Source organism: Onychostoma macrolepis, chromosome 14 (assembly GCF_012432095.1).
Source record: "Onychostoma macrolepis isolate SWU-2019 chromosome 14, ASM1243209v1, whole genome shotgun sequence".
NCBI classification, from domain to species: domain Eukaryota; kingdom Metazoa; phylum Chordata; class Actinopteri; order Cypriniformes; family Cyprinidae; genus Onychostoma; species Onychostoma macrolepis.
The window spans coordinates 22568237-22640325 of record NC_081168.1 but is presented as its reverse complement, the minus strand read 5'-3'; the positions used below and the strand labels follow the sequence as shown (position 1 = coordinate 22640325).

At 35.7% G+C, this 72089-nt stretch overlaps 6 protein-coding genes across 6 annotated transcripts in view; 5 read left to right on the top strand and 1 right to left on the bottom strand.

Moving 5' to 3' along the window:
* The first annotated feature begins 7161 nt into the window (after positions 1-7161).
* On the top strand, positions 7162-11288 carry arsia (arylsulfatase family, member Ia). Its single transcript, XM_058798352.1, has 2 exons — positions 7162-7829; positions 9097-11288. The coding sequence occupies exons 1-2, from the start codon at positions 7546-7548 to the stop codon at positions 10487-10489; spliced, it is 1677 nt and encodes a 558-aa protein (XP_058654335.1). The 5' UTR covers positions 7162-7545; the 3' UTR covers positions 10490-11288.
* Positions 11289-21613: 10325 nt separating this feature from the next.
* acsl1b (acyl-CoA synthetase long chain family member 1b) lies at positions 21614-35009 on the top strand. Its single transcript, XM_058797550.1, has 16 exons — positions 21614-21773; positions 23761-23973; positions 24067-24181; positions 24423-24487; positions 25610-25711; positions 28031-28130; positions 28328-28503; positions 29284-29418; positions 29523-29618; positions 29706-29778; positions 29871-29959; positions 30510-30626; positions 31583-31726; positions 31807-31908; positions 32057-32128; positions 32589-35009. The coding sequence occupies exons 2-16, from the start codon at positions 23779-23781 to the stop codon at positions 32727-32729; spliced, it is 1722 nt and encodes a 573-aa protein (XP_058653533.1). The 5' UTR covers positions 21614-21773; positions 23761-23778; the 3' UTR covers positions 32730-35009.
* A 562-nt stretch (positions 35010-35571) lies between these two features.
* LOC131553907 (pre-mRNA-splicing factor RBM22-like) lies at positions 35572-45574 on the top strand. The gene is given in 11 exon segments (XM_058798889.1): positions 35572-35654; positions 37691-37744; positions 37842-37871; positions 37966-38098; positions 40321-40421; positions 40523-40695; positions 42320-42520; positions 43383-43598; positions 43600-43631; positions 43826-43957; positions 44501-45574. Coding segments are annotated over 11 exon segments (1266 nt in total). The 5' UTR covers positions 35572-35600; the 3' UTR covers positions 44641-45574.
* LOC131553909 (pre-mRNA-splicing factor RBM22-like) lies at positions 36217-37396 on the top strand. Its single transcript, XM_058798892.1, has 2 exons — positions 36217-36312; positions 36414-37396. Exons 1-2 carry the CDS (start codon positions 36241-36243, stop codon positions 36603-36605), a joined length of 264 nt encoding a protein of 87 aa, XP_058654875.1. The 5' UTR covers positions 36217-36240; the 3' UTR covers positions 36606-37396.
* Positions 45575-45649: 75 nt separating the features above from the next.
* On the bottom strand, positions 45650-58884 carry myoz3a (myozenin 3a). The gene is made up of 6 exons (XM_058798891.1): positions 58827-58884; positions 57006-57090; positions 54910-55067; positions 51403-51565; positions 49526-49709; positions 45650-46548 (listed from the first exon to the last, which is right to left on the bottom strand). The coding sequence occupies exons 2-6, from the start codon at positions 57079-57081 to the stop codon at positions 46365-46367; spliced, it is 765 nt and encodes a 254-aa protein (XP_058654874.1). The 5' UTR covers positions 57082-57090; positions 58827-58884; the 3' UTR covers positions 45650-46364.
* A 7868-nt stretch (positions 58885-66752) lies between these two features.
* LOC131553126 (soluble guanylate cyclase 88E-like) overlaps positions 66753-72089 on the top strand; it is an 18424-nt gene continuing 13087 nt past the window's right edge. Inside the window, exon 1 of the mRNA XM_058797549.1 lies at positions 66753-66785. The gene's annotated coding sequence lies outside the window, so the exon portion shown is untranslated. The remainder of the gene's footprint in view (positions 66786-72089) is intronic.

Here is a 72089-nt window from a genome sequence, read left to right as displayed (position 1 = left end):
ACAGAACAGATTCCCTTTCCTCTCTGATTTTGCAAAGCACTCGAGGCAGAAGTTTCACTGGAGGAAAGGCATACTTGCATACTTTTGGCCAGCTGTGAGCTAGTGCATCCACTCCCAGGGGAGAGTGTGTCAGTGAATAAAACAGCGGGCAGTGAGTGTTCTCCGCTGACGCAAAGAGATCCACCTCTGCCCAGCCGAATACACTCCAAATCACGTTGACCGTCAAAGGGTGTAATCTCCACTCCCCGTGGATCACCCTGCCCCTCGACAGTAAGTCTGCGCCGTAATTCAGGCGTCCGGAGACATCTACTGCTCGGATGGAGAGGAGGTGTTGATCTGCCTACAAAAGCAGGTATTTTGCTAGCCGCAGCAGTGGCAGCGAGCTCACACCCCCTTGGTGATTTGCTACCACTGTCATGCTCTCCGTCCTGATGAGAACGTGATGGTGGAGAATGTCTGGGAGAAAGCACTCGAGCGCTAGGTGTACAGCATGGAGCTCCAGACAGTTTATGTGCCACAACTTCTCCGTTTCTGACCATGTCCCAAAGGCTGGTCTGCCGTCGCATATGGCTCCCCATCCCGTGCTCGATGCATCTGTTGTAACACTGTCGTAACACGTAACATCTGCCCGTGCGCCATGCACTCTGTGGCACACGACTCTTCAGCCAGAGCTAAAGCGGTCACATATGCAGGAGCCCTAATTTGCACACTGTCAAGGCGGCAGCCATCTGGCCGAGCGCCCTCTGAAAGCATTTCAGCGGAGGAGAGTGCCCTAACTTGAAGACTGCGAGAGAGCTGATCAGTTTCTGTGAGAGCTACTCTGACAGGCGCGCTCTCATATTGATGTAATTCAGCTCCACTCCTAGAAAGGAGATTTTCTGGGTCGGTACCAGCATGCTCTTTTGCATATTCACAGTCAGCCCTAAGCTCTGGAGATGAGCGAGAAGTCTGAGTTTGTCACTGAGCAACGTGCTCTCTGGTTGGGCTAAGACTAGCCAATCGTCGAGATAGTTCATGATGTGTATTCCGCTCTGCTTCAGAGGGGAGAGAGCCGCATCAATGCATTTCTTGAATGTACATAGAGCCAGACTTAAGGCAAAGGGTAGGACCGTGAATTGATACGCTATCCCCTCGAATGCAAACCTCAGGAAACGCCTGTGGCGAGGGGCTACCTGAATGTGAAAATAAGCATTCTTTAAATCCACAGAGATAAACCAATCTCTTGTTCTGATGTGTGAGAGGATTTGTCTCAGCGTAATCATTTTGAAAGTGTGCTTCGAAAGTATGCGATTCAGCGGTCTCAGGTCCAAGATTGGGCGGAACCCGTCGTCTTTCTTTGATACCAGAAAATAACGGCTATAGAAGCCGCTCTCACGTGCAAGTGCAAGGGGAGTGAGAGGAGGAAAACTGACCTGATATTGAGGTGAGTTTTGTATTTTTTTCCACTTTATTGCACTGCATAGTGGAACAGTCAAAACACAAACATGGCAATTGTACTTGCCGCCCACAACAGGCAGGGGGGTGTGAGCACACACAGAGAAGCGAACATACTTTTTCAGTGGCTCGTCTTTGGCGCTGGGTGTGGCTTTCCTCCTCTGAGGGACAGCGTCAGGAACACGGCTTTGTTTGCGGCCTGCCGTCTCTGCTCTTTGAGCCCTGACGGCGCTTCGGCCACGGCTGTCTTGGCCTTACAGCTGGTTCATTCTCGTGCCGAACAGCAGTAGAAGGGGCGTGCGGTCTTTCCGTGCGCTGTGCTTAGGAGGAGCGGGAATGCGTAGGAGGGTTCGTGCCGGCGCGCTTTGGCAGGAAATGGCCTTCGACTGCTTCTGCGCTTCAACGAAGCGCTCCATGAACGTCTCCACCGCCACTCCGAAGAGACTTGAGGGATTCACGGGTGCGTCCAGAAGAGCCGTCTTCAAGGAGTCCTTTAACTCAGTCAGGGTAAGCCAAAGGTGACGATCTTGCACCACAAGATTCCCAATTTTGCGGCCGATTGCTTGAGCCATCACCTTCGTCGCTGTGAGAGGCAGATCCGTGGCGCGTCGGAGCTCTTTGAAAACTTCAGGGTCCGGCCTGCCCTCATCCAGAGACTTGAATAGCTTAGACTGATACACCTGGAGTATCGCCATCATGTGCAGTGCTGAAGCTGCTTGGCCTGCCGAGGAGAAAGCCTTGCCGGCAAAGTTTGCAGTGGCGCAGCAAGGTTTAGAGGGGAGAGATGCGTTGTTTCACACTCTCCAGTTTGCCGCGGCTGAAGATGGGCAGCAAAGGCTTCTTCCACAGGGGGGAGTTTAACATACCCCACTTGGTCAGCGCCGTCCACAGAAGACAGGAGGGAGGATCCCGGGTTGTGCACTTGACAAGTAAGCAGCGCGTTCCACGACTTCACTATCTTGTCGTGCACCTCGGGGAAAAAGGGGCTGGGCCTCCGCGGGTTGTCCTTTCGGCCACCGTCTGACTGGAGGTACCACTCGTCCAGAAGGCTTCTGGCCGGCTCAGCACTCCAAGCCGAGTTCATCAACTGCCTTTGACAGGACGCATAGGAGCTCGACATCACTATGATGGAGGTCCCCCGCGTCGCTGCTGTGGGGCGCAGTGTAATCTAGCGGGCTGTTGGACTACTCCTCTCTCGCAGATGCTGCCACCGAAATTGCATCCTCCTCCTCTTCTGCGCCCTCCATGGCACCGAAGGACATCACATCTTGAGCATCAGGGGAGGGCTGGAGATCAGCAGTCATGAAGCGCGCTGGAAGGGGACCTGTAGCAGGGGGGTGATGAGTGTGTGGGCACTTTCCTCCTTGGCTCGAAAGAGGCTGCACTGCAGAGGAAGAGCACGGCAGGGCTAGTTGGGCGAGTTCATCGCCTTGGAGGATGGCCACACGGAGCCTGAGAGTCCGGAGACTCATATCTTCGCAGTGGGGGCAGTCCGACCCCCCAAGCTCCGCCTCTGCGTGGGCGCGACCCAGGCAGAAGACGCACGATTTGTGGCCATCCGAAGATTGGATTGGCTCTGCGCAGGAGAGGCAATTGCAAGTCATCTTTGTCCGAGTCCGAAGCTCACTGGAACACAGCAGGGGAAGAGAAGGCGTGACCGCTGCAGCGTGTCGATCACGGTGAGTAGCCTTTATGATAGGCTTCTTGCTTCTTGTAGAAGGTTGGCTGAAGGAAAAGATTCTGAATGTATGACGTACAAGTTCTGCCTTATATAGAGTGGGAGTCCCCCTCATATTTCGCGCGTTTGAACACCATTGGCCAGTTTCACTGGCCTGATTCAATAAGGCTTCAGTAGTATTTGGAGGAAGGGATAATTCCCATAGCAATGTAGAAGTGACCGAATCGAAAGGGAACTCCCAGTTCACATGTTGTAATTACGAGTTCTACGAGGACGTGAATGCTTTTTACAAGTTGGAATCTCATAATTACAGGAATTCCGATATGGCGTGAAGGCACCTTTAGATACATGAGCTAGTTTGAAATAAATTATTTGTGAATGCTTCGAAGCTTCACAAAGCAGTGTTTCGAAAGCATCTATCGCTATTGGGAATAAAAATAATAGAGCCTTATGGAAGCTCCTAATGAAGGTGCTGCAGGCTGATTACAAAATCAATCAAACGCGATCAAAAGGGTCCATAACATTTTTGTTTATCATTATACCAATTATAATAACAGTTAAAAACTTAATGTTTGGTTACTTTAAACTACAGTTTATGGATAATTTATTTTAAAAAAAGAAGAAGGAAAAAAAAACACTCAACAAGCCACAATGTCGCCTGTAAAGAATAACAAAAATACAAAAAATCGATTGGAAAAGTGTTTTTTGGGGGGATAATTTACTTTGATTTGTTATGTCTAAATTCATCACAGAACAATCACTGAGTCAACGAAACCAGGTGACTGTGACCAAAGGAATTTGTACAAGCTGCCCATAAAGGCCAGATTTTTAAAAATATCTCACTTTTTTTTAAATATCAGACATAATATTTAGTGGATTTATGAGCAGTTGTTCTATTAATAGAGAGATCTAAAAGTGCTTGTGTACATTTGTTCTGCAAAGTCAACATTAAAGATAGTAACAGCTTGGCAGCAACTCAGAATGTTGAGGTTTGAGCTAAAACGGACATCAGAGAAATTTAAGGTGGATTTGCTGTTGTTGTTTTTGGGCAAAGTAATGTGTACTCACTCATGTAAGATATTTACATGGCCAAATATTTTAAGTAAGAGAGAAAACTTGAATCACTTTTATAAAGTATATTTATTTGGCACTGCACTGTAATTAATAAATTAATAAACTCAAATATAAAACTCTGCAGTGAATGGGTGCCGTCAGAATGAGAGTCCAAACAGCTGATAAAAACATCACAATGATCCACAAGTAATCCACACGACTTCAGTCCATCAGTTAACATTTTGTGAAGTGAAAAGCTGCATGTTTGTAAGAAACAAATCCATAATTAAGAGGTTTTTTCACTTTTAACCGCCACTTCTGGTCAAAATATGAGTCCATAATCCATAACAACTCTTCCTCCATTCATTAGTAAGCTAGTGATGTAGGCCTAATGCTAAATTTCTCCAAATCTGTTCTCATGAAGAAACAAACACATCTACATCTTGGATGGCCTGGGGGTGAATACATTTTCAGCAAATTGTCATTTTTGGATGACCTATTCCTTTAATTATGACTCATTCATGACCACTCCTGTTGACTCAAGTGCAGATTCTTATTAGTTTCATCTTTCATCTCTAGTTTCATCTTCAATACCCACAATCAAAACATCTTTAAACAACTTTAAACCTAAACATTTTCTCAATATCCAATTGTTTGACTTTTTTATTAAGAACAAAATGCTAAAAAATGTATGATTTGACACATGAGGCATTTTGATTTCCTCTCAATATGACGTGATAGTTGGGCTGGAGCATTCTGGCATTCATACAACATCTTTTTAGCATTTATTTTACAAAGAATGTTGAGTTCATTGCACATTATGTTGACACCAGTGCTAAATGGACACAGATGTGAGCAGAAACGCATGTTTCTCTTTCAGATCTTATCAGCGGAGTGTGTGTGGCTTCAGGTGATGTGCACACAGTGAATCCAGTGAGCGCCAGCTCGTATATAATAACAACGCTCAAAGTCCCAATAAAAGAGCTCTTGTGCTCACAAACGCTGTCTCTGTTCAAGCACGGTTTGTACCCTTGGTCCCCCTAAATACTCCTACAGCATGTTTTAATAGCAGGAATCCTTAGGGGCCTCAGCTTGTGTATGGAGATTAATAAAAAACATTGACCAAATGAATAACAGCAAATCTAAAGACTGTCTTCCATTTACTGAGCCAATAAACAGGTTGTAAAAATGATCGTACGTCCTATACATCCGTAGCCAGGTCATAATATGTCCATGATGATAAGTAAAATGCTTCGCGTCGTGACCGCATCACCACCTCGGGTGTGCATTATTTTTCTAATAATTCAACGGACCAAAGTCAATTATTCCGCTTATACTACGGTTGCCACACCTCAAGACATCGATCAGATGATATATTTCAAGGCATTCGTCCGGTATTTCTACTTAAATCGCTATTTTGAGTAGGATTATTTCTTCCGCATCTCATCCAGCACTTCAGTTGCTAATTCCAAAACGCCATTTTAAACCTAGTAACGGAGGCTTGAGCCGTTCATAACAGATTAATGCAGTTAATAACTAAATTATGAGAGAGAGAGAGAGAGCGAGAGAGAGAGATTACCTCTGTGCATCTCTCAATAGTGTTCGGCAGCAATAGTTTTAGTGAAACTTAGTTCCTTTTGTTCACGAACAGCGCCGTTGTTGTTACCTCGCTTGTGAGAAATCATGTAGTTTTTAAGTTGTTTACTGATAAAATCGTCAGAGTAGCGCTAACAACATTAGCGCGATGTATGCTAGTGTGTGTGCAAACTGTTATGTGTGTGCGGTCTGTGAGGGAGAGAGAGCCGGAGACATAGAGTATGTGCTTTCCGTACATAATAAAGCGTAATTTTGTGGCAAAAACATGGACATGATCTGTCGTTTTTATCATATTGTTTACTATATGTATTTATTTGGCCAGTGTCCTTGTGGTTTTTGGTTATTTTGCTGTTGTAAGACCTTTGAAATAACAGAAATCGTTTGGCGAATGTGATATGGTCATGTAATGCGGTCAAGAGCTGCCTAGAACTACGTTCGCCGTGCGTTTCCTTGAAAATAATTGCACACCTCAATCCTAGAAAGCAGAAAAAACAACTGTGGCTGCATGTGCCAAAACCTAGTGAGCTGCTTACTTAGAAATGTAATATGTATACAAAAAACAAAACAAAACAAAACAAACAAACAAAAAAAGTGGAGTAATGCTATATACAGCATTTTTGGGCATCAAAGTAATGTAGATTACTACAAAATGTAGTACACTGTAAAAAAAAAAAAAGAAGAAGAAAAAAAGAAAGAAAGATAAGATATAAAAAAGATAATGTAATACTATGAAAATGCTACAATTGAATGAGGCTAAATTCCCTTACTTTATATGGTGAAAAACACCATTTCACATTTCATGTACACTCTACGAAAAGTCTGTAAAAATACAGCCGTATAGTGTTAATGTAAGTAATTTTTCATATTGATTTTTCACAGGTGTTTTATTTTGAAATTGTGTTGGTTGAAGGAAATGTCCTTAATGGAAATTGTACTATTAATTTTCTGCAAAAAACATCCGTTTTTCTACTGACTTTTTTCTTACAGTGTAATTTCATAGTAAAATTCTGTCAAATGTGAATTATTTTAAAAAGTATTACATTTTAGAAGTAATAGTTTTTCATTAGAATTTAGATTTAAAAAAGTATAAATCAGCATTCCCAGAATCCTCTCACATTTTAACGGTTTCTAATTGAAATTGCTGGGCTTTTTTTCTTCTATTTTTTTTTAGTGTCATGTTTGTTACCATGATGGTACTTTGTGTATATTATTAAACATAAAGTATCTTTTGTCAGTTTATTGTAATTAGTATAATTATAATTAGTATATTAACATTATAATAGCCTATACGTTTGTATAGTACATTTAAGGCTGTTAAACTTAAAAAATGTAATAGTAGCTATGAAAACGGTAACTTTCTGGTAAACACATTTTTTTAAACCGTAAATAAGCCTACACGTTATTTTATTTATTTTACAGTGTAGGCTTCTTTAGAGAGCATCATATTGGTGTGCAACATCAGAAATGCATTGTGCACTGCATACGGTGCCAGTGCCATCGTGTGTGCAGCATTTGTCGGCATGAATAGCAAACATAGCCTACAGTGAAAGTATTAATCTCACTAGACATTGCTGGCCACTGTAGGCGCGTGCAGCAGGTTTGGGCACGTGCAGGGGAAAAAGCGCTCTAGGTAGGCAGCTCACTAGTTTTTGAGACACAACCAGACCCCTCACGGCGCGCTCATACATTGCTCTGCCTCCTTACGCAAACTTTACGCTCGTACCTGCAGTTTAGACGATCATTCATGATTTTTTCCTCACTTGCTGTCGCTTGAACGCGTTGCCATGACAGCAGCGGCTCTGACTGCGCTCTCCCTGATGAGTTTGCTCAGTCTGGGCTATCTGTCCCAGGACTGGACGAGTCCGAACCAGGTCGAGCAGCCGAACCATCCGCGTCCGCACATTATCTTCATCATGACAGATGATCAGGGCTTCAACGACATCGGCTACCACAACAGAGACATCCACACACCGACACTGGACAAGCTGGCAGCGGAGGGAGTGAAGCTGGAGAACTACTACATCCAGCCCATCTGCACTCCATCCCGCAGTCAGTTCATCACTGGCAGGTAACTCACTCACTCACTCACTCACTTCAGTCAGCTGTTTGCACCATGTTTGTGGACGTATACTTGGTATTTTTGCTACATAAATATGGTAACAAAGTGGCAAATCCTATCAAAGCACTATTGTCATCATTGTACCACGGTACACCATTACCGGTTTGTAAGGGTGATATATTGTTATAATAAAGCAATTTACAATGTCAGAATCATTTAAGGCAGTGGCTCCAGATAACCAGAGCCCGATAGGGGGCCTCAATATGACAAAATTATTCAAAACAAGCATTAAAATAATCTAAAACAACTAACCAAGACATTATTTGAAATCACTCAATAACAGTTTTTGTTTTACTTGAGGAATGGATATATGAGGTAGCCTAATGTGTGATTTATATAGTCCTGGAAAACTCATGGAAATTAATGCAATATTATAACCCTGTGGACAATTCTAATCCAGTAGGCCTAAATTCGGAACAACTGGAAAACTGAATTAAGATAATTTAAAAGTAGGAAGTTTTTATCAACAACAGTGTATTTGGTCAAACATACATTTCTGTTAATACAAATTATGCATTATACATTATTGGAAAAGATAAATGGATGATGAAAATGCATGGCCATCTTCATAAAATATAATGTACAGACAATTTACAACACTGTTTGAACAGTGAATTGTTTGTGAAAAATCATTTAAAAATTTATTTTTATCCACAAATGAATCATTCAGACCAATTTGTGTATCAGTTTGAGTGAATCTTGAACACAACTGACTCAAATGAATGATTCATTCACTTGTGACAAAAGTAACTGACAAAAGAGCAATATTTTTAGCCAATAAATATTTAACGTGAACAGTAGGAAATTGTGATAAAACTAATGTCCAGGGTAGGAAAAGTCAAGACAGGGCAAAGCAAGTTCATTTAAAAGCATACAAGTCATACAATTCATACAATTCAAAGTGCTGTACATAAAAATTGATAAAAATAGTGATCATAAAATAGATCCAAAATATAATAAAAAGTAAAAAATTAAGAAAATAATCAATTCATTTAAAATGTCAGTAAATGTATACTTTAAAAGGACTATTAGAGACATGCAAAAAGCACAACATGATTAAAATAAACATGCACAAAGTAAATAATTCAGTTATGTGCAGTTCTAATGTCTATGGCAATACAGTGTGTGAAATAAATCAATCAATCCATGTCTGTGCTTGTAATGAGATGTGTTTGTGAGTTCTGATCCAGTAATATCCTTTCCCTTTCCGCTCTAGATATCAAATCCATACGGGTCTCCAGCACTCGATAATCCGCTCTCAGCAGCCCAGCTGTTTGCCCTTTGACCTCCGGACATTGCCGCAGCGGCTGCAGGAGGCGGGATATGCCACTCACATGGTGGGCAAATGGCACTTGGGCTTCTACAAGCGCGATTGCTTGCCGACCCGCCGTGGATTCCACACATACTTCGGCTCTCTGACGGGCAGCGTGGATTATTACACCTACAAGTCATGTGACGGGCCGGGAATTTGTGGGTACGACCTTCACGAGGGCGAGCGTGTGGCGTGGGGTCAGGGAGGGCGTTATTCCACCCATTTGTATGCGCAAAGAGTCCGAAAAATCCTCGCCGCTCACGATCCTTCATCCCAGCCTCTTTTCATTTTCCTCTCTTTCCAAGCCGTGCACACACCATTGCAGTCGCCGAAGGAATACGTCTATCCGTATCGACAAATGGGAAATGTGTTTCGCCGCAAATACGCCGGGATGGTTTCGGCCGTAGATGAGGCGGTAAGGAACGTGACGTACGCGCTCCGAAAGTATGGCTACTATAAGAACAGCGTCATTATCTTTTCTACAGATAACGGCGGACAGCCGCTCTTTGGCGGGAGCAATTGGCCTCTACGAGGAAGAAAGGGAACGTATTGGGAAGGAGGAGTCCGTGGGATTGGATTCGTCCATAGTCCGTTGTTGAGACGCAGGAAGAGAGTTAGCAAAGCTCTGGTTCACATCACTGACTGGTACCCTACGCTAGTGGGACTCGCAGGAGGGAACGTTTCCCGGATGGACGGGCTTGATGGATATGACATGTGGGAAACCATTAGTAGCGGGAAGGAGTCTCCACGTTTGGAGATCCTACATAATATCGATCCGCTCTACAACGCCGCCAGGCATGGATCTTTAAAAAACGGATACGGGATCTGGAATACGGCTGTGCAGGCAGCGGTTCGAGTCGGAGACTGGAAGCTCTTGACCGGAAATCCTGGATATGGAGACTGGATTCCGCCTCAGATGCTGGGAAACTTTCCGGAATCTTGGTGGAATTTGGAACGGCACATGGAAGCGAAGAAATCCTTGTGGCTCTTCAATGTTGCGGACGATCCGTATGAGCGTTACGATCTCGCAGAGCGCCGGCCAGATGTGGTCAAGCAGCTGCTGGCTCGGTTAGCGTTCTACAACCGGACCGCCGTTCCAGTGCGCTACCCTGCAGAAGATCCCAGAGCCGATCCGAGACGCAACGGAGGGGCTTGGGTTCCTTGGGAAGGAGATGATGAAAACTGGGAGGCGTTTTACCTTCGAAAGAGAAAAGTCAAGAAGCAAAAGCGGAAGTTCTGCAAAATGAAGTCATTTTTTAGAAGACTTAACATTAGAATGATGTCAAACAGGATTTGAACAAACACATCCTGCAAGAACTTACTATTACAGATGCTGCTGACAGTAACAAATTATTAATCTGATTATGAATTTGCCTGGTATGGAGAGTCCCATGATCACATTCACTGAAGCATGTGTTTCTGCTTACTGTTTTTGATCATCCACATCTTTTCTTTGAGCAGATTTTGACCCCTGCGGTTTTCTGATAATGTGACCTTGAATCCCTGTGCAATGAATGTTGAAAGAATTAATGAATAGATTTTGTATCCTCTCTGATCTGGTGTACAGTGCTTGCACCTCATATTTATATAAAATATCAGCCAAGAGACTAAAATGAATCTGTTAAGTTGTTTTGAGCATGTATGTGACTGTTTGCTATCTTTATGTTTGTTTGCTACCTGATTCTACCTATTCTGGTTACATAAATAAACTTTTTCAGAAGACTCAAATTCTCTTGTACTGAGACTACTGTAATTTCCAGTGGACTGATTGCCCTCTAGTGGACACCTGACAATTCTTTATTTAGACTACTGGACAAATAATAGTGCATTTGCTTGGCTTTGCTATGCTATAGCTGATTTCTTGATATTTTTTTTATCTTGTTTTTTTTTTAACATATGCAAAGCATATCGCCTGTTTACCTATAAAAAATACTGGTTAGGGGCCTTCTGGGACTGCACTATAACTGCACACAGAGACAGTATAAAGGACTGCTTGTTAAGTGTGTCTTTCAGAGAAATGGGCCTCTCAGATGAGGGCGCCAGACTCTAAACTGAGAGACTTCTGATTCTTAACAGCTTGACTTCATTTTATTGAGATGCTTACTGTACTGGTTTGTCTCCTGTCTATATAGAAATTCTTTAAAAAAAATGTAAGTATTCTAAGAAATATTATATGTATATATATATATATATATATATATTTAGACTTTATTCAAGCTGTAAATCTATTAATGTAAATCTTTTGCAGCATAGGTCATTATGTACATGAACAACATTTTGGAAAAACTACTGTATATAAGTGGCACTCTGTGGCGCGGAAGGATTTTGAACAGCCTCTATTATTATAATATTTTCCCCCATATCATACAATATTTATATAATATACCATTAATGGGGAAGGAAATGCTTTCCACATGTTTCTTGTACCTTGAGAATTATTGTTTAATTTAGGGCCCCATGAAATACATTTTATTTTCCCTCCTGTCCCCCTGGAATTATATATATATATATATATATATATTTATATATTCCTTAAAAATAATGATGTTATTTTAGTCATTTAGCAGACGCTTTTATCCAAAGCAACTTACAAATGAGCAATATGCAAGTGCTATGACAAGTCTCAGTTAGCAATACACGTAGCAAATTTTTAATTTATTTTATTTAATAAATAAAAAGAAAACAGATAGAATAGAAAAAGAATAGAGCAAGCTAATGTTAGAGGCCTTTATTGCTTTTTGTTTATTGTATAATAAATAAAAGAAAACAAATAGAATACACAGAATAGAAAAGCTATTGTTAGTTTTTTTTTTTTAAAGAAAAGCAAACAGTTAGTAAATGAATAGAGTGTAAGTCTAAAAGAGAATTTTTTAAATAATAATTATTATTATTATTACTATTACTTCTACTACTTTTTAATATGTATTTACTAACTGTAGTTTTTCTCAAATGTAACGGTGAAAAGCTCGGAAGTTTACGAAGTTCAAGTTCATCATGTTTTTGTAGACAAAACTACACCGCCAGTGTGAAAAATTCACACAGAGACATGCAGAAGTTGCAGATATGCACCGACTGGATGATATCGCGTTTATTTCTGCTGTCAGATGAATCCATATTGATTCAAATGTACAGAGCTTATCAACGTTATCTACATAAATTTTATTTCTATATGATATCGTTTATCGCTGTGCGAATGTAGTGACGTCACAACCACAGTTTCAAAAAATGCAGAATGTTTAGAATCTTATAATATTAGTTCTGCTCATCTGCGTCCGAAATCGCATACTACTTGTGTAGGTACTACATTTGAATTCGAACGTACTTCTCGACCGATAAAAAGTATGTTCTATATAGTATGAATGGAATTCGGACGTAGGCTACTACATCCGAATCGAAGCTTCCGGTTTTCGAACGCGGACTGTGAAAAAGGCCTATTCGGGCGGAAGCAGTAGGTCATCCGGGTACTTCTCGCATACTGTTTTTTGAATACTATGAATTCGGACATACTACTCGCCTCTCATACTGTTTTTCGCATACTATATAGTAGGGAAGTATGCGATTTCGGACGCACCCTGACACTAGCTTTTCTATTCTTTTTGTATTCTATTTGTTTTCTTTTATTTATTATACAATAAACAAAAAGCAAAAAAGGCCTCTAACATTAGCTTGCTCTATTCTTTTTCTATTCTATCTGTTTTCTTTTTATTTAGAAAATAAAATTAAAAATACAGTCCCGCTGAAGAGTGGGTTCGAATGCAGTGACGTCACAATCACATTTAAAAAAATGCAGAATGTTTAGAATCTTATAATATTAGGTCTGCTCATCTATCTGCTCGATTGCAAGATTCGCTCTGCAAATATTCAGCTCGTTCGACTATAATAATAATCACTCTTCAAGTTTCATCTGCTCGACTTCATATACAATTTAGTTGACTCCACTGATATATTCAGTTTGCAAGTTTGTCTTCAAGACTAACTTTGCACGCTTGTCTAAAGATCCCCTCCCGTGTGGTTCTCAACAAACCCGGACCAACATCATTAGAGTGAACAAAAATTCACCAGTTAAAATGAAAATGGAGGGTAAGAAAATATGACCAGCAAAACAACCAATATACAACAGGGACGCCCTTTCAGAGAGTATCAAGGCAAGTGCAATAAGAAAGTTATTGTAACATCTTTCCATTTCAGCATATATTAAAATAAATCAAGATAATTGTGTCCATTAAATGTGTATTAATGTGTGCAGAATGTAAATAGTTTGTTGAATGCTAAGTTGTTTTAATTTGCTGTTCCAGGCCTCGCAGTCATTCTCAATAAGGAAGAAGATGCAGTGTTTAGAGCTAGAACCAGTCTTGGAAGCTATCATGAAATACTTCAGTTTCTAGTTTATGACATAATAATGAAGGGTGATCTTGACATTTAAAGGAAGATGTTTGGGCAAAAAAGCTGAATGTTTTTTTCTCCAACACAGAATACAGGAAGAGACAACTGTGATGCCGTTCCACAAAATGTCAAGGTAAGTGCAATAAGAAAGTTATTGTATTATCAGTCCATTTGAGTGTATATTCAAGTAAATCAAGTAAATTATTATTTAGGCAGTTAGGTATATTCATCAAATGTGTCTTAAAGAGTAAAGAATGTAAATACTTTGAATGCTAAATTGTTGTTGTTCACTATTCTAAGCCTCACAGTCATTCTCGATAAGGAGGAAGATGCAGTGTTTAGAGTTAGCCCAGCTTTGAAAGGTACAGTATCATGAAATACTTTAACCTCTGGATCATAATGTCACAATGAAAGGGCGATCTTGACATTTAAACAAGATATTTGTTCAAAAAAGCTAAAAGCAACTTTCAGTAAAGTCTAAGGCTGATTCTTAAGTGTTGACTGAGGTGACACTTAAGTGTTGTAAACTAAGGACTACAATGATGTCAACACAAAATGGCTGTCCTCAACCTCTGAATCAGCCAATAGTGAGCCTGCTCATGTGAAGTCACAGCAGCACAACACCAATCATTTAATGTAACTACAATAAAATCATTTCATTAAGACACTGAAATATTTTAATATTTAAATGTATTTTTTAAATGCTTTGCATTGTGCAAAATTATCACAAATTATTACTGATGCTTTGTTTTCTATTGGTATGTCTCCTCGTTTACAGTTGGAGCAATGATGTGAACATGAGTTCCATCAATGGCTCCAACAACTCCAGGAAAGCCCACAATCCTCATAAAAGTGGCTTGTTTTTGCAATATGGTTTGGAGGTCAGTTGGAAAGTCAATAAACTGCCATATAGTAGTGGCCAAAGTGATGTCGGGCCCAGGAAATTTGGCGTCTTCACCCTTAATTTAAAAAAAAAGTGCAAGATTTTGTAAGCATATTGCAGTTGCTTAGAGTCAGTTTGTTAATTTATGATAATAATGCAATGAAACATGCCAAATTGTGCAGTCATAATTTTTGGCCATGCTGTCATACCAAGAAATTATGAACACACGCAAAAACAAGAGGACCAATGAAATGTAAATAACTTATGTTGTAGTCAGTGTGCCAATGTTGCCAATTTAGTGGTTTTGTCACTAGATTTGTCACTTTTTTCAAAAGCCTAGCAGCAAAATCAATTTCTTGGACAAACCTTATCTACATTCCGAGACTCTCCCATGACGTCATAAAGGCGAGTTCACTGATCCAAATAAATATAAATATAGATCAGTGAACTCACCTTTATGAGCTCATCTAGCAACATTAAGTGACCTTAATGTTTCAACTGAAAGCTACGTTCAATTGAAAGCAGTTGGCAACACTGGTCAGTGTTTTTTTGTCCTTTGTATTTTAATGGTTTAAGTGAAATGTGGGGTCATAAAATAAATAAATAAAAATTCACACATCACTTTTGGCCACTGTTGTGTTTGGTGGGGTTAGTGCCACAATACTTAAGATCCTGCTTACAGTATCATCACTGGTGCATTGCTGCATTTTTCCAATTTTCCAGCCAAAAAAAAATTACTACTTTAATTTCTGCAGTTAGAGCAATGACTTGTTGAGTGGAAGAGGTTATTAAATTTCTTACTTTGTCAGTTACAAAAAAAAAAAAAAAAGACTTTTGATCTTGACAATAAATTTTGTATTGTTTTATCAACTCCATAATCATCATATAATTCCAATATGTCATATCTTTGTCTCCTCTTTGCTGCCATCTTGTTACTCCTAACTATGTTAGGAGACCTCTTCAGCTCTCTTAAATAATTTAGGAGCTGAGACCTAGTCTTAACACTTAGGAACCTTTATGAATCACTCTTATTCTTAAGTCTAGGAATAAGAGTAAAATTACATCATTCTTAGAATTTTGACACACTCAGGACTAAAATTTTTCTCTGAGCGGCTTTATACATATGGCCCCAGATTGACAATGACTCTGAGACTCCCACTAGCTCTCAGATTGACACTAACTCTGAGACTCCCACTGGCTCCCAGACTCCCTCTCCTGGAATTCCTACTGGCTCTGAGACTCCCACTCGCTCTCAGATTGACACTGGCTGTCAGACACACACTAGCTCTCAGATTGACACTGGCTCTCAGACTGTCACTCCTTCTGGGACTCCCATTGGCTCTCAGATTTCACAGACTGCTTTTGGACTGACTCTTGGACTGGCACTGGGACTGACTCTGAAACATCCAGCACTTGTAAGACTGCCACTGTCTCTGCTGCTGCCATCGTCTGTTCCAGGGGTGCCCACAATTTTTTGTGTGGGGATCTATTTTTCAAATGAGAAACTCATCGAGATCTACCAAGTGAAAAATAAATAAATAATAAAATACATATAAAATAAATAGGCCTAAAAAATAGGCCTTGTTGGGATGTATCTTTATATTGCATTAATTTACTTTTTAATAAAAAAAATATTAATAATAAAATAATGTTAAATTCTTAGTACCCCCATAGAACTGTGCCTGCATTTACCTAAAGCAGTGGTTCTCAACCTTTTTAACTCAAGACCCCCTCCTCTCCAAATCAATACTGCAAGCCCAAACTTTTCTATTCACTAAAACCTTTGTATTTTCATGTAAGTTTTTTTAAACAAAGCAAATTCAAGATAGATTTAAACATTCCATGTTCTTTTTTGCAAACATACCTTGCAAACATGTCTGATATTCTACACAACTTAAAAGTATGTAAAAGTATGTATATTCTGATCTGAAGGCCTCTGTATGAACAAGCTGTTTGGAGCGTTTGATGCCCATATGTACATGAACACCACTGATCCACTACAAAAATGTCTTTCTACCTCAGTATTTGTTTCATTACATATATTTAAATATTCTTAAATCAAGATACATTTACTTAAGAAGTTAAATGACTATTAGGTCTATAAAATATACCAAAATATATGCTTAAAAAAGAAATCGGTCCAAAGTGAAAAGCAACACTGTCTTGGTTAAATTATTCTCTTTTGAAACACACACACACACACACACACACACACACACATATATATATATATATATATATATATATATATATATATATATCACTTTTGAATAGATAAACAGATAGATATATAGACATAAATAGACAGAAAGAATGAAGATAGATAGGTAGATAGATAGATAGGTAGATCTGTCAATGTACCTTGAAAAAATAAACTTTTTTACTTTGAATTAATTTTCCTGTTCTGTATGTGTGTGTATATGTGTGTATATTCTATTTAAATAGAAACTTCACATTTAAGACTTCAGCACAACTTTACACATATGCACAACTGTCTAAACAAATATTGTAACAGGTTAGTCTAAATAAAATATTCCAATAATGACTATATAGATATTTTTCCCCATTAACTAAATAATTAAAAATAATTTAACCAATTCAAACTTGATATTTAAAGTTCTATGAGATTCAGCTTGATGTTTAAAGTCAGTTTAATATAATCTAAATTCATGGGGGCCAAATCAAGTGTATTTAATTTAATTTAGGTTCTAACTTGCTATCGTAGTTGGTAGTTCAGCAGTGAGAACATTTATGGTCTTTGTACTGAGAAATTCAGCTTACAATATTTCAGTAATTTAGACACAAGACTCATTTTAAACATGTGGTGAGTTGTAAGTGCCAGTGTTAAGACATTTTAACTTTTGTAATTGTAACTGGTTTCCTGCCACTTATGATTCTACTTCTCTTTTTTGGGGAACAGACCATGTTATCAGCTGAGGAAACTTCTCTCGTCTTTTCTACTAGTAAGTAACAGACATACTGGATTTATGATTCAAACTGTTAGACATACAAAAAAGAAAAGAAAAGAAAAACACACATTAAAGCTATCCTATGACTCTTGAAAAAAAAAACATAAAAAAAATCAACATTAGTTTATCATAATATAATATTCCTTGATAATATTATTAATATAATCTTTTGCAGTATATATCTGGGGCTCCTTGGTTGGTTAATTTTCCAATACTTTCGTTTGTACTCATCCTTTCCTACATAGTTCACCACTAAATGGCGCTATTTTATCGTTTTGATCAGTAGTATCGCATTGCGTCCACACCTGTCATTAAAAAAAATGACTCGGTTCGCTGCTGTAAGCTATTTAATCTGTAAAACTCAAGTTTACGTAGCCTAGTACTACAGTATTACAATATAATACTGTATCCGGGAACTTTTTTATAAATAGTAAATATTTAGCATATTAAATCATCAATACAGCTGAGCTATTACACATATTAGGTGTATTTATCGATCTCTTGTAGTATAGATATGATATTGATATAATATCACACCTGCGCGCGCTCCAGCTTCTGAGAAACTCTGTACAAAGGTGAACGAGTCCGAAACGCGGGTTACCGCGAGTCAAACGGGCCACCAATCACAGGCCTCCTAACAGTCTGTCCATTTGTACGGCGCCTCTGATTGGTGCAGATTTTGGCGACCAAACACAGCGGAAAAAGTAGTAAACGCTCGCAGTCAGACACGCATGTGCGTTTATCAGAAGGGTTCTGTCTCTTACAGGTCAGTAAAGCCGGTTTAAAAGTCTCTTGCGGTTCCTTATGTATTTTATTCTTCATTGAGTAATGAAGTGCGTTATATAGTAGCATAATAGCGACTTTGATAGTGTTTTGCTACATTGCGACGTGTCATTGATGCATATGGATGACTGCTGAAGAGCATGTGTATGGAACTGAAATATGACACTATGAACTCCTCTTTATTGCAGTTTCGACTTTAGTTGTTGTTTAGATATGTATAATTTAACATGTACGTTTTAAATTAGCATGCGTTTTGAAAAGAGCCTATGTGTTTAATATTTATAGCTGCTCTTGGTTTGTGAATTAGAGACAGAAAGTCATCTGTCATATGTGTATGACTACATACTACGAGTAAAGTTCCTTAATTTTTTACTAACCTTTAAATGCATTCATCATGCAGTTTAGCAAAAGTACAGTTGTAGATTTTAATTTTCCTCCTAGAAATTGAGAATGAATCTGTATTAAGGTATTGTGGCCTACATTGAATGTTGTCTTGCATGAGATCCATTGTGTCCCTTCTGACCTTGTTGTATGGCAACAGCCTTGTTTCTGTTTATTGTTTTCATTCCCAGCATCCCTCCTACCTGTGGAAATCACCTGTGTGAATAAATTAAAGGTTTAATAATAAACAATAGGCTTTCGTGGGGAAAAAACAGAAACAAACAATGCATGCAGTTTCATGCGATTTCAGATTTTCCATTACTGTGAAGCTGTAGTGTACACACTATGATTGTATATTATTTCTTGCCCTCATTGTGGTTGTGTAGATGATTGGTTGTATTTTGGTTTAAGACAATGTGATTCATGTTCTTGCAGGGCTTGTTTGGTTTGGCCATTGTGTTGCTAATGAACAGGTATGGTGGAAACTAAGGGTTTGGAAACGGAGACTCCTGATACGCAGGACAAAAGGTCATGGGCGTCTAAGCGTGTGAATGGGTGCCTGTAGACCACACCTGTTCATCTTTATTAATAATGTATGCTGCTGATTGTTGTATTCATCCATACATTTATAGGTCCCATATCTTTCAAGTATTTATAAGTGAGATGGCAGTGTATATTTTGTCAACACTCATAAGCAGAGTAAAACTCAACCTTTGTCCTGGTCAGAGACATGTGATAGATATCACAAGGTCAGACTGATACTGCCTCTCTGATTTAATCTGGTTTATTATCATCTAAAGCTGTAAATAAGATCCCCTGACCCGTGGTGCAACAGACTCATAATTGTCTAATGTTGTGATTTTTTTTGAATAGTTGCAGCAGTTATATTTTACATCGAATCAAAGATACCACTTCCCACTTCTCAGTTTGACTAGCCTTTAGTTGTGTGTCCTTTATCATGGATCGAACGATACATCTGCTGATTGAATGGTCAATATTTATTTATTGATGGTCATTGCTGAGGTAAGCACCTCCTGACTCATTTCTGTTTGTTCAGTCTCATTAGAACTTGTCATTGAGTGTTTGACAGGCAGTGTGATGCAATCTTGTCTGTTGTGTGGGTTTCGAAACTATGTCGACACATTCCTTCTGAATGACTGAAAGAAATGATCTAGAGTGAATAGCAGAGAACTGTGCTTTGCATAAAAATCTAATCTTATTTTAGGGCCATTTTTATGGTTTAATTTTTTAATTTTTTATTTATTTTTTTGAAAAGTACATAATGACCTTTATACTGTTACAGAATATTTATATTTTAAATGTTCCATTTAAGAATCCTGAAATAAAATGTTATTTCTACAATATTAAGCAGCACAACTGTTGTCAATATTATTAATCAGAAATGTTTCTTGAGCAGCAAATCAGCATATTTGAATGATTTCTGAAGGATCATGTGACACTGAAGACTGGAGTAATGATGCTGAAAATTCGGCTTTGCATCACAGCAATAAATTCAATTTACAATATATTCACATAGAAGACAGCTGTTTTAAATTGTAATAATATTTCATTGCTGTTTTTACTGTATTTTTGATCAAATAAATGCAGCCTTGATGCACAGAAGAGAAAACAAACAAAAATCTTAACAACCCCAGACTTTTGAATAGTAGATTGTGTAATGGTAGCATTATTTTTCTGTCCTGCCTTTATGCTGATAAAATGTATGTTAAGTAAATATTAATCTAATTTATAATGAATGACCAATAAAAAAACAACAACAATGGGACCCAAAAAGAGGCATATTACAGTAGTGAGAATTTTGAAAAATGCAAATAATCTTACTGGTTATTTTATTTATATTTATTTTATTTATATATATGTTTATGCAAAATTATTATTTTCTTTTGATTTTGAAGTGACTTATTTACATTGCACTAAAGTTTACACCTCAAATCAGTGGAAAGCTGTCTTGTTCTTGAGCTTAATGCGGATGTCATGTGTCTGCTGGTCTCTCGTCATAAATCGCATGCCTTTAATATATCTGGATCTGTTCCACTCATCCTCATGCCACTGTTTTCCATTTGTTGTGCCACTGGTTTTAAATAGCAGCCTTTCTCTGGGAGGGGGTTGTGTCTGCGCCCATCGGGTGACCAGCCTGAGGGTCTGTCATTGGTCTCACTCACCCCTCCTCTGTCACAGGAAGAGTTTAAAGGACGTGGCTGTGTGGTCATGTTACCTTTGCCCTGGAAAGTTTGTACACCAGTGGAATGAGACGAAGTGTTTATGTTTATCAGCTGCTCTTGATGGGCCGACACCAAACACAGTGAGATAATAAGGAGATCTATGAAAAATAAACAGAAGTGTGATGCTATTATAGTGGTTGACCGATATATCAACTAGGCTGAGATTTATTGGCACTCAATTTCTTCAAAAGTTTGGGGTAAAGATTTGTAAGGTTTTTGAAAGAAGTCTCTTATACTCAATAAGGCTGCATTTATTTGATCAAAAATACAGTGATATTGTGGAATATGATTACAATTTAAAATAGCTGTTTTCCAATGAATACATTCATTCCTGTGATCAAAGCTGAATTTTCAGATGATCACATGATCCTTCAGAAATCAATCTAATATGCTGATTTGCTGTAAACCATAGTTCATTGCTTTTTTCAGGATTTTTTGATGAATAGACAGTAGAAATCTTTGTAACATTATAAATGTATTTAGTCTCACTTTTGATCATTTTAATGCATTCTTGCTGAGTATAAGTATTAATTTAAAAAATGAAAAAAAAAAAAACCCATGTCAGTCAATTTTTATCACAAAACATCAGCGTAATGTAATCAGCATATAGTTCTTGTTGAGTATTGACACAGTAACAATCATATCTAGTCAGATGTGTTTTATTTTAGGACTTTAACTATTGGTCGAGGTTTGTTTGACTTCCTGTTCTGTGATTGGCTGATGCAGCAGGTTCTAAGAGTGTGTGTCTGTCCAATAAGGAGCAGGAAGGGGTCGGCAAGGGTCTGACCCACGGTTGCACATAAATTCAACCTGTAGTTATTCAGACTGAACTGTTTTTACCTTCACCTGGTCGTTTCAACTTCCTGTCTGCGTGATTCTGTGGGTGCGGGAAGCACATCGGCGCCCACGTTTGGACGTACCTTATTCTTCTAGTCTCAGGTGAAGTGTGTGTGTGTGTTGTGTGTTGGTCATGTTGAGTTCTTGCCAGGTGATTTGAGATGGTTTGACTTTGCTGACAACACCTTGATGAAGGGCAGGTATTCAAGCAAGGCGTGTTCTGGCAGAAACTATTTAGTACAATTGCTTTTGTCAGAATGCAGAGAATTTAGTATTTGCTGTTCTGAATGAATGAGGATATTGAATGGTTTGTAGTATTTTAGCTCCTTTGTGTTGTTCGTATGCAGTCATGCATGCGTTTACAAGGGCTTCACTCTGTGTCTGTTTTTCCTCACTAAGTGAAGGCAGTTTCTCAGAATGATCTGCCCTGGGGCAGTAAGAATAGAAGTGGGTGAGAGGTTAAAGGGGTAGCGCGTCCTCGCAAGGTTTAACATGAATCACATAGCTGACTAAGGTGACTCATGGCCCTAATGCTGCTGCTAACTGAGTTAGCTTGTTGCAAATGAAACTTGTAGTTTATATAGTTAATTTGAATATGATTATAATGTGTAGTTGGACCTGTTCAATATTTAAATCCTTAGTTTCTGTGATAAACTGATCAAATAAAAAAACTTTTTGTTCAACTAAAAATGTTGATGATCAGTGCACTGTAGGACTTACTTTGAAACAGTTTTACTCAGAAATAATTTCAAAGGAATCACTCAGGAATAATTACAAACAAACTGCAATAACAGTGAATTAAATGTGAAAGTCTGAAAGTATTTTCTTGTAAAAAGTATTCTAGTAATATAAATTTACAATATATATTTATTGCCAAAAAAGATGGTTATTTTTTAACATGCTTATTAAAGGTTTTTTTTTTGTTTTTTTGTGACAGTTACTGTATGTAATGTGAAAGTAAAAGGTGAATTATAAAATACGTTTTTAAAAAAGTACAGTTGTAAGTATACATTATGCCATTATCTGTTAAACTAAATTTCACTGAATGCAGAGTTTAATAAGAAACAGAATGTGTGTGTGTGTGTGTGTGTGTGTGTGTGTGTGTTTTTTTTCTGTACTTGGCAGAAATTTGGGGGAAATGTGCTTAGTAGTCATGAAAATAATGTTGCAATGCAAAATATCTAGCGAACACTAGCTGTTGGTGTTAATTTTGCCCAGAAACCTGTTTTGTAAAATTTTGGTTTAATGACAGGAGTGTTGATTTCTGTGAAACTTTGTTCTCGTGTAAAAGCAAAGCTTGAGCTGAATCACAGGTGTAGTAGATGAAGTTAACCTTACACAACATCTGATCATTTAATCACTTTGACCCTTCAGCCCTGACTGTTTCCCTGCAAAGATGATGTGTCACAGTTCACTTTGATTATCAACTGATTGCTAAGATTTAATCAAAGGGTTTCCTACAATGTCAAAACACTTGACATGATTTTATAGCTCAATAATGTGCCAATAAAAACAGACTTTACAGAACTGATTTTATGAATCACTGGAGGACAATAAGAAAGTTGCCTGCCAGACACAAACACATTTCTCATGTTTCTTTAAATTTTTTAAAATGTATTTATTTTTATAAATTTTGCATTATGGTAATTTATTTGGGAATAGAAATGTGCTTGCCATGAAAATAATGTCACAATGTAAAATAAAATCCCTAAAACAAGCGTCTTTTGAGTTTTCAACAAGTACAAAGATTTTTTTGTGCCCTGGTAATACCACCTTTTGATCTATTGAAGTTCCTTGTTGGAATATTAAAATATATATTTTAATATATATTTATTTAATTTCTCCTTCACAATGATTTTACAAGTACCCTTTTTTGTCTATCTGCCTGTCTGTCTGTATTGAATTTTGAAAACACTGAAACAAACACTACAACAAACAAGGAACAGTCAACATTAGCTCTGCTTATCAGTTTTTTGTCTTTTGAAGTTCCTTGCCATTCTATGATACATAAATAAAATTCAAAGTATTTTTTCCTGTAACAAGGTATAAGTGCAGTAGGGTCTAATTGAACCCCTGTTGTCCTCTACAGATTGAGTTCGCTGTAGTCATGCAGGCACACGAGCTGTTGAAGCAGATGCGAATCCCTGAGCTGTCTGAGGTGAGGGACTATTTCCGCGGCCTCTCTACAAACACCCTCCTCGGCATGGGCGCGTTCACCGCCGTCACGGCATACTGGTTTGCCACTAGACCCAAAGCCCTCAAAGCACCCTGTGACCTGCGCATGCAGTCAGTAGAGCTGCCGGTAAGACAATACTACATTAAGATGAACTCAAAGCCTGTCTTATTGCAATCAGAGATTTGATATAAAGCTTTGCATTTGGTTTTTGTCAATCAGGGTGGAGAATTCGCTCGTCGAGGAGCGGCTTTAAATGGAGGCCCGCTCTTGAGCCATTTTTACGAGGACGCCAAGACCATATACGAGTGGTTTCCCAGGGGTCTGAGGGAGTCAAGTGTGTACTTTTTGCTTTTATTTCAACCTTGAAGCTATAAATAAATAATAAAGTTGCACATATCTAACTTTATATAAAGTTTTGGGTCATAATGTAGTTATATTTTGCAAAGAAATGCAATGTCAACCTGTGGTTAAGTGGTCAGCATTAATATATCACATGATGATGAATATACTGTATAAAAACAATAAACTGAAAAATCAAATTGGCCTTTATGTGATATCTTTACATTTTCTTTCAGAAAACGGTCCCTGTCTGGGATCAAGAAAACCAAAGCAGCCGTATGAATGGCTTTCGTACTCAGAGGTAGGATGACACTTCTGCATCCATGTCTGTTTCTGTTTTGATCCATGCTTTTTGTAATTGATGCATGCTTTTGTAATTATGCAAGTCTTCTGATATTTTCACTAACCTCGCCACTAAGATTGATTTTTATTTTTACATTTTTGTATGTAAGCAATACATTTATTTTATTAAATGTAAAGGTTATCATTAATAGTTAGAATGCAGATAATTTATTCAATTCATATTTTGCAATAATATTTGTATCTATAATTAAACAATAAATTCATAAACATACTTTTGCTAGAAATGATGACGTGCAGTGTATTGTACATAATTTTCAAAGGATTCTGATGCTTGATGCTTCATAACTTTACCTTGGTGATATTTAAATCAGCAGATTTCGCAATGTTAAATCCATCACAGAAAACAGAAGTGTATTAAGACATAAGTGTACAAATGTAAAATGTCACAATGCAGAACTGGCCCGTCTCTCACACTGGTGCATGCCATTCGCCCATCCTTAGTTGAGCTTTGGGATTTATTATAGCTCGCGTTTACTGTTCTCTTGGCTCAAGTTAATAAGTTACCTGGTGCACTGGTGTCATTTCATAAAAAAACTTTACATTTGCATCTAGCATGCTGTAAAACCTGTGAAGTAATTCATACATTATGTTCATCTTTCAAAATGCCTAATCTGTGTGTGAAGTGTAATCAGTACACTGTACACACCTGTGCACACCTGTACAGAAGCTGGTTTTGGATTTCAGACCTCTTAAGTGCAGGCTTCTTTTAAGTTGTTGGCGTGGTTTTGAAGGTTGCACTTACACAGGTGGTCAAACTGTAAAAAGGGCGTGTGGGAACTTGTTTAACTGCTGAAGCAGTCAAATTTACATTCCTTATGTTGTTGTCTTGTTAATAAGCTACATAGATTGCACATGATACTGAATGCATGCACAGATAACCTTTAACACATGAAATTCCTAATGGAAAAATTAAGTTCTTTGAATTGGATTTGAATTTAAACTATTTAGAGAAATAAGTTTATGATGGATTTTTTTTCTTTAATTTCTCCTTCCTTCTTGTGCACAGTGAACTGTATACAAGTTGTTTTCTGGTTTGGTTAAGTTATTTCCTCTTCGTCAGGTGATTGAGCGAGCAGAGAATTTGGGATCAGCATTTTTGCACAAAGGACACTCGAAGGACGGTGACCCTTATATCGGCATCTTCTCTCAGAACAGACCAGAGGTCAGAGCTAATAAATATGTGATTTATTGCCCAAATGCATCTTTACGCTTGTTTAGATTTTAACCTGGTTTAAATTAATGATGCAATTCATCTTAAAGGAATAGTTCACCCAAAATTGAAAACTTACAGAAAATTTCTTCACTGAATTTGGAGAAATGTAGCATTACATCACTTGCTCAGCAATGGATCCTCTGCAGTGAATGGGTGCCGTCAGAATGAGAGTCTAAACGGCTGATAAAAACATCATAATAATCCACAAGTGACCCACACCACTCCAGTCCATCAATTAATGTCTTGGGAAGGGAAAAGCTGAATATTTTTGAGAAACAAATTCATCATTGTTTAATATCAAACCATTACTTCTGGCCAAAATATAAGTCCTCTTTACATAATAATGATTTTTCCAGTAAAGAAAGTCTTTGCTGAATCAGGAGAGAGATATGCATGAAACAAAGACAACGGGATAGACTATTTCACTGAAGGAAGCTTTATTGTGATTATGGACTCGTATTTTGTCCAGAAGCAACTGTTTGAAGTTAAAAACGGATTAATGATGGATTTGTTTTTATCAGCTGTTTAGACTCTCATTCTGACGGCACCCATTCACTGCAGAGGATCCATTGGTGAGCAAGCGATGTAATGCTACATTTCTCTGAATCTTTTTTCTATATTTTTTTTTTCTTATCCAGGAGCACAAGTTTTTTGAGTCTTTGTATGACCGATCACAGATAGATATTAAACAACAACAAAAATTTTTTTTAAAGCGTTATTTGCAATTCTGATTGGTAATGGTGCAGAAAATATACACTTCACCTTTAAAAGATAAAATTAATCTTTAATTTCAATTTAAATTGGAATGACAATTTTAAAATCTCCTGTCTTGAGTTTTTTCTCTATTTGGGACTCTAAATTTGTAGTCTCACGTAGAATCTATGCCAAGGCCCGCCCATGAGGCCGTTTGACTGACATGTCAAACAACCAATCACAGTTCGTTTCATTCAGTGTCACGTTTCGGGGCGTGGAAATGTCGCCACAATAACAGACCGGTGTGTAAAACTCTCGGATGTATTCTATGCCGCGAACTTTAAATATTTCACATACTTTTGAAACTCCAGCGTTTAGTTGATCCTGAAAAGTGCTCGTCGTCACAGCTGTAAACACGACGTCTTTCTTCTTTTGTGGGGGGATTGGTGTTACAGCATCTTTGTTTCTAGGCGGAACGTTAAAGAACGCGACACACACTTCTCCCGGAAATCCTGTATAATTCAACCAATCAGAGGACGACTTCGAAACTCCTAAAGTGTTTCCACTTTTGTGTGCCATATACATCAGACGTTTACCCAGCGGTCCGTGGGCGTGACGTCTGAGGCTGAGACTACTTAAAGGGATAGTTCACCCAAAAATGAAAATTTTAATGTTTATCTGCTTACCCCCAGGGCTTCCAAGATGTGGGTGACTTTGTTTCTTCAGTAGAACACAAACGAAGATTTTTAACTCAAACCGTTGCAGTCTGTTAGTCCTATATTGCCCATCAATGGGCACAGAATCTTTGAGAGAAAAAAAAAACATGCACAGACAAATCCAAATTAAACCTTGCAGCTCGTGACGATACATTGATGTCCTAAGACACGAAACGATCAGTTTGTGCGAGAAACTGAACAGTATTTATATATATTTTTTTTAATCTCTGATACACCGCAATGTCCAACCATCCTGAGCTCATCCACAACATCCGGCGTGTGACGCGTCAACGGCTCTGGAACATAGATATATATACATAGACATATACGTAGATCCTTACGTATTGCGGCCCATAGAAACAATCGCTAATGAGGCATCTATGTATTTATATCTATGTGCCAGAGCAGGTTGACATGTGACGCACCGGATGTTGTGACAGTCGGACATTGAGGTTTATCAGAGGTAAAAAATTATATAAATACTGTTCAGTTTCTCGCACAAACCGATCGTTTCGTGTCTTAGGACATCAATGTATCATCACAAGCTGCAAGGTTTAATTTGGATTTGTCTGTTCATGTTTTTTCTCGTCCCAAAGATTGTGTGCCCATTGATAGGCATTATAGGACTGACAGACTGCAACGGTTTGAGTTAAAAATCTTCGTTTGTGTTCTACTGAAGAAACAAAGTCACCTACATCTTGGATGCCCTGGGTAAGCAGATAAACATCAAATTTTCATTTTTGGGTGAACTATCCCTTTAACTTGTGACCAACAGATTACAACAAACAAATGTGTAGTTCATCTTTTAACGTTTGAGATTGCAAATATTTTGTGACTAATGTCAGAAATCTTTCACCAGTGGACGATTTCAGAGCTGGCCTGCTACACATACTCTCTGATATCAGTTCCTCTGTATGACACCTTGGGCACAGAAGCGATGAGCTACATCCTCGACAAAAGTATGTCAGTTTTTTTAGTATGCATGCAGATGTGTGTCATACAAGATGTCCCTGTTGTCTTTTTATTGGTGTTTGCTAGGTCATTATTAGGGTTAGAGATTCCTAACTTTTAAGTATTCAGCATCAAGATCAAGAGAATGAATGTATTTGTTTATTTTTTATTATTGTTTGTCTGTTTTACTACATGCATTTTGCAGCCTGCATCTCTACAGTTGTATGTGACGTACCTGAGAAGGCCAAGCTGCTGTTGGACTGTGTTTCGGGCCGGCAGCATTCAGTCAAAAACCTGATCCTCATAGAAAACTTTGACGCTGATTTGGTTACCAGAGCACAGCATTACGGCATTGACATCATCAGTCTGAGAGACGCAGAGGTGAATAAACCACAGATTAATATTGTAATTTTATTAATTATATTACATACAAATGTTATTTACAAATAGTATTATTGCAATTGCTTGCAATGATTATTTAATAATAATAAATGGTCATTATTATTATTAATATTAATACCCTCTTTTATAGTACAGTATTTTTAATGCAATTGCGATATATTGATTACTTGCTTTTAATTTGTGTAATTAAAATAATAATAAAATAAAATATTTTGAATAAAAGTAATATCATTATTAAATACTCGTTTTATTTTAATAGTACAAATAGTATTATAACAATTGTAATATTTTTATTGCTTTATTCAATTGAATGATTCGAAATCAAATAATTATAATAATTATATTAAATAATTGTAGTAATTTGTCATTCTATTATTATTATTATTAATATTATTAATAAATACCCCTTTTATAGTACAGTTGTTTATAATTATTATTATTAATTTTTTTAAATTTTACAATAGTGGTACCATTAAAACTAGTAATATAGTTCTTTATGATTTAAAATACAACTTATTTTGATTATTATTATTATTAATTTATCATTATTTGCAGTAGTACTACTACTGTTACTACTTAACTGATCATATGCCTCAATAAACCATTTTGTAACCATTCATTATAACTGTGTTCCTGTATGATCTGTAATCTATCATCTCATTCATGTCTTTCCTCTCGTAGTGTTTTTACGTGTTAGATGCTAATCTAATGATGTAGTAGTAGTAGTAGTAGTAGTAATGTAGTGAAACCCTCTCGTAGATCTACGGACAGGCCACCAGTACCCTGAAGAGACGCATCCTGGAGTTTGCCTTCAGGAGGAAAGAGAACGAGATGAAGAGCGGGATCATGAGGAGAGACAGTGTGTGGGATAAGATCATCTTCAAGAAAGTCCAGGTGATTATTGACCTGAGAATGTGCTTCCTGTGTCCTCTGTGCTGACAAAATTAGAAAGAGCTGTAGTGTTTAGTGTAGTAATGGGTCTGTGCTGCCCCCTGTAGGCCAGTATTGGAGGACAAGTTCGAATGATGTTGACCGGAGCGGCTCCCATTTCCGCTTCTGTTCTTACCTTCCTGCGAGCTGCATTGGGCTGCCATGTACAGTTTGATCACTTAAACACATACTTTTAGACTCATTCTGTATTTTATACTGCTGGTTGTGAAGTAAATGTTAATTCCTTACAGTTTTATGAAGGATACGGTCAGACCGAATGCACTGCTGGCAGCACAACTACACTACCAGGAGACTGGACTGCAGGTAACACACACACACACACACACACACTGATGCATGTGCAGTTATTAACACAGTTGTATGTTTATGTTGACTGTTTTATGGTGTCGTTGCAGGTCATGTTGGAGCTCCTCTGCCCTGTAATGACATCAAACTAGTGGACGTGACAGAGATGAACTATTACGCCGCTAAAGGCGAGGGAGAGGTGTGTGTGTTTGTTGTTTTAATATAAATTAGATACTATTGCAGTGATTTTATGTAGTCATATCATTGTGTACGGACCATGAATAATCAAAGATTAGGATTGTAGTTTTTATTTTATATATGTATATATTATACTGTAATTTAAATATAGGCCATCCGTATACTTAATTTGTATATTAAGTATACAGTAAATAAAAAGTTTTTAAAATAAACTTATTGTGGTGGAAAGAGGGAATGTGAGAAATACTTCAAATGTTGACTACTGTATATATAGCTTTTATTATTTTTCTATTTTTAAATTGATCTTTTTTTTTCCAGTTTATTTAGTTTTAGTTATTTTAGTACTTAAAATTAAACCAAAAAAATTGTAATGAAAATGTACAAAATTAGTAATCTAAAAAAATAGTAACTGAAATATATTTATTTCAGTTAAGGTTTATTTTGTTTCAAATAATAAAATGATTTTTTCATGGTTTTAGTTAATAGTAATAATCTTGTGTGTGTTTGCATCTTTCACACATTTGACAGGTGTGTTGTGTTGTTTCTGGCAGGTGTGTGTGAGGGGTCCTAATGTTTTTAAGGGGTATCTGAAAGAGCCTGAGAAGACGAAGGAGGCTCTTGATGAAAATGGTTGGGTTCACACAGGAGACATTGGCAGGTGGCTGCCGGTAAGAGTGGTTTAATATAGGACCTTCATTCTGCATTCACAGGCATGTTTTATTCCAGTTTAGAAATTGAAGAATTTAGATCCAATATTTTGGTGCATTATAAAAATAATAAACCATGATACAGCTAAATAATGTGTACATGTGGAATTAAAACTACTCGTTTGTTTAAAATGTTTTTAGTCTCTTCTACTCACCAAGGCGGCATTTATTTGATCAGAAATACAGTAAAAACAGTAATAACATGAAATAATTTTACAATTTAAAATAACTGTTTTCTATTTGAATATATTTAAAAGTGTAATTTATTCCTGTGATCAAAGCTGAATTTTCAGCATCAACGCTTCAGTCTTCAGTGTCACATAATCCTTCAGAAATTTGTCTAATTTGCTGCTTTGTTGCTCAAGAAACATTTCTTATTATCAATGCTGAAAAAGTCTTACTGCTTAATATTTTTATGGAAACAGCATTTATTTGAAATGGAATTCTTTTGTAATGTTTTAAATTTCAATCAATTTATTGCGTCCTTGAAGAATAAAAGCATTCATTTCTTTAAAAAAAATAATATTTTACCAAACATTTGAATAGTAGTGTATTTAAAATAAAACACCCCACTTCACTAAAAAAAACAAACAAACAAGCAAACACCCAATCACTGACCATTTTTGATGAGCATGAATAATGAACTAATTTTCATGTTCATGAATGTTCGTATTTTAAATAACTATTAGCTACTGGTTCTTTTAGCACAACAGGTTTAATTCATGTAAAATATGCCAGTATTTAAATGGACTATTTGGAAATATTTTGATAGTTCTTTTAATTTATAGTTTTCAGTTATTAGTGAAAGAATTAAATTGAAACCTGGCATATTTGTATTGCATGAATACAAATGATGCCCATAAATCTGTATATACACACACATACTCAACCACCACACCATTTTTTTTTTTTTGCAGAATGGCACTCTAAAAATTGTGGACCGTAAGAAGCACATTTTTAAGCTGGCTCAGGGTGAATACATCGCTCCAGAGAAGATTGAGAACATTTACATCAGGAGTGAAGCTGTGGCGCAGGCTTTCGTACACGGAGACAGTCTGCAGGTGAGGAGAGCGAGAACAACGCACAGATGGAGGCATTACAGAACAAGCCTTTATTAATTATTCTCTCATTCCCTCCACAGGCCTGTCTGGTAGCCATCATTGTGCCTGATCCAGACTTTCTGCCCGGCTGGGCCAAGAAGAGAGGCTTAGCGGGCTCATATGAAGAACTGTGCAAAAATAAGGTAAAGACCGATCTTCCATGTGCATTTTTATTCACTTCCACACTTTTCAGAGAGTCGCATGCATAGGTATATTTGGGTCTTGAATAAAAAGTAAATATTTAACAAATCACAAAGTTTGAGAGTAAATAATGTGCCTTTATGTTTTCAGGAGGTGAAGAAAGCCATTCTGGAGGATATTGTCAAATTGGGTAAAGAAAGTGGCCTGAAGTCTTTTGAACAGGTGAGGTTCGCCTTGATACACTCAAAAAATATTCATTTCCATTCATTTGGATTATACAGATTTAACTTAAACTAATAAACTTGATGTGTGCTGCATATTTATGAATTATATATAAATGAAACGGGTAAGAAACAAGATTTCTGCACTCCAAACAATCATGGCATGTTTATTATTAATTATCTGCATTTGATTTTATTCAAATAATCCTCATTATACAAACCTAGTTATTGTGTATTTACAATGCATTCAGTTTATTAGTACTATTACAGAAATTGGACCCGTTTCATTTAAGTGTGACTGGCAAACATGCATCACATTAAGTTTATTAGGATGAAAATTGTATATGCAGTTCAAATATATAAATCTTAAATTTAGGCCTAAATATTTTTATGTGCATTAAAATGCATAAAGAAATGATTTAATAAATGATGACTGCTTTTTCATCATCATCACTTCTTAGGTGAAGGACATTGCTCTTCACACCGAGATGTTTTCCATTCAAAACGGCCTCCTGACGCCCACCCTGAAAGCCAAACGCACTGATCTCAGGAGCTGCTTCAGGAAACAGATCGATGAGCTTTACTCCAACATCAAAATGTAAAGCAGAGGAAGTCTCTCAGATATTTCAGAGTAACAGAGCTGATCTAGGTCCCATTCCTGAATAGAGCTGGTTCAAAACAAGAGGCCTGAGACAGCTTGTTTTATGTGCATTTCAGAATAAGATTATATACCCTAGATCAGCTGTGTTACTCAACTTCATCATTCAACTTCAGCTTTAAAGATCCTGCCTCAGGAAAACTTCCCTACATTTTGACGTCACCGTCATTTTTGCCTTTGACTATTTTAAGAGAAAGGGAAGAGAAATCCAAGAGCAAAAACAACCTAATACTGTTATTGAGGACAAAATAATATTCCTCTTTTATTTAAGTGCAATTTTTTTCTAATGAGATGATGTAGATAAGACAAACATGCCATTCTGCTTAAATTTGCTGAAGATGTACTCATCCTCACTCCAAGATGTAGATGAGTTTGAACAGATTTGGAGAAATGTAGCGCTACATCATTTGCTCACCAATGGATCCTCTGCAGTGAATGGGTGCCGTCAGAATGAGAGACCAAACAGCTGATAAAAACATCACAATAATCCACAAGTAATCCACGTGACTCCAGTCCATCAATTAATGTCTTGTGAAGAGAAAAGCTGCATGTTTGTGAGATACAAATCCATCTTTTTATCTTCAAGCCATTGCTTCCAGTTAAAATATGGTAAGAGTCCTCTATCCATATTGCTTTCTCCAGTGAAAGTCATCTTCTCTGAATCAGGAGAGGAATATGCACAGATCAAGCACAAGTGAAAACGGTCCAAAACCATTTTAAACAAATATGTCGGTGAATTCTGATGTGAGAGGACAACGGCGGATGTACTTTTTCATTGGAGGAAGTGTTACTATGGACTTTTGGTATTTGGCCGGGAGGTGACAGTTTGAAGTTAGAACATCTTGATGGATTTGTTTCTTACGAACATGCAGCTTTTCGCTTCACAAGACATTAATTGATGGACAAGAGTGGTGTGGATTATCGTGATGTTTTTATCAGCTGTTTGGACTCTCATTCTGACGGCACCCATTCACTGCAGAGGATCCATTGGTGAACAAGTGATATAATGCTACATTTCTCCAAATCTGTTTTTATGAAACAAACTTATCTACGTCCGAGTAGCCTACATTTTCAGCAAACTATTCCTTTAATTCAACAAACCTTCATTTTTAAATTTTAAGCCTTTCTATAAAATGTTTTTAAACTACTGCTTCAGCTGCAGTATCTACATTGTGTATGTGTGTGTTTGGGAACTATTATGTACAATCTCAGGGAAAAATGTGCCTTTTTAATGGACACCAGCTGCATTGAGTGTTGTTGATGAGAGAGGAAAACGCACGCATGCAAAAAAAAAATATATAAAAGCCAATGATTTTGTACTATACCTCACAATCAACATGAAGGTCAAAGCACACACTCCACACTAGATGGAGAGTGGGAAATATTTCATGATTTTGTCTTCCAGTAGATATTTGAATGTTCTGAAAGCCTTTTTCTGGACTCTATGTTAACAGGACATAAAAAAGGGAAGTTTTGTCTTTTAAGAAAACGACAACGACAAATGTTTTTGGTCCTTTTATTCAAGAAACACTAGCAAATCAGGTTTTTGTTTAGCTAAATTATCAATGTAATTATGTATATTTGTATAGAACTTATTCTAAAGCAGCTTTACAAAGAATAGTGCCTTACAAAATGATTGCAAATGGTTCATAAATTTGTTTTTGATGAATGATTTACTCAAATTAGTTTTGCTTGTGTTTCATGAATAAGGTCTGCTGAGTTTTTTTAAACGTGATTACAATATGTATCTATATAAGCCATATGCTGTCTATATGATGCTTTCCTCATCTGTAATGTTGCATTTAAGACAGCTTACATTCTCATCTAATTTTGTTGGCTGTTTATGTGAAGGTTTTGAATGGCAGATGTTTTTCAGGTGTAATATTATAGACGTGACATGTTTCATATCATTATGCTGTAACAGCATTGCAGAATACAGGAGCTTTCCACATGTGTCCTTATGTTAAATTGATGGTTGCTGCTTCGTGTTCATTGTAATTATGTGTTTATCATGCACGGGTTGTTTTTATTGTTTGTTTTATTCAAGCTTTATCTTGTGTGTGAAATGACCTGTAGATAGGCCAAAAACAACTGTCATGTGTGTGAAAAACTAAAGTGCACTCTTAAAATGACTCGCTTGTACTAAAATATATTATAGTAACAATAATGAAAAATGTAAATGTATGTACATGATTAAAATTAAATATGATTTATGGATGATGAAGAGTTGGTTAAAGCTGTTTTTCTTTCAGGGCTGTGAAAATTAAATAGCTTTATTTCATGTAAAATGTCATGCGACTAAAACCATTTATTTCCAGTTTGCACTTTCTGTTAGAACTGCATAGAAAGAATCAATTAAAACTTGTCATTTAGTAAATATATTTAACCGATTTGTTGAAAATGTAGATTTCAAAGTATTCTTACATGAAATGTAGCAAAATAAGGTTAGGTGGAAATGTGCTCATTTTATCTGCCTTTTAAAAATGGCTGTATCAGTTATATATTTTATTTTTTAAAGTTACTGTTTATCAAGAATATTATTTTATATTTCTATATATTCAAAAAATGAGAAAAGACATGCAGTTTATTTCATGGGATTATCCATGCACTAAATTAAATGCGTTTGTTTATTATAATTATTAGTAGGCTATTATTATTGCATTTAAATACAAAATTGGGTTAATGTATTTACCGGCATGCCTGTGTGCAAAAATATAATCTAATTATTTAAAAATAATTATATATTCCAATATTCACATGTCCTAAAATAAGGAGGATGCGTGACGTCGAGACGTCGTGCGTGCGTGCGTGGAATATGGCGACGTCCCTGGGCTCAAACACCTACAACAGACAGAACTGGGAAGATTCGGTATGTTTTAATAATTATCAAATTATCAGACTGCATCAAAAATAAGTCTGTTTTTTCGTTTATTGAAAGAAAGAGATTTTAACAACACAATTTCATCTGAAAGTGAATAATAATTCGTGAACTCTGCTGTTCAGATACGTATTAGACTATAAAATAAATCGTTAATGAAGTTTACAGAGATATTTTGATTAATGAATGTATTAATATCAGTTTAAAATATTTTCTACAAATATCTTTACATAACTCTCAAATATTAATAATGAGTTTTATGATGCTTTTTGGCATTGTCAGGATAAAAGGTTTGTTTACTTATTATTTATTCTCTAGTAACCACTTGGCAATTCACAAAATATATCAGTTTAGAAGAGACAACTGAAAATAAATTAAAACTTTTTTAAAAAACGTTAAATAAATTAGATTAAACAAATTAGTTTACATGCGAATGTGGTGTTGAATTATCAAAATATTAACTCACAATCTCAAAATCTCACATCAAAATGGTTTGACTGACAGAAAAGTTTGGGAATAACAGCTTTAAATAATTTTTGTTTTTACAGGTCTTCCAATCCAGGTCAGAGACACGGGCATGTCCATTAAAGACGACATGCCAAGGTCTGACGTGAACAAGGAATATTACACTCAGAACATGGAGAGAGAGGTAACTATATTACATCTAAGAAATCCAATGCCTGAAAAAAAGAAATATGTAAAATTGGAGCATGTGCTTTATGTAAACTCTTGGTTTGCTGTATGTGTCAGATCCAGAACTCAGACGGTACCAGACCGGTTGGGATGCTGGGTAAAGCACAGAACCCCAGTGACATGCTGCTGAAGCTGGCGCGAACCACGCCATACTACAAACGCAACAGACCCCATATCTGCTCCTTCTGGGTGAAGGGAGAGTGTAAGAGAGGAGAGGAGTGTCCCTACAGGTCAGACTCTTCCGTTTGAGTGTTTTAAGGGGGTTAAATCTTTCACTTGTTATGTCAGTCATTTTTTTCTCTTAGTACTATGAAAGAAGGCAAGTATCACAGATACCAATATTGACCAAAATCAATTTATGGGGTTGAAATGAGTGAATATAGCCATTCAGTATTATGGTCAAATTTGGGCCATTTGGGTCCTCTTAAAACAGTCTTCACATGAATCCATTATTATGCATTCAGTACAAAAATATTTTAATCAGAAATTTTTCGGTCAGTTCACCTTCTGTAGTCTTGCAGGTTTTATATTTTTCTAATTAAAAAGATAAAAAAAAACCATACTTTTTGCATGCCGTATTATCATGTAATTGTCACGCCCAGTTGCCTGCACCACTGTGAGGCATTAGAGGGCGTTTCTGTTTTGTGTTCCTGCCTGTTGTTCTGGTCATTGACTCCATTTCCCATAATGCTGTGTTTTCATTAGTGTTTATCTAGTTCAGCTGTGTTCCATTTCCTGTTTGGTCTTGTGTTTGTGTATATCAAGCCCCGGTTTGCTATTGTCTGTGTGAGTTGTTGCTAAGTGTTACCTCCTGTGTGTCTGGTGACCCCTTCCTGGTTCAGTCATGTATTTCAGAGCTATTTATCTGTGGATTATCATTAAAGGATTCTAAACTGCATTTTGACCCACTTCTGTTGCCTACCTGTCTGCAGCCGTAACAGAACAACTCACCACAACAAAGGATCCAGCAGGAATTTTCATCATGCACCCACGTCAAAGTACTTGTTGTGACCCTTTAAAGAAACTTTGTTCCATTTATCAAAGGGACGTAATATTGAAGCGTATGTGGAGGAGTTTCTTCGTGTTGCCACTTTGTACCTGGTGATGATGCTTTGCTGGGACTGTTTTTGGAGTGGGCTTGACTTGGATATCAGCCTCAACTTGCCTGATGAGGATCCAGGTTGGTCCCTGGCACAATATATTGACTTTGTTTTATTATTTTGTCTAGCTGTTAGCAAACATTTAATTTTGTCTTATTCTATTTTTATTTATTTTGTCAAAGGTCATTTGCTGTCCTGATTTAAATTTTTGTTTGTTTGTTTTTTCCACTTCAGGACTTCCCTATTCTCTGTCAAACATGTCTTGGGGAAAATCCGTACATTCGCATGGTAAAAGAATTCAGTTTTTAAGTAACCTGCAAAGAGTAAAAGCTTTTTTCTTTTTTTTTGCTGAGTTAAAGCAATTTTTGCAATTTTGTTTTTGCAGACCAAGGAAAAGTATGGCAAAGAATGCAAGGTGAGCTCAGGATATGATGTTTGGTTATAGGCATGTATCTAAAGAAAAGTAGCTGGGTGAGTTATTAAATCGAAGTCTTTTGAATGTTTTTCAGATATGTGCGCGTCCCTTCACTGTTTTCCGCTGGTGTCCTGGTGTACGGATGCGCTTTAAGAAGACTGAGGTGTGTCAGACCTGCAGTAAGATGAAGAACGTCTGTCAGACGTGTTTGCTGGACCTGGAGTACGGTAAGAGTTACACTCCAGAACCGAAACCAGAAAATCTCTTCCTCTGAGCCAGACTTTTTCAGCCTTTTTCACAAGCGTGATTTTAATATATGCGTGATCCTGATTTCAAGGTCGTCAGGAGTGCTGCATTTGGAGAGAAGAAGGCTTTCTCTGGGCGTTTGAGGCTAACTTCCAGTTTGGTGGACCTACCATTGAGGTCAGTGAGAGCAGCTGGCATCTTAAGGCCTTCAGCAGTAGAGCTTCTAGAGGTGGTTCCTCTGTCTGCAGTGCTTCCAGTCGTGGCAGTGGCTATGTTGTGTGTCTGGGCAGTACACTGTACTCTTACTCCGGAGCCAAATCCAGGCCGAGAGTCCATTCTGGAGCCAAGTCCAGTTCAAGTTTCTGTTCCTGAGCCAAGTCCAGTTCAAGAATCCATTCTGGAGCCAAGCCTAGTTCAAGTCTCTGTTCCTGAGCCAACTCCAGTCAAAGAATACATTCCAGAACCAAGTCCAGTTCAAGTCTCTGTTCCTGAGCCAAGTCCAGTTCAAGAATCCATTCTGGAGCCAAGCCTAGTTCAAGTCTCTGGTCCTGAGCCAAGTCCAGTTCAAGAATCCATTCTGGAGCCAAGCCCAGTTCAAGTCTCTGTTCCTGAGCCAAGTCCAGTTCAAGAACCCATTCTGGAGCCAAGTCCAGTTCAAGAACCCATTCTGGAGCCAAGCCCAGTTCAAGTCTCTGTTCCTGAGCCAAGTCCAGTTCAAGAACCCATTCTGGAGCCAAGTCCAGTTCAAGAATCCAGTCTGGAGCCAAGCCTAGTTCAAGTCTCTGGTCCTAAGCCAAGTTCAGTCCAAGACTTTTCCAAACCAGGGCCGGTCCCTGAACCCAATTCAGACCCAGTTCCTCTCTGGCCACTGATCCAACTGGACCCACCTAAGCCACCATATGCTCCATCAGCTCCGCCCAGACCACTATCTGTCTCATCTACACCACCTTCTGGTCAGACGGCTCCATCAGTTCTACTTTTGGCCTCAATCTGGTCTCTGCCCTCTGCTTCACTGATTCCAAGGTTAGGATTATGGCCTGTGACAGAAGAAAATGCAAACATAAGCCACATGTTTTTTCTGCTACATCTGTGAGTGTTTTACTACATCTAAACAGCGACAAAAAATTACAGAAAATGTGTGGGGAAAAGCTTATTTTGTGAAGTTCTTTTACATTAAATGGAGAATTTAAACATATTGTTCCACTCCTGATCAAACTGTATGTTAAATCATGTTGAATACTACTTTTTTTGTCATTAAAACTAAAAGTGTATATGTATTTGAATGAAACATACATTTGAAAAATCTTAATCTTAATTTGTAGGGGAAAAAAAACTGTTATATGATTTAAAATGTATATTTGTGAACTCAAAAAATTTGGTAATATTAGGCCCTTTTGCAAATCAGCAGTATCATTTTAGTATAATTGAGATAATATAGTTTTTATTCATATTTAGAGTTTTTATTTTTAGATTTTAATTTTAATGTAATGTTTAGTTTTGTAATTTTTAGTTTTTTTTGTTAAATATGTCTATATGGTTTTTAGTTTTTTTATTTCAGCTTTAGTTATTTTAGTACATTGTTATTTAGTTATTTTTGTTCAATTAAATGAAAATGAGAAATGTTTCCTTGGCATCTAGCTGAAATAAAATAGTTATATATATATATATATATATATATATATTATTATTTTATTTATTTATTTTTTATTATTTTTTTTTTAAATTTATCTATTTACTTACTTATTTTTCTTTTTTTAATGGTATGAATTATTATTTTTGGTTAACTATAATAACCCTGAATATCAGAGGGTATGTTTGCAATGGCATACTGTTACGCTTCTTTATATAATTTGAAAAATATTCTGTCTTATTTTGTGAACAAACTGTATGTGACAGAGTGTTTTCGTTGATAATTTTTAACAAAAAAAAATTAAGTATTGTTAAACCTTTTTTGCAAATCAGGGCTGTGTATCCATTAAATCATAAAAAGAAACATTACAATAAATACATTTAAAATAAATAAAAACAATTAAAAAGGTTATTAATAACATTAAATAAATTAGATTAAACAAATTAGTTTACATGCGAATGTGGTGTTGAATTATCAAAATATTAACTCACAATCTCAAAATCTCACATCAAAATGGTTTGACTGACAGAAAAGTTTGGGAATAACAGCTTTAAATAATTTTTGTTTTTACAGGTCTTCCAATCCAGGTCAGAGACACGGGCATGTCCATTAAAGACGACATGCCAAGGTCTGACGTGAACAAGGAATATTACACTCAGAACATGGAGAGAGAGGTAACTATATTACATCTAAGAAATCCAATGCCTGAAAAAAAGAAATATGTAAAATTGGAGCATGTGCTTTATGTAAACTCTTGGTTTGCTGTATGTGTCAGATCCAGAACTCAGACGGTACCAGACCGTTTGGGATGCTGGGTAAAGCACAGAACCCCAGTGACATGCTGCTGAAGCTGGCGCGAACCACGCCATACTACAAACGCAACAGACCCCATATCTGCTCCTTCTGGGTGAAGGGAGAGTGTAAGAGAGGAGAGGAGTGTCCCTACAGGTCAGACTCTTCCGTTTGAGTGTTTTAAGGGGGTTAAATCTTTCACTTGTTATGTCAGTCATTTTTTTCTCTTAGTACTATGAAAGAAGGCAAGTATCACAGATACCAATATTGATACTGATATTTAAATCAATTTATGGGGTTGAAATGAGTGAATATAGCCATTCAGTATTATGGTCAAATTTGGGCCATTTGGGTCCTCTTAAAACAGTCTTCACATGAATCCATTATTATGCATTCAGTACAAAAATATTTTAATCAGAAATTTTTCGGTCAGTTCACCTTCTGTAGTCTTGCAGGTTTTATATTTTTCTAATTAAAAAGATAAAAAAACCCATACTTTTTGCATGCCGTATTATCATGTAATCAATTGGGTGATTTTGGAAATATTTCACCCCAAATATATATATATATATATATATATATATATATATATATATATATATATATATATATATATATATATATATATATATATATATATATATATATAATTATTATTTTATTTAATTTATTTATTTTTTAAAATGAATGTTAAACAGAAAAAAAAAAAAAAGCATTAACTTTTATGATTTTATTTATACTTATAATTTTTTTTTTTTTTTTGACAGCCCTGGTGTTATTATAGCATATTATAAATGTCATTTAAATTTTTTTTTCTCCATTTGACAGGGTTCCTACGGGGTTTGGAAAAGTGTGGAAAAGTATGGAATTTTTTTTTAAGTACTTTCCAGGTCTGGAAAAGTATGGAAAAAAGAAAGCAGAGTGTGGAAAATGATTTGTGTTTTCAGACTTTTGCCCCTATTTAGTTTTTTTTTTTTTATAATAGAAAATTAAGAATTTATTGAAAATAAATTTATTATACAAGAAGTCAAAGTCAAAATATGACTGAATGAATAATAAGCATTTTGGGTTTCTTCTTACAATATTCTTAGCACTGTATTACATAGCCTCAGGGACCTTTGCAAAAATAAAAACATATACAGACTTTTATGTGCGCACGAGAAACCATTAAACTTAGCATATAGACAATGCACACTGAGCCACCTATTGTGCCATCAGCCCATTACGCAGTGTGCTTTCTTGGCCTCCACAAACTATGCGTTAAAGAGACCCAAGGCCTTGAAATATGGCATACTGCCCTAATAAAAGCCAAATTTTAAACACTTTTATTTCTTATATACATTTTTTTAAATTTGTAAATATAGAGGATGTGTATTGGACATTAGGGCTTGATATTAGAGGTACTACCATTAGAAAAGCCAAGTAGATCTCTGTTAATTCATGTTCATCCATGCTTTTATTTATAGTAAGATGCAGTGATGCACAAAGGAAATATAAAACTAGAAATTGTAATGTGTAAGCATGCAAAAAAAAAAAACATGCGCATGTGAATAGTTTCTTGATGGCACAAAAAATGTTTCTTGTGTGCATGTAAAAGTCTGTATTTTTTATTTAACAAACAAGTTAAATTAATTTCCTTAATTAAATGAATGTCTCGTTTGGCTAAACTGAAATATAACTGGATTCAAGCAGGAATGCAGATGCTGTAATGCATCTGTCCTCACGGTGGCAGTAGCATTGTTGTGATCTAAAATCTCTAAAATCTTTCATGTCCCATCAGGCATGAGAAACCCACTGACCCTGACGATCCTCTGGCCGATCAGAACATTAAAGATCGTTATTATGGCATCAATGACCCGGTGGCAGATAAACTCCTGAAGAGAGCATCCAGCATGCCTCGACTGGACCCGCCTGAGGACAAGTCCATCACCACGTTATACATCGGGGGTCTGGGAGAAAACGTCACTGACTCTGAGCTCAGGTCAGAGTGATTCAGGAGCAATGTTACTGTCACTTTAAGTATGTTTGAATGAAGTATTCAAAATCTCCTCATGTATAACAGTGATATAGAGCAGTGTTATTTTAGTATCATTTATGTTTTATTAAAATTGTTTTAATTTTATATTTTCTGTTTTATTTTAATTTTAGTTAAAGCTTTAGTAATTTTTGTTGTATTTTTTGTATTTGAGTTTTTATTCATTTATTAAGGTTATTTTAGTTTTAGTTAAACTTAATGGAAATGTTGCTTTGGCAAATAGCTGAAATAAAAAATAGTTTTTATAAGCCATTTTTAGTAGAATTTTTTTTAGTCTGTGTAGTCTTTAATTTTTTATTTATTTTTATTGAGTATTAATTTTGTTTTCATTTTAGTAATTTTATTTAGTACATCAATATTAAGTACTTAAAATTAAATGAAAAATTTTGCTTTGGCAACTAGCTGAAAGTTTTTTTTTATTTTTTAAATATGTATATATACTGTATATATATAATTTTTGTTTTGTTTTTGTTAAGAATTATTTTATTTCAAGTTAAAAAAAAAAGGTTTTTCTAATAGATTTAGTTTTAGTTAACTATAATGACTCTGAAACAGAGGGTGTGTTTGCTCTTACATACTGCCATACTTTCTACTTTGTACTTGGTATGCAGTATGTATACTATGCTCAGTTTTGTAATAGAATGACCTATATAACATTTGCCAAGATAATGGATGCTTCCCACTGATTTAAAATGTAATGTAATGAGATCATGTGAAGTCATATGTGCGCTATTTTTCTATTCTAAGCTTGTACTTGATTTGTATCAATTTGAAACAACACCTGTCTTTTCTTCGTCTTCTCTCACAGAAATAATTTCTACCAGTACGGTGAGATCCGTACAATCACGCTGGTTCAGAGGCAGCAGTGCGCGTTCATTCAGTTCGCCACGCGACAGGGAGCAGAGCTGGCAGCGGAGAAAACCTTCAATAAGCTCATCATTAATGGCCGCAGGCTGGCGGTGAAGTGGGGCCGATCACAGGCTGCTAAAGGGAAGGATGGCAAGGACGAGTTCGATGAGACGGGGCGGACTAGAACCAGTTCCGGGTCTCCCTATAAGTATGTATTTCATTTAATTTTACTTACATTTCTTATTTTTATTTGAATTAATTGTATTTTTTCAACATCACTGTCTTTTGTTATATTGCTGTTATTTTGCACTGTGACTAACACCACCCCTTGAGCATGGTAAAATCACTGCAACAAGGTTTTGAAAGTCAAGGCTGTTTGATTATATTATGTGTATGTTGCAGCTCTACCGCCACCCACTGCTCTGGAGGAGGAGGCGCCTGCTAACTACTTCAACCTGAACCCCAGCAGCTCTCCTGGGGTCATGAACATCAGTCTGCCACCTCCACCCGGACTCCCAAACCCACTGCCACCAGGTGCACCCTTCATCTCCACTCACCCCTGCATTTACACATAAAATTAAAAAAGAAGAAAAAAAATTGAAATAAAATTGAATTACAGCTAAATAAGAAAAAATAAATGATTAATAAAATGACACAAGCATATAACAAAATTACTAAAAATGAAATAAAAATAAATGTACACGTATTTGGCTATTAAAACTGAATAAAAGCTAAATAGTAATGTTAAAATCAATATGATAAAAGCACAAAAAATGACTAAATCTTAAACTAAAAATTTAATAATACATTTATCGTAATATTAATTTTAAATGTATAAATATATGAATATATTAATATTAAATGAACTACGGCTAAATAGAAATATTAAGAAACTAATAAAAATGTCAAAAGCACATAATAAAATTACTAAAACTAAAATAAAACTGAAATTAAAAAATCTGTTTATTACATTTCAGTTACAAAACTAAAACGTGAAATGAAATAAATTGATTAATAAATAAAAGCTCATTCAAACTGCATGTACTATATATAAATACTGTCTGCGTGTGGTTTCAGGTTTTGGACCGCCCATGTTCCACCCCATGAGCCCTCCTCCACCTCCTCCGATGGCTTTGAGACCTCCAGGCCAGATCCATTACCCTTCCCAGGATCCTCAGCGCATGGGAGCACATGCTGCCGTTCGCCACAGCGATTGATGGACTCCTCATGTGGACTAGTAAAGATTCCCTCGCTGCTGCGGTTATTGATCTGTGAAGGTGATGTCGTCAGAGGGTGGGGTCTGATCTGTGACATCATACAGAGTGATTGACTGGTACACTATGGTGCGGTCATGTGATCGGGGGTGCTCTCGTGAGTTCAGTGCCACATCATCATGCCTCAGTCACACCTTATATACAGACACAGCTTACCAACAAACAGGCCCTTGTTATTAAAGTTTACCCATCTGACTTCAGACACAAACTCTCTGCCTCCTCGTTATCATATCACAGTGTTTAAAACATCATCAAAATGCTAACTTGAGTTTACATTGAAAATGGACTTTTGCAGTTTGACATGAAAAATTTAACCCATTTTCCTCCAAATTCTAATTACAGTTTTGCAAAGTTTTCCACATGAAAGTAAACATAATGAGCTAATTGTTGCATTACTGTAGATTATTGACCATTTGGGTGGAAAATTAGTGCTTAATTCGTGCAAATGTTTATGGTCCCAAAGTAAGCTTCATTTTCTTTTTGTGAAAAAAGAATTGCTTAATTTGAATTGTTTTTGTACAGTTTTTGTGAGATCCTCACACTCACGCCATTCACTCTTACATCTAGAGATTTAACATAATTGAATGTAGTGTCTATTTAAAGGATGCAACTGTTAAAAAATGTTTTTTTAATAAATGATAGTTGCATAGCCACTGTCTTGCTTCTCTTAAGTGTAAAGAACTTGATATTTGTTTTCATGCCGTTTTCTAATATTTCTCTGTTTTTCTTTGTGTTCTGAAGCATTTTTTAATGAACTGTCAGTTCAGGTTTTTTCTGTTATAACATGAAAAAAGAAATTCAAAAACAAGTAATTTTTATTGAAAGAGCCTACCGTTACCATTTTCTTTTGTGAACATTAAACCAGCCATCATTAAATGTACAGTCTGCTCTGTTTTTAAGAAACACAGCGGCCCGAAAAGTATTTGGACACCTTTGCATTAGACACAGCATATCAAAGCAAGTGCTTTTTATTTTAAGAAAGATGCACAAACACATTTTACAAGAAAAACATTTGACAAAAAAAGAGTTCAGTGTGAAAACAATAGATTTTTGATGTTTAGTCATCTAATGCAATATCAAACGCATATTTTCCATGTGCTTAAAGTGTCTAAATACATTTTAGGGGCCCCTGCTGCACACTTGAAACACTACCGTGAACACCGCATATCGCATGTCTACAATTATGAAATGCCAAAGGCTATTATGAATAATTATAAGAGTTCTTATTGTATAGCTGTGTTAAAGGAATAGTTCATCCAAAGAGACAATTTGCTGAACATTTTATCAGCTGTTTGGACTCTCATTCTGACGGCACCCATTCACTGCAGAGGATACATTAGTGAGCAAGTGATGTAATGCTACATTTCTCCAACTCTGTACCCATGAATTAACAAATTCATCTACATCTTTGAATGGATAAAACTTTCAGCAAACTGTCATTTTTGGCTGAACTATTCCTTTAACGGTTTAGGAGAGCAACCAAGACTTCCTTCATCCAGCACTGAGCCAAAACCATCTCCTCATCCTGATGTTTAATTTTCTAGCTGCTCTCCTCTGGCCTTTCACCTGCAGGGAACATAATGGGACGGCCTGAAAGTGCAAAGCGCAGGTCTTTACGGCGCGACAGTCTTTTCCTCTAATGTTGCAGGTGTGGATCAATGCCGAGCTCACAGGTCATTTGACTCGGGTGAGTATCCGATGCCCCATCCCCGCGGGGCTCTGTTGAAGTTGCGTCGTTTGGACATGGTGGCCAAGGTCATGCCAGAAAGATTTGGAGTCTCCAGAGCTTCGAAGCCAATAACAGGAATCACCCTCTGACTGCGCACAGGACCTCCAAATGGCACTGCAGCTCTAAAACAAAAACCACATGAAGAAGAGTTGAACTGAATCCACAAGTGCTCTCACAACCCATTCACCTCCATCATGTTGCAGTATTCAATGCAGTGTTGTTGTAATATTACATTTATTATTTTGATTATAGTTTTCATTTATATTTTTATATTTACAGTTTTCATTTTAGTTTAAATTTTTAGTAATTGTATGTGCTTTTGTCTTTTTTGTGTGTTTTCTTTTTTTTATGTTACCATTTAGGTTTCATTTATTTTTACTTCAGTTTTAGTTAAATTTTAGTTTTTATTTACAAGTAGTAATTTTAATACTTCAACTTAAACACATTTCAGCTCAAGGCAACCTTTAAATATTTTATGAATTTATAAAATTTATTATTATTGTAATTTCCTTTTTTTTTTTATATTTTCAGTTGTTAATTTAATTGTAGGTTTTATTTATTTAATTTTTTTTACTCATTTTATGTGATTTTGGCATGTTTATGTGTGTTTTCTTTTTATATTACTATTTAGGTTTCATTCATTTTTACTTCAGTTTTAGTTCAATTTTAGATTTTATTTACTAGTAGTAATTTTAATTTTTCACCTTAAACACATTTTAGCTCGTTTCCAAGGCAACCTTTTAATGTTTTTATTTAGTTTACATTTTCATATAATATTTATATTTTCATTTTCAATTATTTTGTTATGTGCTCTTCTCATTTTATTGTTTAAAAAAAAAAAAAAAAAAAATATATATATATATATATATATATATATATATTAATATTTAGGTTTAATTTATTTGTATTTCAGTTTTAGTTAAATTTCAGGTTTTATTTACAGTTATTTTTATTAAAATTATTAATTTTAATGCTTCAACCTAAACTTATTTTTTTTTAGCTTATTATTCCAGCTTTATTCTAATTAATAAAAATTTTTTAATCATATTAATATGATAATTAATCATATTAGTTAATGATAATAACCCTGATTCAGTGAGAACTTGGTGTGAAACACCAACAATTCATCTGGAATAAAATTGCATTTTGTTCAGTTTCAAAACCACAAGTCACTTGATGGACCCAGTCCTGCAGCCTCAAGATATTCTTGCTTCTGGATCTGACTCCACATGGTGACGCAATTTTAGTTTGTATCTGAGAAACCTGATCTTCTGTGTACGCAGTGTGTCTTGAGGCTCTGAAATTCGTGACAGGAGAAGCCGGCGGTGTGTTTAAATAGTTCCTCAGTCATTCGCTCCTCTGCGGATCCCGTTTCAAATGGGAAGGCGCAGTGGAAACATCGCAGCTCTCTTAAGTGGACTTCATAATTTGATAGTGTGGATTAGTCTTGTTGGGTCTATTTAAGGCACACCATCAGTACGCACAAAGCTAATGTGCCAAAACCTCTTGGTGACCCTCAAGGCCGTTTCTCATATCATGTTTTACCTCGGTTTTCTGGTACCGCAGAGAATGAAGACTTAATCCCTCCCAAATAAAGAAGCTGTTCCAGGGGAATCCCTACATGGGCCGCGGTATAGTGTGTCACGTTATTGTGATGCATCGATGAACCGTTTGATGCAACTCCTTCGGTTTTGTTTCAGCAGTCATAATGAAGGATTTTAATTGGATTGCGACTTTGAAGACTCCCGAATGTTGCAGTTTGTTGAATTACTAACAATGTCATTTGCAAAATAAAGTTGGTTATCTGAGCCATGGCACTTAAACTGGTGCGAAACAAGGTTGCATCTGGCTTGCATTATTTATTTTGTAATTTAGTGTGTTAGGGTTGTGAAAAAATTCTTAACCTCTAATTTTCCTTCCATTTTAGGGGTAGTTAATAGTTAGAGTCAGAGGGCACGCTCATAATCTGTTCATTGACCATCTGATGTGTATTATAAAAATAACAGGAACTGACTGAAAAGAATTAGGCTACCCATTGCAATCTTTTTACATGTAATGATTTAAAAGACATTTAGCTGGAGCTATGTAACTTTCAGCAGTCTTTTGCACCAGTTCGGCTAAAAACCTGTACAAGGTTGACATAACTGCTTTTGAAGAAGAACTCATTTGCAAGTCATCTGTATTTGTCATGCATTAAAGGTCATGGGCATCTTTCGAAAGAACCTCAGTTGATAATCGTGAGAACTATTTCATGTGACACTGAAGACTGGTGTAATGATGCTGAAAATTCAGGTTGGATTATAATATTGTACAATATTACTGTTTTTAACTGTATTTTCCATCAAATAGGCCAAATTGCAGTCTCCATTAAAATAATTTGGTTGTTTTGTAAATATCACAAATGTATGAAAATACTACCTTAATAAAGCATCTGAATATCACTTAATTGAATGTTTGAGTTGGACATGCCAAAAACAAATGCCTAAATATTGAACAGTTCATTTGAACAATTTAGTTTTTCACAAACGGAAATCAGTAGAATATTTGACTAACAAATTATATGTAATTAAATTAAACTTCAATTAAACTATATTAGAATGCAGAATTTGCACTGATCAGTTTCAAGAACTACAATGAGGCTATTTTATTTGAATGTTTATATATAATATATAATATGTAATCTTTAACAACAACTTTAAATAAGTTTGACACAATTAACAATCAGCAGCATGCTTTTACATGGACTGTGTAAGCAGAGTAAATGTTGAAATGAGGAGACTTTATAATGCAAAATATTGCCGACCATAAACTTTTGAACAACAGTGTTGAAGTCCATGTCATGAGCTGCACTATATTTTTTCACAGAATTGTTATTTGTTGTGACGGACTAAAATTGTGAGTCTTTTCAGTGTATCAAACGCGACCTAATCTCATTTTTTGTGTTATTATTGTAGTTTAATCAAAGACTTTAGATATGCCAAATGTGTGAATGGAATTCAAAAGGAAGTGTGTAAGTTGGTTTTTCTATGATTTCAGAATTTTGCCGTTTCAAATATGGCCGCCGAGTGAACAGACTTTCCCTGAAAGGTACTATCTTACCTGTTAAAGCACCTGTAGTTCGCTGGCGGGAGTTTCTGTGGCAGCTCCGCTATCTGAGAGTTGAGTGAAGACACAAGCTCTTCATTTTCTCCCAGGGCTTCCTGCCACGGTGAACAATAAGACTTCGGGATCACTGTGGCGTTGAATTTCTCTCGAGGGATCTCTCTAAGCGGTCCAGAGTAGCCTATAAGGACAGGATGGTGCTTGGTGATTCACAGGCCAATTATAGAGGAAGCTTTGCTGTCCTGAAGCGCATTCTAGCATGCTACGGTGTTTAGCTCATAGAGCTCGCCCAGGAGCGCGCATCCAGACCGGTCCCTTCAGGGGCCACGGGCAGATATGGAGATGGAAACAGGAGATGGATGTTTATTAAGGGCTCCACAGACGGAGGAAGAACATTAGACGGAGTTAATTAAGCACAGCAACGAGCTAATGATTACAGTTCATCAGATGAGTGAAGAGCGAAGCTGCTCTCAAAGACGTCAGAAATACATACAAGCATGCTCCTCATATTCAGAAATACACTTATGTGTTTCTATGCACCGCAAAAATCATTTTCTGAACGATCAGTTTCGTCTGTTGGCCAGTTAAAATATCTAAAAATTATTGAAGCAAGATAAATGTATCAATACTCAAGATATTAAAGAGGACCAATTATTATTATTATTATATATATATTTTTTTAAATATTTTGATATATTTAATATTCGTAAATTATTTTGTTAGTTTTAATTATATATATGTTAATAAATAGGCTACATATTAAAGTATTTTCATATTTTTCGTTATTGTAATAGGCTAGTTTATATTAAAGATAGAATTGTCATGGATTATGTATTTAAGTATTACCTATATATATATATATATATATATATATATATATATATATATATATACATACATACATACAGTATTTAATATATTTACTTTAATAAATACAGTATTTAAGTAATTGAATTAGCTTTTTATTTTTATATTTGCAGTTTGAATTAATTTTTTGTTTAGTCATTTTGTTATGTTCTTTTGTCATTTATTTGTATTATTATTTTTTAAATATATTTTAATGTATAGCTTTAATTTATCTCAGTTTTAATAATGTTTGTACTTTAATTTCATCTTATTTCAGTTTTTATGTTCGTTTTTGTTCTAATTTTTGTATAAAATTTTCATCTAATATTAATATTTGATTTGATTTGATTTTTATTTACACTTTATTTGAATTACCAAAACAATTTTTAAAAGTTTTAATGTTTGTATAGTATATATTTAATATGTAATAGTTTTTGATATTGGTAGTTATCAATAACAACACTGTTCTCAACGAGGACATTTATCTAAGATTTTTAGATATTTTACTGGAAGACATATAAAATAGTAATAAAAAATAAATAAATAAAACTACATTAAAGTCATTTTTACAGTGCAAGTTTTTGGGTCAAGATTATTAAAACAAATTATTAATCTTACTAAGACAATTTAAAGTTAGATATGGAATATATTATAAATGGAAGTTATTATAAATGTAAATTAGATTTTTATGTCTTTTTATAAAATGTTGATTTATAAAAAAAAAGCTGTGCTTGTTTTTGCAAAACTCACTGTCATGTTTCTAAGGTATTGTGGGTGGTTACCAGGGATTTACTAAGCAGTTGCTCTGGTGTTCAGAGTATCTTTTTGGTCCACTGCTATGCAATTGCTAGGATATTCTAAATGGTTGCTAGGTGGCAGCGTATTGGTACTATATCCAATTTCAGAGGCTACTTTGGATTTCAGGTTTGCTCAAGTCACTAATCTATATGATATAATGAAACCCATATGTTAGAAATGACAATAAAAGTGGTGTATTGGGTAATTAATAATCAGAAGAGTGTGTGTACCTGGTGCCAGGATGTTTGGGCTTCCTTTCTTGGCCACTGTGTTCTTGAGGGTGGTGACGAGGCTGTGTTTACCGGCCACTGGATACAGCAGGTTTTCTTTCCCTCCCTGCATGTCTGTCATCATGTGGTTCTGGTTCTGGTTCTGGTTCTGTTCCATGTTGTTCTGATGGAAGACGTTTAGGACAGAGCAGTTTATACAGTGTCTTGTAAAGCATGAATGCTTGACCTTTAACCTGAAGCCACATCTGTCTTTTCTAATCTGTAGCATTGCAGTTGGGAGTGTTTGACATAAAGAATGCCCAGCAGGAGAATGTGAGATGGGTTTCATTACCTCGTCAAATGGATTCCTGCAGTAAATCCAGGTGATATTCTGGGCATATCCGTCACATGACCTTATATTTGCTACACTGTAAAAAGTGAAAGTTGACTTAACTTAAAAAAATTGAGGAAACCCGTTGCCTTAAAATTATTAAGTACATAATTAAAAAAAGTTAAGTGAACTTGACAATTCAATTAACTTATTTTTTAAATTATGATTTACTTAAAAATTTTAAGGCAACGGGTTTCCTCAGTTTTTTTTTTTTAAGTTAAGTCAACTTTCACTTTTTACAGTGTGTATATATGAATCTGTGAGTTTCTTTTTTATTATTTTGTTCATAGATATGATTAGCCTAAGTATTCAAGAGTTATTTTACTATCATTGATTTTAATGTAATATTAGAGTTTTTATTAATATTTTGAAATAGATTTTATTTTTATGTATTGTTATTATTATATTTAATTTTATTTTTGTTATATTTTAGTTAAAGTTTTAGTAATTTTGTTGTTTATTTGTTTTTATCATTGTTTTTATCACACACATGCATTTGTGTGTGTGGTTCTATATAGTTTTTATTAAGTTTTAGTTGATTTAGTTTTAGTTATTTTAATACTTTTTTTAAACAATAAAATGAAAAATGTTGCTCTTGTCCACTAGCTATAAATTAATTTGAATAAAATGAAAACTAAAAACTTTCAAATCACATGAGCCAAGATTTTATTCACAATAGAGCATAGAGAACATAACAAATGTTTAAACGGAGAAATGTTACACTTTTATCAACTAAATGAGCTCATTTCAAATTTGATGCCTGCTACAGGTCTCAAAAAAATTGACATCAGGTCTGTAACATGATTAGCTATAAAATGAATGTCTTAGAGAGGCAGAGTCTCTCAGAAGTAAAGATGGGCAGAGGCTCTCCAATCTGTGAAAGATTGTGGAATACTTAAAAAACAATGTTCCTCAACGTAGGGGTGTGCGATATTGACAAAAAATAATATCTCGATATTTTCTTGGATTTTATCGATGACGATATTTTGCTGAGTGTGTTATTGTGCTTGTATCTTAAGGACCACCTTGGACAGCTGACTCCTAACGTTTTTATATTCTTCTTATGTGTGGTGGTCAGTTCACACTGATAGAAATTTATCTTTTCCAATAAGTTTAAATTGATTTTTACCTGTTATGGGGATTTTTCCCTTTATAAAGCCATTTTTCTAAAAGTGTGCATTATTTTTTGAGTCAAATTATATTCTGACAGTTAATTAGAATAATAAGACATTTGGGCTGTTACCAAGAAAATGAAAATCAGTATCAATAAAATTCATCTTTGCAATGCAGAGAAAACAGAAGTAGCTGCATCTGAAGTGGCATTTAGATGTATTTACACACTGTTTAATGCAGGACATGAATGCATTTAACCTGCAATTACAAATGCATAAATCATGTTTTGATATATTAAACATAAAACGTTGAGTACTGATATTTGAAATTATTTAAATAATAAAAAGGAACTATAAATGTGAAATTACAACCGCCAGCAGGTGGCAGCAAGTCACTGTTAATAAGTGAGTCATTACGATTGAACCGAATCATTTAAACGGTTGATTCACCGTCATTGCTCAGAGACGCAAAACATTGCTGTGGCTGTGTTTGGAATTATTTTTGTTGTGGAAATAGAGCAAAAACAGGCAATATTGTGTCTAAAACGTAAGTCTCTTAATTAATTTATTGTTTTGTATTTTATTTTGTAATTTATTGTTTAACTGTTGTAAAAAAAAAAAAAAAAATCAGTATTACATTTGTAATCATGGTAATTTTTGGAGAAAAACATGGCACTTTTTCCGTGATATTGATAGAACTATATGAAATGATATAAATATATACATTTTCTGTCTCCATATCTTGAATTTTGTGATCATTCTAAATGCATTTTTTTATACTGAATCATGCAGTGAAAGATCAAACTCAATAAATGACATTATTGAGTATGCAAAATACTCAATAATGTCAAATTGCACATCGTTAAAACAACAATTACGATGCTATCGCAGACGATATATATCGCACACCCCCACCTCAAGTGCATAACATCATCAAAAGATTCAGCGAAACTGGAGAAATCTCTGTGCGTAAGGGACAAGGCCGAAGACCTTTGCTGGATGCCCGTGGTCTTCGGGCCCTCAGACGACACTGCATCACTCATCAGCATAATTCTGTCATCGACATTACTAAATGGGCCCAGGAATACTTCCAGAAACCACTGTCGGTAAACACAATCCGCTGTGCCATCTGCAGATGCCAAATAAAGCTCTATCATGCTCTATCCTGTCGTGTCCTGTGGGCCAAGGCTCATTTAAAATGGATTGTTCTGTAAAAAAGTGTTCTATGGTCAGATGAGTCCAAATTTGACATTCTTGTTGGAAATCACAGACGCTGTGTCCTCTGGGCTAAAGAGGAGGGAGACTTTGCAGCGTGTTGTCAGCATTCAGTTCAAAAGCCAGCATCTCTGATGGTATGGGGGTACATAAGTGCATACGGTATGGGCAGCTTGCATGTTTTGGAAGGCACTATGAATGCTGAAAGGTACATAAAGGTTTTAGAGCAACATATGCTCCCCTCCAGACGACGTGTATTTCAGCAAGACAATGCAAAATCACATACTGCAGCTATTACAACAGCATGGCTTCGTAGTAGAAGAGTCCGGGTGCTGAATTGGCCTGCCTGCCTGCAGTCCAGATCTTTCACCTATAGAGAACATTTGGTGCATCATTAAACGACAAATACGTCAAAGACGACCACAAACTCTTCAGCAGCTGGAAACCTATATCAGGCAAGAATGGGACCAAATTCCAACACCAAAACTCCAGAAACTCATAACCTCGATGCCCAGACGTCTTCAAACTGTTTTGAAAAGAAGAGGAGATGCTACACCACGGTAAACATGCCCCTGTCCCAACTATTTTGAGACCTGTGCATTTTGTGCATAAAATTGTAAAATTTCTCAGTTTAAACATTTGTTATGTTATCTATGTTCTGTTGTGAATAAAATATTGGCTCATGTGATTTGAAATTCTTTTAGTTTTCATTTTATTCAAATAAAAAAAACGGGTTGTATATATTTTATTTGAATTTTTCTCCCCAAAATTGCATGGATGTATTGTGTGTCTTAAAACAGGGTGTCTTACGTATAAGACGGAGGGAGCGTTTGCTGAGTTCTCCAGCGTGAATCTCTCCACTCTCCTCTGGCGCTCCTGGAACATGATGGATCCTCTGTTGGTGTTCAGGTTCAGCTCCTCCATCATCACATCCCTAGGAATGCTGATCTTCTTCCCAAGGTTCAGACCTTCTCACACACACACGCTCGCTTTAGTGGACATTAGTGTCATTCATCCTTGATCGTTGTCAAGTGTTTTACAGTATGGACATAATTTTCATCAGAGTTTTTGTTTTTGGAACAGTTTTTACCATGGTACTGAATGATTAATACATATGCATTCAACTTTGGGGTCAATAGGATTTTTTTTATTTTCAAAGAAATTATGCATTAAAGTATCCAATGTATCGCAGTTTCAACAAAATAAGATGTTTTTAACATTGATAATAAGAACAAATGTTTCTTGAGCAGTGAATCATCATATTAGAATGCTTTCTGAAGAAACAAAATGGTGCTTGTAGAGAATTTAAGAGGAAACCGCAGACAAATAACCACAGAAAATGACAAGAAGCCCCAGAAACGCCCTGATTAAATATTACTTCAGGCTTTGAGAATTTGTATTAATGAACCGATTATTGTGAAGTATTTGCCATTAAAATGGATGACACATTATACATTTTATAGGGTATAAAAAAGAAAAAAACTATGATAAATAAAAATTCTATAAAACTCGCTGTAAGTGTTATTTTAGTGTCACTGAGATACTATTATAGTTTTGCGTTAGATTTGATATATTTTCTGCTTGCATGTTAATTGTAAAGTCTTAGTTATTTTGTTGTGCTTTTATCTTTTTTTTTTTGTTATTTTATAGTTTTTTCAAATTAATTTTTATTTCAAGTAACAACATTTTTTCAGTGGTTTTAGTTTTAGTTAATTATAATATCCCTGCTGGAGTAATGTCTCCAGAAAATATAGTTTTGTGTCACAAGAATAAATCACGTTTTAAAATGTATTCAAAAAAATTTGATTAAACAAATGCAGGTGAGCTTCTTTCAGAAAGACGAAAAACATCTTACCAATCCCAAAATTGCACGGTAGTGTAAAGTGCATTATGATGATGTAATTTGGTGGCGGCGTCTCATGCCTCATGATTAAAGGTCTAGACTGATATTTTTTTTAGTGACATTTCTAAGTGGGGCTTTACTGTCCAAATGCTTTTTTAGGGCCGCTCTTTTTTTGACTGATCTGATCTCTTGCATTGTCATTGCTCTCGGGTTCTTCTGTCACCGCTGCTGTCGTGTTTGTTGTGTTATATGGGTAACTGATGATTATTATTAGACTGCAGTAATGTGGAACCCTTGGAGAAATGGACTCGCCCCAAAGTGGCATTTTCAGTGAGGGCATTCCTGCCAGGGCTCATGCTAGCAGCGGCCCGTGGCTTATTCTTATAAAATTCCTTCTCTAGAGTCAGATTCAGCTGAGCTGGAGTTGCCATGATGCCAGATCGGATGGACACGCTGTGGCTTACGTCAACGGAAAATCGCAAACAAACACACTGAGGCGTTGGGATAGTTTCAGGAATGTTAGATGTGGAGATTTCCCTCGGTTTAAATCACTCAAGTGACTGAGGAAGAATCTGCTTTGATCTGTTCTGCTCCTGTCAATCAACTGCACCGTCTCTCATACGAGTCCTTACAAGTCTGAAGTCCATCCGCAATCACCATACGATTGCTCTGATTATTTTTTGGCATGATATGTCATTTTGTAAGAATGTGTGTGTTTTTTGCTTCTATAGGGCTTCATCTAAGTGTTTTTGTAGTGTGTGTGAGTCTGATATTCCCTACATTAGAGTAACCAAATGTCCCCACAAAGATAGTATAAGACCACTAAATTTTGACCTTGTGGCGACATTTTTTTTTCTCGGTCGTCATGAGGAAAACAGCTTATAAATCATACTAAATGAAGTTTTTTTATTTTGAAAAAAGATTTCTGTGAGGGGTAACTGGAAAAACAGTTACGTCATTATGTCTAACATAATTTATACAATAATCATTACGTCTATGGAATGTCCCCAGAAAACATGGCAACTAGTGTGTGTGTGTGTGTGTGTGTGTGTGTGTGTCTTACCTCCCTTTGCCTCTCTGCTCAGGATCATGGCCTGCTGCTGTCTCTGTTTGGTGAGACTACGTTGTGCCGTCTGCATCCTCTCGGTCTGAACACACATCACAACACAAGTAATTCATATCCTGCTTATAATAATAATAATAATAATAATAATAATAATAATAATAGTTTTTATATTTAATATTTAAGCTATTATGTAATTATTATTTTATTAATACTATTGATATTATTATTATTAATAATAATATTTTTAGATTTTTAAAAATTAATATCTGCTTTAGTTTTGTACTAGTAAAAGTAGTTTTGTAATGAATTCCCATTTAGTCCCTGACGCACCCCTGCTGACCCCCATTATAAAAACCTGATGCCAGTTTTGCGTGCGGACTGGTCTGTATGTTGTATGTCTGTGTGTATTTGTGTTTGTTGTCATTGGAGATCGTTGCTCAGTCCTGGTTAAGCTCCATCTATATGATTCATGTTATAGCCTCACAGCTGGACCTTCACCTTTGAACTGAGCTTAAATGCAGCGCTAAAGGCTCAGATCATTTAGTGTCGGGAGAGTTTGAAGATTTTAATTAGTTTTGTACTAGTAATGTTTTGTAATGAATTCCCGTGTATTGTAATTGTAACATTTAAATGTATTTATTTTAAATTTCATTTTAATTATATATTTAAAAAAATATATTCTACTAGTTGAATATTGAGTTGAATTGCACAAAATAATAACATTCAGTGTATTTTTTTGCATAAAATAATATACAGTGTATTATTTTTGCATAAAATAATAACATACAGTGTATTTTTAACAATATTTTTAAAAAATATTATTTTGATAAAATATTAAACATTAATATAAAATAATTGGTCCCACTTTATATTAGGTGGCCTTAACTACTATGTACTTACATTTCAATTAATAATTTGATACAACGCACTTATTGTGCACATACATGTTTTTACATTGTACTTATATGTTTAAAAATATCTATATGTAATTACATCTGTAATTAATTTCTGTAATTAAATTTATAATTACACTGTTGACCCATCCCTTACACCTTAACCCACCCTTAAACCTACCCATACCACCAAACGTGCCCCTAACCTTACCCGGATCCCACCTCAATAGCAGCAAAAGTGTTTTGCAATACAACATGAACACAAAAAGTACATTGTACTTATTTTTTGATGTAAGTACATAGTAGTTAAGGCCACCTAATATAAAGTGTGACCAAATAATTTATTGTAATAATAAAATAAATGTATTATTATTATTAAAAATAATACATTTGATTTAATTAATATCAATTAAATTATAGTACTGCATAAAATATGACTTACATGTTGATTTAATAGGTAACAGTATATATGATAACTGATATTGAATTATTATTTGACATTAAAAGATGACATGCAGGGTATTTTATATGGTAAAAAAAATGCCCATAAAAGTCAACTCTAGAAAGTAAATTTTGGTCTCTAATCAAAGTTAATTTTTGATAATACTATACTCTGTGTGAAATTACTTAATTAATGCTTTATGACGGAATCTTTTGACTGGAGTTACTGTGTGCTGTTTTTTCATTGGAGCAATTTTAATTAAAATGTTCAGTTTATTTATTTTTTTTAATCCACTAAATTTATTGGCTTAGTTTAGCTGCTCTTCATTGAAGCTACAGGAAGCATTTTGTCATGCTAAAAGTTCAAATTTGACAGATTACATCTGATTGGACACACTGCATTTACACAGCTGCTGTGCGGATTACATGACCAGACACACACACACACATCCTTCGTACCCAGACGAGCGAGTTTCTGGCTTACCTGAGTGTGTGCTGGAGAAGATGATGTGCGGTGTGTTGGCTGATCTGTGTGAGTGTGAGAGCGCAGCAGAATGAAGCTGGTTTCTATAGACTCATCTCAGCCCCTGCCCGATGACATCATCGCTGCTAATTTAGCCAAACGACAGGAGCTAAAAGGGGCAAAGCATTTAGTCCCTGACGCACCCCTGCTGACCCCCATTATAAAAACCTGATGCCAGTTTTGCGTGCGGACTGGTCTGTATGTTGTATGTCTGTGTGTATTTGTGTTTGTTGTCATTGGAGATCGTTGCTCAGTCCTGGTTAAGCTCCATCTATATGATTCATGTTATAGCCTCACTGTCAGGGTCACAGCTGGACCTTCACCTTTGAACTGAGCTTAAATGCAGCGCTAAAGGCTCAGATCATTTAGTGTCGGGAGAGTTTGAAGGATCTGAGAACTATTGAATTCATATTGAGATCTGTGATGTTTGATCCGAGCACAATTTGAGAGCTTAAGATCATTTTTGAAATGTCTTTTTCCAATCTGTTCTGCATTTAATCTTGTTGATTTCTGTGGGACTCAATTGAGGTATAAAAGAAGTAAGATTTTCTCTTTTCTATATGGTTGCTTTTTCTGTAATGAGGTTTAAATAAATGTCACATTAATTACCATGTGAATTACCATTCAGAAGTTTGGAATCTGTAAGGTATTTTACAATGTTTTTTATTTTTTATGCTTTTTTAAAAGTCCTTTTTGCTCACCAAAGCTGCATTTGTTTAATCAGAAATACAGCAATATTGTAAAATATTATTACAATATAAAATAAAATAATTTTCTCTTTTCTATTATTTATTAATACTTTTGTTCAAATGTTTTATATTCTAACAGAAACCTATTAAACCTGTTAACCTGAATGAGTCACAATCAGGAAGAATAAGTTACCAATAAAATGAAATTCAAAATTAAAATTATTACAGAGGTGGCACAGAACACAAAAGTGGCATTTAGGCATATTTATAGACTGTTGCAAAGTTATTGTCACATTTAGTGTTTGAAAAAGAAAAAAGGAGGATGCTAAACTAAAAGGTTTCCTGAATAAAAGTATTTATTAAATAATTTCAGGTAAATCCACAGATAAACAGAAACAAAACAGTGTGCTAGGCACAAACAATACCAGACAAAGGAAGATCAGAAATGGAGGAACATCAAGATAATGAACTGAATCCAAACAGGTAAATAAACAGTATGACGTAGCAGGACCACTGTTTAGGAGCCACAACCAAAGAAATCCCAGTGATTTTTTGACACTGGTCATTATTCATCTGGGACAGCCCAAAATTGTACAATATATACTGAGCATAAGCCACACAAAACAGGAACTGAATACAGTGAAAATGAAACCAAAACACAGCATACTTTTTAAAGCACACCCCACCCCCAAGAATGCGGATCAACTTGGATAAAAGTCCAACTGAGGAGGGAGGGCAGGGGCACCGGAGGAGGACGAGGGGTAGGAGCAGTGCTGGAGACTAGAGCCAATGGTGGCAGGCAAGGTGGGAAGCACTACCTCCTTTTCCCAGTCAATCAGCCGCTCGTCAGTATTGAGCTCCACTAATACCACCACTGCCACAGATATTAGGACCGGCTCGCACACCTGGTCAAACTCACAGTGGAGCTCATGCCCTGGGGAAATTCTTGGCTCTGTCCACTTCTCAGTCTCTGGCTCGTTCATCACGGCAAGAGTGAGCTCTCCATCTACCCATAGTGCAAAATTGATGAACTTTTCCAGGGTCCAACAGGGATCCAGCCCACACCTAAAACACTCCATCAAGGTGAAGTCATCGCAGCAGCTGCACATTGCCCTCAAGGTTTCTCCTTGAAACTAGTGGTGGGAAAACAGAGAAAGAAAGGAGAAATAAGTAGATAACTAAGGCAGACAAAACAGGAACTGAATACAATGAAATTGAAACCTAAACAGAGCATACTTGTTACAGTTATGGGATTAAACATAAAGCTGTAAATACAGAAATATTAAATGATTTAAATCACTGAAATGATACCTCCAGTTTGTTTGGAACTATTTTCGTTGACAAAATACAGTAAAATCAGACAGTGTTCCTAAAATGCAAATCACTTAATATGAACTTTTATTGAACTGTTGTATAAAATCAGTAGGCTATCTCATTTGTAAACTCCCTTTATGATCATTAAAAAGCTGTCACTCATCTTAGTTCATTGTGATCTCAAAAACTTCCATTAAAATCAATTTAGCTATCTACACAGCACAATAAATTTCTTATTTACCTCATGTCTACACTTGAGAGGATTTACAAACTTGAGCAAAAACACAGAAATGTCTGTGACTGGCTATATTGCTCAACGCTGCAAGGATACGCTGTAAATAGAAACCCTGACACTCACTGTTTTGCCAAATCAGAGGATACTACTAGGATACTAATCAGAAACTTTCATGCTATGACACCACTATGAAATAAGCCTAATTATGTGTTCATATTAGACCATCGATGGCATCCAGTCCGAATACTGAGTGAAATGGAGAAGAAGAACAGAAGAAAAACATAAAAAATTGGTCAATTTCTCTTAAGATGTGTAAAAATAATGTGCAGATCCTATCCGTAGATCTTTAGAAGTCAACTTACCATTCCCTGGTTGATCTTGTTGAGTTCATTCATAACTTTACTGAGCGTGAGGATCTTTGGCGACTCCTCTGCCTGCGCTGCGATCCAACAAACCACTGCAAACACAAAACACACAGACGCCTTCATGTTTAAGCTGCAAGTTTTCTTCTGTAACTTCTCTAAAGATACTTGGATTGATGTCCGTCATACTGTCGACAGGTACACAATCACCTTATATAAGAATCCTTGAGGACGCTGGAAAATCGCTTCTTTGTGGAGATTGGAACACTCGTTTTTACAATGACTAATTAGTTTTTCCACAGGCCATTCGTCAGGCCAGATTTAATCGAGAGGCACAGGGATGTACAGATGCTTTTTCTGTTTTTCTCTCTCTGTGTGGTTGTGTGTGTGTGTGTGACCTGACCCAGACTTTCTGTGCAATTGGCAGGAAACCACAAAACTGTGTCTGTTTTTTTCTTTGTGATTTCCCACACAAATCATATTGATTATAGACAAAACAGGAAGTTTAATTTTCTTCTTGTGATAAGATTCTATGTATATTATATGTATGTATGAATATGTATATGTATTCTATATATATATATATATATATATATATATATATATTTATGTGTGTAATAATGATTTGTGTGTATGTGTGTGTGTGTGTGTGTGTGTATGTAAAATATTTAAGTATTTTAAATATTTAATATATATTTCAAAAAGTTAATAATTTGTCAGTCATTTTAAATTACAATTTAAATAACTGTTTTCTTTTTGAATATATATATAAAAAAAAGTTTATTCCTGTGATGTCAAAGCTGAATTTTCAATTATTTGATGAATGAAAAGTTCAAAAATTAAAGTTCTGAAAATTAAAAAAACTGAAATGAAAAGAAATGAAAACCTTATTAACGTAATCTAGGTTCGTTTTAGGTATTTAGGTATTTTAATCACGACAACTCTGAAAATTTTAGCATTGCAATGGTGATGACTGTTAATGTATTTGGTCTTGGCAGACTAGATGCTGCTGCCGTTGGTTATTGCTGTAGTTGTAGATTATTGCTGCTGCTTCAAGCAAGTACAGGAACTTGCTACTGCAATGCATATGGCCATACGGTGCTGTGAGTATTTAAGACATACTGCTGCTGCGGAGGTGGAGCCAAGATGGCGACCGAGACACGCGCGTTTTTCTGTGCTTAAAGAGTAACTGTCTTTTACGGCAAATGAACAGCGATAACTTTAATTGTTTAACAGTGTGCAGTGCTATTTTGTGAGAAATTGTGAGGAAACAGTCTTATGCTTCCAGTTTTCATTTGTACTTGGCATATTCATCTACACAATGGCAGAGAAGAGACCCGCAAAGAGCAAAGATAAAACGGCAGTTGGGCGTGTAAAGGATTCCCCTGATCAGACGGACATGCACTCATATGCACGTAAAAATGGTACTGGTGCATCTCTCATACCCTTGTCCGAATCTGAACCTATAGTACTCTGGACTCTAAGAGAAGCAGATCTGAACCCACACTCGGAGAGGAGCGAGATAATATCGTCAAGATATTGGTGGACAAGATGAGTCAGAATACAGCTGCTCTCAATCAAGAAATAAAGGAAAACCGGGAGTGAGTTAACTCTTTGAAAGAGGCCACGAATATCTCTTTCAGGAGTTAAAGGATGTAAAGGGAGACATCTCTAATATGAAAACAATGGGCGAAGATCATCAGAAACGGATAACTGAACTGGAGGACAAGCTCAACGAAACGGAAAGGTACCACAGACGGTGGAATTCGAGGCTGTATGGACTGGCTGAGGAGGAACGCGAGGATGTTAAAGCCCAGGTGGTTCAAATTTGCCGCTTTGTCATCCCAGAAAATGAGGAGGCCTGTCAACAGCACATCAATGTCAGCCACAGGGTTGATAGGAAGAACGCGAAGAAGACTCGACCAGTTATCATCAGGTTCATTGCCAGGTCAACAAGAGATCTCATTTGGAAGAATGCTAGAGGATCGTAATATCTGAAATCGAGGAAGCTGCGGTTTGGAGAGGATCTGATGATGAAGGTCAAGGAGGCTCGGAACAAACTGTGGCCCCAAATCGATGCTGCACGTAAAGAAGGAAAAAGAGCTTTTTATGTGGGAGCTAAAGCAATAATTGATGGGAAAGAGGTTCGAGTGTAATGATAATTCACGTTTAAGTATTTTATCTCTATTTGAGATATTCACTTAAAAGCTCCTCTGTCACTTTGGTTTTGAGAGCGTTGGACCCTAAGGTAAATTACATTTATTATGTCTCACATCTTTTTGATACATTCATTTAAATACACACTGGATTAGTGATCTTTTTGTTATTTGTTCATTTAGTTGCGTTGTTCTTTGGTGTTTGATGTGCCTTTTTTCACTGCTTGATTTTCCTTTTTGTCTGTGCAATGTCGTTATGTTTATATTCATATAATGTGAGGGGTATTCATGATATGTTAAAAGCTATTTTTTTTTATATCTTAAGAGATTCAAGGCGGACTTTTACTTTTTACAAGAGACTCATGCTCTGGAATCTGACTACAAATTTTGGAGAAATCAATGGGGACACGATATTTGGCTGGCCTATGCACACAGCAATTCTGCAGATGTTGCGTTTTTAAGAGGAACGTTTAAGGGGAAAATACTTAAAAGTAATGTACACTCATCTGGAAGATGGGTAATTTTGGTAGTTGAAATAGAATATAAGATTGTTATTTTAGGAAACATTTATAGTTATAATAACAAAACTGAGAATCAAGCTTTGTTGCAGAGTTTTGAAGAGGAGGTTTCAGGTATGTTGTTAACATTTTCTAATGCTAATTTAATTTTGGGTGGAGACTGGAACAGTGTAAGGAAATTGATATAATCCTTCCATTCTTACTGATCACAAAATGATTTATGTTATGTTTAGTTTTGATAGTTTGGTTGGATAAAGATCAGGGTTTAATTATTGGAAGTTAAATAACTCGCTTCTTGGAAATGAACAAATAAAAAAAAAATGGTTAAAGATATTATAAAGGATTTTTATAGAAAGGCGAGTGCTTCTAAAGTGTATGGGAAATACTGGGAATTTATGAAGTATTCAGAAAGGAAGTTTGCCATCAGGTTTGGAAAAGAAATGGCCAAGACCAGAAGGGTTAAGGAGGATTCCATAATTAAACATATCACTTTTATATATGGAAAACATAATTTGTCTCCGATAGATAAAGACACGTTAGTTAAATTACAATTAGAATTGGATCAAATTTTGGAGAATAAAGCTAAAGGAGCTTTTGTGAGATCAAGGCGTAAATAGTTGGAAGAAGGAGAAATTAACTCAAAATATTTTTTTAATTTGAAAGAGAAATACTGAATTGTCCTCTTTAAAGAGACTTCGTATTGATACTAACATTACATCAGACTCAAGCGAAATCTCTCAGTTTGTAACAAGTTGTTATAAAAAACTATATACAAAACTATATACTTTCTTGGATGATATTAAAATAAATTCTACAGTAATTGATGAAGACTCAAAAAAAAATTGTGATAAGGAAATAACATTAGATGAAATACATAAAAATATTGCCAAATTGAAAAATAACAGTAAGAGCAAGCAACAGCACGCACATCAATCTCAAATGGATGCTCGACTAAAAAACAAGTAGAAGCATATTAAAAATGCAAAGTCAGCAACACCAAAGCTCCAAAAGTATCAAAGAGATTTATTTAAAACAATTTGCATAGTGTGTTATGTTTCAAGCACGCAGGCTCTTCATCAGCCTTCATTTTTTTTAAATAAATTTCTTTGATACTTTTGGAGCTTTGGTGTTGCCGACTTTGCATTTTTAATATGCTTCAAATTGAAAAATAATAAATCACCGCGTAATGCCGTTCTAACCGCTGAATTTTATAAAACCTTTCAAGATGATCTCTCTGTGTTCCTTTTACATGTTTTTCAGGAAATACTGGAGGCTGAGAAAATGCTGCCTACAATGACTCAAAGTTTAATAACCCTTATTCCAAAGTCAGGTAAAGATCCACTTAATATTGAAAATTGGAGGCCCATATCATTAATTAATAATGATGCCAAAGGCTTAAACTTTGTTCAGATAAAATTATTGATGACTGGATTTTTATCAATTTTGGACCTAATTGATTATAATTTCTTAATTCGGGATGAAAGTTATATATTATTTGTTGACTCTGTGGACCATTTATTTTTGATGGATACTCTCAGCTTTTTTGGCTTTGGTAATCATTTTAATTCGTACAATTTATAGTAATTGTAATACTTCTATTAAACTGCCTTTTGGAACATCTCCCAGATTTGATACTTCTAGAGGAGTAAAACAAGGAGACCCTGCAGCTCCTTTCTTATTCTTATTAGTTATGCAAGTGTTGTGTCTTCATGTTAAAAGGAATACATTTCAGGGTATTTGTTTATTTGATAAAGAAATAAAATGTTCACAGCTCGCAGATGACACAACCATATTTTTGAGAAGTGAGAGAGAAATAGATGAAGCACTTACACAGTAAATTTCCCAGTGTTAACACAGGGAAATTTACTGTGCACTTTTAGACATTTCAAAGGGTTTTTACAGTAACTTACTGGCAACACTGTTGCCAGTAAGTTACTGTAATTAAGATTTACAGTAGCAAACTGTACTGTTTTACAGTAAATTACTGTAAAGAAATCCAATTAATCAGTATACTACTGTAATTTATTAATTTTAATATAGATTTCATTAGATTTTATTATTTTTATATAGAATTCATTTTATTATTACTCTAGGTACTACTGGCATTCAGTTAAAACAGACACAATAATTACAAAATATAAAATTCTTTATTTAAAACATTGCATGTATAACACTTAAAAATATAGTCTTCCAATGGACGTCTTAGGACGTTTTGCAGTGCATTAAATGTAAAATGTAAATGTAAATGCATTATGTTGTGTCCTCTGGATTCATCCTCACAAGAATCTTTAGGCAACAGAAACATAATGGAGAAAAAAGACAAACATCTGCAAAACCCAGGTGCTGCTCCCAAACGTGGCCACCATCTTTGCTCACCATCCACTTTGTTAGTGACAGAAATGTCTTCTCTGAAAAACAAGAAGTAGAAATGGCACACTTTTAAAAGACAAACTCCATATAGAATACACAAACCTTTCAAAACCATAGTTGGCCAACATTAACTACTAACACTGAACAAAATTTCACATTTGTTAACCTAATGTTAATATAAGATAAGCGTTGCTCGTTAAAAATTATTTTAATTTAGTAAGTTAAGTCAATAAGCTGACAAAAGTCGTTTGAAACAACAGCCCGCAGTTTACCATAGTAAGTTGACTAGTAAATGTTACTAATGTTAGGTAAACTGGTGTGCAAAAATCTGACACAAACACACAGACAAACGTACATATATTTTTACCTTGCTTGCTGGTCTTATTCTCTCGTAAAGTGCATCGACACACAGCGCAGATGTTCTCCGGAGCTCTCCCACTCTCGCGGGTTCATCCCTGGGCAAAACCCGTGGCGCTGCCCTGCTGGATCCGTGTCTTCCTCGGACGCGAGTGGCGCGGCGTGACTCGATAAAAAACAATATAGAACCCATTATATAGTAATATTATATACTATCTACTGTGAATGCGGACAGTAAAGTGATGCTCCGGTATATTTCTGACGTACAGATGCAATCCAAGCGTTCACGCTTTTTCTGACATGAAGTACAAACGGATTTTCCAATCATTAGAAGCGATGAAACACATCCAGTGTAGTCAGTCCCAAGCTGTTGCGGCGTTATAGACATGGTCGGCAAATTGTGTCAATCCAAATGTAAGAAATGAGGAAAATAAAACAACCTCAATAAAATGGCGCCAAAGCAGCCGTTACAGCAAATACAGTAGTATACAGCAAATTTTAAAAATACAGTAAGTCTCTGTATGTGGAGTCTGACGTCACAGAAAATTCCCATGATGCAAAGGGTATTACAGTTACATACTGTAAAGGGAATTTGCAGTATTATACTGGGTGATATACAGTAAATAACTGCAGAAATTACAGAAATGTCTAACAGTGTGTGTAGGAATGTTTTCGTCAGTTTCAGGCTTAATTGTTAATATCAATATATGTGAATTGTTTTCTTTAAAAGATATATCTGATGGTGAGGTGGAATTGTGTGGCATACCAGTTAAAAACCAAGTGTCTTATTTGGGGTTCAAAATATGCAGAAATCAAAAGGAAAGAACTGATTTAAATGATCTTCCACTAACTGATAAAGTACAAAAGAAATTTAACACTTGGTTAGTTAGAGATTTATCTTTGACTAGGAGGATATTGCTATCAAAAGCTGAAGGGCTGTCAAGATTGTCTTATACAGCAATGGTGTTGGATGCTCCAAAGTCAATTATCAGGCAAGTTAATGAGAAAATGTATAACTTTATTTGGAGGAATAGACCACATTACTTAAATAGAGAGATATTAGGTCATTTATATTATCAAGGTGGTTTAAATGCTATTGACTATTGACTAAAGTCAAATGGATTTAGAATTGTATCAAGTCTAATAACAAATTATGGTATTACAGTATATCCCAAATTTAGTTTTTGATCAAATTGGCGTATTAAATTTATCCTCAATTGTAACTTTGACATTAATACAATCCCTATTAGGCTTTCTAACTTTCATAGGCAAGCTCTGTTATCCTGGTTACTGGTGTACAAACACAATTTCTCTCCCCACAGATGTTTGATCTGGAATAATAAAGATATTAAATATAAGAATAAAACACTTTTTTTTGAACATTGGTTTAAGAATAATATTTTATTGGTGACACAGTTGCTTCGCCAGGATGGTAGTTTACTCTCTTATGGAGAATTTTTGGATAAAATCAAACTTCCAATTTCTGCAAAGGACTATGCAGTTGTCTTTGGTGCTATACCTTCTGGTCTTCTTCAATTGTTGTGTGTTACTGATGTTGCTGATTTGAATATAGCTATTGATTTAAATATAAAGTTAGATGGAGTTAGTATTCTTGATAGAAAATGCAACAATAACTTTCATAGACAGATTTATAGGCCCTTTAGGATTCCCCAGCTAAAAGTTTCTGGAATTCCCGCTGCCAAGATATTAAGTGGGAGGAGGCTTTTATGGTCTCCAGGAGATACTGCATCACCGATAAGATTCGTGAGGTTTCATTTAAAATTATTCACTGTATTTATCCAGTAAATGAGGTTATAAAAAGGTTTAAGAAAGACATTGATTTAATATGTGCGTTTTGTAATATGAATGATGAAAGTATTTACCATCTTTTTCTTGTTTGTATTTGTACTAAATTGTTTTGGAGTGATTTTAAAGTCTTCTTTAAGCAGATTTCTGGAATTGATATTACATTAGAAGACAGGAATATTTAATTTTTATGATAAGCCTTTAGAGAAGAACATTTGTTTTGTTCTTAATTTGTTTATTATGTTTGGGAAATATCACATTCATAAATGTCGATGGGCAAAAAGTACACCTAGTTTTGTGCATTTTAAATTTGAGCTTTGTCAGTATTTTAAAGCATTGGAGGATGCAAGGAATGCTAAGGCCAAAAAGACTATGGATTGTTGTAAAGCCTTGAAATGTTATCCTTTTTAAGGACTCTTATATTTATTTTGTAATTAGAGATATGGATTTGTTTTCAATACCCCTCTGTATATAGTTCTTCATTTTAGTTGTTTATTAAGCATTTTTTATTTTATTTTTTATCTGTAATATTTTTATTGATTTCTTGCTGTTATTATTTTTACACATTATGTGAGTTATTACTAAATAAAGCATTAAAAAAACAAAAAAACGCGATCTGTGATGACGTCCAAAAAAACAAAACAAAAAAACAAAACATACTGCTGCTGCATAAATAGCATATAAAATAACCCGTTGCAGATCTATACAGGTGGAGCTGGGGAAGGTGAAGGGTTTCAGAGGAACTCTGAAAGTGCGCTGCAAAATGCTCAAGCGGATGCTAAGAAATGTAATTTCTTTGAGCCCTGTAAATGTTACTGGAGTCGATAACGGGCAAACTGAGGAGAAAGGCCAAGTCGCCTGCTTCCGAGTCTACGTATAAGGGAATAGCACTACCCAGGGAAAAGGCGAGATGGGTTTGGATGGGACTAGCAGGGCCTGCAGTGGCCGAAGTTAGAATGTTTTGGACAAGGTTAAGAGGTATCAAGTAGTGTGGAATCCTACCAATGGCTAAGTTATTGATCAAGGAGCTTACTTCCCGTAGCATGTCGGTCATGAGGGTAGTTATAATTGAATTAATCAAAAGGTATCCTTAAAGAACTAAGGGCGAAAACCATGATTAATTGCTAATAAAACCCAATAGCTGTGGCAGTTTAAACTGATACCAGCTAAAGGGGAAAGACCAACCTTAAACAAATGTTTAATAAAACAACCTGTGAGATCGCTAGCCGCTCTGATGATTAGTTACAATAGTTACAATCGTACAACAAGGTTTATTAAGTTTTGCATTTGTCAAAGTCCTTTCAAATGGGAGGAGAGAGATAAGATGAAAAAAATAAAATGAGGTGAAGATCCCAGTAGTGTGATTTAAAATTCCAGTGTAACTGATTACATTTCACACTTCAAAACACACTGCAAAATACACCGCATTTGAACCCACAAAATGCTACAGGCTAACCGCTAGCCTTCAATGCTAATAGCTTTGCCTAGGCTTCAAGGCAAACTCATTAGCTTCAATTAGCTTTAGCTCATGCTAGGCTTTGTTTACAACAGCTCAAAATGGCGCTAGTGGACTGCACTTGCACCCGGGAAGTTATCTGGGAAAAGCCTCCGGGACTTCCTGGGTGACGGCTGTTGTTATGGTGACGTATACACCGGCCCTAAGCTAGCAGTGTAACACACACAAGCTATAGGTATACACAGTTTCAGTACATCACCGGAGATGTGAGTGCGTCTCACACTTGAACAACCAAAAAGCACTATTTAGATTCTTAGCTTTTCTTATAGTGCTGACAATCTCAACTCATTTAGAGTGAGGTAAATGTAGATTCACTGCAATTAATAAACGTTATTGAGATCTTGGCGGATCTTTGCACTTTATCAGTCTATCTGATAGACAAAAACACAGTGGATTTTCCTCACACAATTTTATTTGATCAAGATCGATAATTCTCCCACAGAACGTGTTTTTGGCCACTCCTTCTGAGCACGCGTCTGACGTTCACTAGTTTTAGTGAATTAAAATGGCAGAGACATTAGTTAGCTAAGTTAATGTCTCAAATCGGGAGATTTTCATAGCATAGATGAATTTGGAAGTGGAACACGCACTTAGCAAATTAAACTATGAAGGTCTTATAAAAGAGAAAACAAGGAACATGCTTGCTTTTTCTCCTGTGCTTAGAGTGACTTCTTTTGTCTCAACAGACAATTTATCATTCATTGCAATTCATTTCTTTAGACAAGTTATTGCATATTCATTCATTCAAATGCTAGCCATGCCATAACCATACAGTTAACACAAACAAAACTCTGCTTCTCTGTATCTAATCTATTTCTCCAGATAAAATAGGACCAAAACACAAACTGACTTGGTGTTATGAATTTTTAAGCCAAATTTGCCCACATTCTCCACCATAAATGTAAGGACTTAGCTCTTATTTTAGCTCTAGGAAATCCAATCTTAAAGATTCATGTTGATTTGATTAGACTGATTCAAAATTTATAGTATACACTTCAGCGTCACTATAGTGTCTAGCACTTAGTGTATCTTAGCAATTCTTTTTATTTCATGGCCAACAATAATAATACACAATTGGTTTGGGTTAACTTTGAGCAAAGGTAACGTGATCTGGGCAAAGTTTGACTTTAAAATACACGACACAAGACAAGGATTCTTTAGAAATGACACAGATGTTTATTTGCTATTCTATGGCACAGTAAACTAAACTAAAATAGACACACACACACATACACACGGTTCAGGAAAATGAGTTATTGCGAATAAGACCTAAGTCTAGCACTTTGATTTTGTTAAATTCAACCTGAGTAAGATCACAAAAACAGAGAACTTCTAGCTTATCGTTAAGGCTTTAGATTAATTCAACCAGTTCAGCAAGAGATTTTGTTAAAACTTGCGTTTGAGTTGACAGCTGATCTTTTGTTACAAAAACAAAACCTCTAAAGACAAAAACTCTAACACTCTCACACAATGGTCTCCTTTAAAGCTTTAGAAGAGATCTCAACAACTTTACACACTGTGCTCAGATATTTCTCCATAGGGTCATTCCACGAAATCGTAAGAAATAATCAAACATAGATTTAATATAACAATGAATAATTTAGCAATTTAAAAACATAACGATATGTATTCTTTCATAAATTACATAAAAAAGTAAATTAAATATTATTTTAAATCATTTAAATAGCATTTATGCTGATAAGGGTAAGGTCTTTGGCCTGTCCCTCACTATGATTTTTCTTTTTCAGCAGGACTTTTAATTTGCAAAATGATATAAAAATCACATTTGCATAATGTTTTAAATATTGTCTCAATGTTAAGCAATGTTTCTGGCACAAGTATCCATTTTTTCTTTATCATGCAGTGTCAATGCTGTTACCATTTTTAAAATGTAAATTTAA

Bases quoted from the DNA above. Each gene is read 5' to 3' on its own strand.
- arsia (XM_058798352.1), top strand. From the start codon at position 7,546: ATGACAGCAGCGGCTCTGACTGCGCTCTCCCTGATGAGTTTGCTCAGT. The intron at 7,830-9,096 runs GTAACTCACTCA...TTTCCGCTCTAG, and splicing joins AGTCAGTTCATCACTGGCAG to ATATCAAATCCATACGGGTC.
- acsl1b (XM_058797550.1), top strand. From the start codon at position 23,779: ATGCAGGCACACGAGCTGTTGAAGCAGATGCGAATCCCTGAGCTGTCT. The intron at 29,619-29,705 runs GTACAGTTTGAT...AATTCCTTACAG, and splicing joins GAGCTGCATTGGGCTGCCAT to TTTTATGAAGGATACGGTCA. The intron at 31,727-31,806 runs GTGAGGAGAGCG...TTCCCTCCACAG, and splicing joins TACACGGAGACAGTCTGCAG to GCCTGTCTGGTAGCCATCAT.
- LOC131553909 (XM_058798892.1), top strand. From the start codon at position 36,241: ATGTCCATTAAAGACGACATGCCAAGGTCTGACGTGAACAAGGAATAT. The intron at 36,313-36,413 runs GTAACTATATTA...TGTATGTGTCAG, and splicing joins CTCAGAACATGGAGAGAGAG to ATCCAGAACTCAGACGGTAC.
- myoz3a (XM_058798891.1), bottom strand. From the start codon at position 57,081: ATGCAGACGGCACAACGTAGTCTCACCAAACAGAGACAGCAGCAGGCC. The intron at 51,566-54,909 runs GTAAGACACCCT...GTCTTCCATCAG, and splicing joins ACGCTCCCTCCGTCTTATAC to AACAACATGGAACAGAACCA. The intron at 49,710-51,402 runs GTACACACACTC...CTGTCCTTATAG, and splicing joins CCCAAACATCCTGGCACCAG to GCTACTCTGGACCGCTTAGA.